The sequence below is a fragment of the Gnatocerus cornutus genome, chromosome 3 (genome assembly GCF_029298725.1).
Source record: "Gnatocerus cornutus isolate USDA-ARS CGAHR chromosome 3, icGnaCorn1.1, whole genome shotgun sequence".
Lineage (NCBI taxonomy): Eukaryota > Metazoa > Arthropoda > Insecta > Coleoptera > Tenebrionidae > Gnatocerus > Gnatocerus cornutus.
In genome coordinates, this window is record NC_142235.1 from 11500032 (window position 1) to 11572120 (window position 72089).

Sequence of the window (72089 nt, forward strand, 5' to 3'; positions counted from 1 at the left end):
CACGGAGCACAAATTTCGCACTGCTACACCAGGTATTGCCAACACTTGCCGGTCGTTCTATATGGATGTGAAACTTGGACACTCAATAAAAGAGATGAAGAAAAGCTTGAAATTTGGGAGAGGAAAATGCTACGGAAGATATTCGGGGGAGTTAAGACACAGGACGAGGAATGGAGGAGAAGAATTAACCGAAACGTCATGGACATATTCAAAAAATCAGTAATCAACCAGAAAATAAGAGCGCAGAGAACAAGCTGGTTAGGACATATCGTACGGATGCCCGACCACAGAGTCACGAAAAAATGTCTGGAAGAAGGAACAGGCGGGAAAAGAAGAAGAGGTCGCCCGAGAAAAAGATGGCTGGACGAGGCAAAGAGAGACTTGGCATGTCGGGAGTCATCATGAGGAATTGGAAAGAAGTAGCGATGGATCGAGAGAAATGGAAATACATCATCAAGAAGATCGAAGCCAAGGGCCTACAAGGCCTGTAGAGCTGTCATATATATGTCTTTACAACTGCTATTACTGTCTGAATGCTCTACGTTATCAATTATTGGCTGATCAGATGACCGATGTTGCTGGACAAGTCTCCTCCAATGTCTTTTTGACATCATTAGTTTAGGCTTAGTTCTGCCCATCGTTTCCTTACACCACCAATCTAAGTAAAACCAACTAAATGTACGAATAGATTACTAAAACACGACAGTTAACACTACAAATGACATTATAAGATTGCGCAGTTTTATTATTGATTATGTACTTACCTTTAGTTCGCATTTGTGGTCACTAAGACGAGTTTCAGCGGTTTTCATGTTTTTAACAATTTGGAAGTGAACCAGGAAAGGAAAAATAAGAGCAAACTGTTTCATCATCAATTATTACAACAACGCACTAGCACCTCATGACACTTGATCAATGCCGTCTTGACAGAGCGAACCGACGCCAACTATGCTATGTAAAATTACGGGTGTCACAATCTACGTTGCATAAACGTTTCAGAAACGTTTTATTTCGACTTTTATTGCAACATTTCTGAAACGTTACATTGAAACGTTTCATTTTGGGTGCAAAGAAACATACCTGAAACGTTTCATAAATGTTTCGTGTGTACTGGAAAGGCTCTACAACTTTTGCCATTGATGTGAAGCTTGTTAACAAAAGTTTTTTGGTTTTATCAACGTTACCATTAAAAGGTTGGCACCAGTAAAAAATATTCAGTAACTTTGAGCCAGTTTACAGAAACTAAATTAAGGGCCCGATTTCAAGTCAGTGGCGCAAAATTGCGTGAACGCAGTTGCTACAGTAGCAGCAGTTTGATTGAGGCTGTTAAGGCGCAACTCTTACTTGCAATGCCGCATGTCTACATGAAATCGGCCCCTAAGGGGTCAATTCTAATTCAGTGCCGCAAATCGGTTACGCAGCGGCAAAGTTGCCGCACTGTCAAATGGAAAATAAAATAATGCAAAAAACGCTAAAGCGTTGTCGAGCGGCGTTATTTTTTTAAACATAGGGTAGACAAGTACTTGACAAAACGACTTGCATAATCTCATTCTTGTAGTGTTAACCACTTTGGCAAGCTTTAACTCCAAAATTTGGGTAAAATGAAGCCGAATGACAGATGCCGCAGTATCCATGGTAACCACGATTTGCGTTAACGCAAAATCGAATTAGAATTGACCCCTAATATGTCTGTTAAAGTGACAGAAATCGTCAAATTAGTTTTAAAATATAATTGAACTTAATTTCAATAAAATTATTGTGTAAACCGGCTTCTAGTTTTTTATCTAATTCCTGCTTCATGAAAAGTCGCCTTAAAATGTCTTTTTTTATTAAACCCCTCAACCCTCTTAATCCTATTTAGATACTTACAACACTACTGTAAGAAGGTTAGCAACAGTAAAGGACTCTGTTTTTACTATTTGCTTTATTTAAAAATTGTGGTGAAGCTGGGATATTTTTTTTTAGTTACTTACACATCTCTGGAAAGCGCTCGTTGACATGGAAACACTTTTGCTGCCTAGGCCGAAAAAGTACTTTTTGTGACGGTTACTAATTCAGACTTACATTTTGTATGACTCTTACCCCATCTGAACTTTGAAACTCTTTGAAACCAATACTTTTCAATGTCATCAAAGACAACTACATGCATAACCATCCATGTTTATAGTTCAATTTACGTTCACTCATTGTCGACCGTGCAACTTATTTTAACATGTAGAGGAAAAATAGTTATTGTTATTTGGCCGAAAAGTGGCTTTGCTGTGTCGCTTCGCCTTGCTACTGCAATTTAATTGCTCGACAAAAAATACCACTTTTTTGCCGTATAACAAAATCTACTACTTTTTGAACAGAAATGGTGGAAGCGTCGGAAAAAGTACTTTAGTTATTTATGTATATTTTTGCAACACCGCTGTAGAAGGTGGGCAACACTAAAACTGCCTTTTATTTACACCCGCACTATAGAAATTTCAAAAACAAAAATCTATTTAGTTACTTGCAACGCTACTGATAAAAGTTTGGCAACAGTGGCTGTTATGCTCAATATTGTGGGCTTCTCAATGTTAAAATACCCATCAACAGACAAAATTGGAAAAATCTTTTCGACATACTCGACCAGTTGCGACAACTCCTCATCTTCATCTTTAGTAACCTTTATGGTACACCTAATCTTGCATATTTCTATTAGAATTCTGCTGCTTTCTTCTGCTATGGCGTCACACTGGGCTAACACCATCACTGTTCCAATCTATAAGGCAAAAATAGAATAAAGAGACATTTTGAAGCTCTTACAATAGTGCCTTGAAAATTAAGAATCGCCAGGATTATATTCTCGAGCTAAGTGTTGTCGCTTTTAAAATCCAAAGCAAAAAAAATGTAGTTAAGCAGCTCAAAGGTGGTAAACAAGACCACGAGAGCCACCGTGGGTCTGAAAAGCTGATTAAGGAGGTCAATCGTTTTGCGGAGAAAAAATAAAGTTTTCACCGTCTTCCTGAGGACGACTAACAAGACGTTTTTGTTTTGTAGCGTCGACGATATTCATTGGTATCTCACCAACACTGTCGATAATATATCATACAGAATAATTTTGTGGTAAGTCTGTAAGAAGAGCTCTAAGAGTCTGATGTTAAATTGTTCGAAGAATTCGGGACCCATCAGCAACACCTAGTTATAATCGTTGTAGATTTCTGAAGCCGCTAATCACAAGTTCATTAGCAAAAAAGAGAAGTAGTACGGGAGCTTCCTCCTCTGTTCTTTGACCACCTTTGTCTTCTTCTTGACTACTCGGAGATGCTTCATCAGGTTATCCCACTGATTAATTTTCCAGAAACTCACAACTATCATTGTGTAAAAACTGGAGATGTAAAGATAGAGAACGCGGTGATGTACGAAGAAATGAATCTCATAAAGGGTTCTTGAAGGAAGAAGTTGCTGTTGATGAGAGTCATGACTTGCCCTCCTGACAACGTGGCGAAGAAAAAGAAGTTGTAGAGTTTTTGGTACTTGGAGGCGGGAGAGAGACTTGAGGCGAAAAAACGGAGGAGCTTAAAACCCATCGGTCGCAACGAAAACCATGACCATGACATCGATTGTGGTGTTATTATGATTTAACGATTTAACGATTTAACTCTTATCGCTACTTTCACACGCGAGATTCTTTATTAAACTTTAATTACCAACGTCGCTGGGGTTCGATGTCTGCATAATTACGATCACAAAATTGGCAACAGTGAATGCCAGTTTCAGGATCGTAGACTTCTCGACTACAAAGAAACCAGCCCCAAGAAACTCCGGAAGATTCGCGTCGACGTATCCAACGAGTTGGACCAGCTCCTTTTCTTCATCTTTGGTCAAATTCATGGTGCATTTCAGTTCGTACATTTCCACGAGGAGTTTGTTGGCCTCTTCGGTGACGGCGCCGCATCGAGCTAAAAGCAGTGGGGTTCCAATCTAAACAAACCAAAATTAAAGTTTCTGAGAATCTCACTTACGAAAGTCGGGTGGAGGCGGAGGAACGCCAACGTGGCCTTCTCAGAGAATGTAGCATTTTCTCGGTAGTTCAATGCGTAGAGAATGTAGTTCAAAATCTCGAAAGTAGTGAAGAGCGCAATCAGAACTATGGTGAGGCCGAAGAGGTCGTTGAAGACGTCGACAGTCTTTCGAAGGAGACATACAGTCTTCACTATCTTCCTGAGCGCAACTAAAGTTATATCTTTTGTTCGCAAGGTCATGGTAACTCTTTGGTACCTCACCAACACCGTAGATAACAAATCGTACAGTACAATCTTGTAGTATGTTTGCACAAAGAGTTCTACAATTCTAATGTTAAATCGTCCAAAGTACGAAGATCCCAGCAGTGAGGCCCATTTGTAGTCGTTGTAGATCTCTGCGGTCACAAACCAGATGATGATCATCAAGAAGAAGAAGTAATAAGGGAACTTCTTGGTCTTCACTTTGACTATATGTGTCTTCTTTTTAACCACTCGTAGGTACTTCATCAAGTTGTAGCACTGGTTCTTTTTCCAGAAGCTTACAACAATCATCGTATAAAAACCGAAGAGGTAAAGACAGAATTCTGTGCAGTACGAACAAAGGATCCTCATGAAGGCTTCTTGAACGAAAAAGTCACTATTGATAAGAGTTATCACTTGGCCCATCGACAATACGGAGAAGAAAATAAGATTGTAGAGTTTTTGGTACAAGCAAAAATGAAAGACTTGGAAGACCTCACTTACGAAAGTCGGGTGGAGACGAAGAAACGCAAACGTCGCGTCTCCTCGGTAATTCAACGCGTAGAGAATGTAGTTTAAAATCTCAAAGGTAGTAAAGAGAGCGATGAGAGCTATGGTAGGTCCAAACAGCTCGTTGAAGACGTCGATGGTTCTTCGAAGGAGACATACAGTCTTCACCGTCTTCCGGAGTGTTGGTAGTGAGATATGTTTGTTCTTCAGCTGGATAGTGAGTCCCTGGTAGCGCACCAGCAGCGTCGACAAGATGTCATACAGAAGCATCTTATGGTAAGCTTGCAAGAAGAGCTCCAGGAGTCTCACCGTGAACTGCTCGAAGACGATAACACCAATCATTAACACCCACTTATAGTCATTGTAGATTTCGGCTACCGCCAACCAAATCACAATTGCGAAAAAGTTGAAATAGTACGGAAGTTTCTTTTTCACTCGCACCACTTTTGTCTTCTTCTTGACCACACGGAGGTGTTGCATAAGATTGTACCACTTTTTCCCCTCCCAGAAAGTCAATCCAATCATAGTGTAGAAACTAAAGTAGAGGAGGTTCAATTCAGTAAGGTATGACGCGAGGATCTTCACAAAGACGTCGCTCAAGAAAAATCCGCTGTTTCTTAGAGTTAAAACTTCTCCGATGCACAATCCAAGGAAAAACAACACGTTGTAGATCTTCTGGTAAAGTGCTTCAGTCTTCGTGGTGGTGGACGATGGACTTGAGGCAAAGACGCGTCTAAAGCACAAAAGAACCTTCAGAAGCTTGAAATCCATTGGAATAACACGCAGTTCTGATTAAATATTTTATTGTAGTGGTATCAAATCAACATGTAGATAAAAATCTGACACGAGTTTATTTACGGTCTCGTGACCTGCATTACCACAATGAGAAAGTTGGCAACAGTGGAGGTAATTCTAAGGATTATAGGCTTCCCAGCGGTGAAGTAGCCGCCCTCGGAGAAAACGAGGAGATTTTCTCTGCCGTACTTAACGAGTTTTAACACTTCTAGGTTATCGGATTGAAGACGTACCATCTTAGCTTTAATTTTGCACACTTCATAAAGGATTCTATTACCTTCTTGGGTGATGGCGTCACATTGAGGCAATAATATTACGTCTTTAGGTCGATAGATAAAGATAAAGATGTAGTCATAAGCATAACATAGATACAGATAACCTTTTAATGCCTTTTAATGAAGAATTCTTCATTAAAATTTGAGTTGATTGTCGTATTGCCCAATGCTTCGTCCCTTTCAGTTTTTGAGTTAAAAGCACTTTTAAATTATCCGTACTCTACCCATAAATCACTAGATAGCATTCTGTCACTTGGCGAAAAAGTTGCCGTGTTGTTTCGGTGCTGCTTGTTATGTAGATAATTATGTGGAAAATTCAGATTTATATAGATAACATCGTTTGTGACGTAAATGTAGATAAAGCAGATAAAAATAATACACTTTCTGACACTTTACTATTCAAGGTCATTATCTATATCTAGTCGGAAACCAGATCAAACTAAGAAATCTATAAAAATATTTGAGGATTTCTTTCAAAATTCAAACCAAAAACCATTTTTATCTAACAATAAGTCTGATTTGATTCACAATCTGATTTTCCATTTGGAAACATTTTTCTAAAATGGTAAAGTTGGTAAAATGTCATTCAAATTGCAATTGTCATCAAATTATGTTTTTTTTCCGAATGAATCCAAGAAAATATACAAGATATACAGTTCTAGTATTCATAGATGAATCTCAGTGTTGACAAGAGTACCATTTTACAAAATAGTGTTTTAAGAAGTTTCTTAAACTATCCCAAACAATATTGAAATGCTACAATTGAGCCCTTATAGTATTATTATACAAGAAAGTTGGCAACAGTGGCTGTCACTTTAAGAATCGTGGACTTCCCAGGGGTAAAAAAGCCGCCACCGGAAAGAACAGGAAGATTTTCTTCAACGTACTCCACCAATTTCAACATTTTGAGTTCTTCTCTTTTGGTGACCACCATCTTGCATCTAATCTCGTACATTTCTAAGAGGATTTTCTTGCCTTTTTCGGTGATAGCGTCACACTGAGACAGTACCATCATTAGACCAATCTGCAAGAAAACACTGAAGACACGTTTGAGAGTTTAAGGACTTACAATGGTAGGATGGAGGTGAATAAACGCAAGAACAACACTTTCGTTTCCTTTGTAGTTCAAGACAAAAAGAATATAGTTGAGTACTTCGAAAATTGTAAATAGGATCATAAGAGCCAGTGTTGGTCCAAACAGGTCGTTGAAGATGTTGATAGTTTTCCGAAGAAGGCACAGTGCCTTCACTGCTTTCCTCAATGCGACTAAAGAAACTGATTTTTTTAGTACCACCGTCAAGCGGCGGTACCTCACCAACAGCGCCGATAAGATATATAAGCAGCATCTTGTGGAACGATAGCAACCACAGTTCAAGAATTCTAACAGCAAATTTTTTAAAGTAGTCAATCCCCAAGACTGAGCACCTCTTGTAGTCCATGTTGGTCTCTCCATTTACCAACCAGACATTGACCACCACGAAGGTAAAATAGTACGGCAACTTCTTTCTCGTTTTAACCATCTGTGTCTTCTTCTTCACGACACGGAGATGTTGCATCAAGTCGTACCATTTTGTTCTCTTCCAAAAGTTGGTAAAAATCATCGTGTAGAAACTGAAGTAGTACAGACTAAACTCTGTGATGTAGGCTGAGACGATTCTAATGAAAACGTCGTTCTGATAGAAGTTGTTGTTAACGATGATTATTGCTTGGCCGAAGGAAAGAGCGATGAAGAAGAGAATATTGTAGATTTTTTGATACAACGTCTCTGTTTTAGTGGTGGTAGACGACGGGCTTGACGCGAAGACGCGACCAAAGAAGCACAGCACACGGAGGAGTTTGAAACCCATTGCGTGGCAATGCAATGAAAGAATTAAATGTAACATTTTATAATTTGTACGTGTTTATATAGTAAATAATTCAATAGCTAAAAGGATTAAAATGAGTTGACATGTTGGTGTTCAAGTAAAAAATTATAGGTGATGTAGATAACAAAATGTCAAAAACCGATTTCTCGCCCAATCAAAATGCAGCTAATATACAATGCAATAGCCTTAAATTTATGTCAATCAATGATAAACCGGTTGATTCAATTGTGTATTTGTTTATAAAATTAAGACAGTTGTGGAGTTGATGCTGACCAATCAGAGGACTGCGTCAAGAACGTGTTCGAACAAATTATTTAACTTTTGGAACTTGGCAAAAAATGATACTTAAGGCATCAGGAATGTAATAATTAAAGTTCCCTCACTTAACGTGGAAGGTTCATCCCTTAAAATTTAGATAATCACCCTTAAAAATTGTTTTCCTCTGGTATTATCTAAACCATTCACACTTCAGCAAATAAAGAAATAACAAAATATTAACAATTAAATTTTCTACAATTTTTTTTATTCTTATTTTCCGTGCAGTGAATGTATCTTGCCCAAAGGCAGCGTGAAGGTAAGAGTGAATAGATGCAAGGTACTGTATGCAGTGTGTGCGTGCACGTTCGCTCAGTAGTCAAAAAATTAAAAAAAAATGTACTTATAACCTCATCTCTGAAGTTAAATAGCTTCAATTCCGACTATATAATCCATTGTGTTCTATCACCCAGGTCAGGACTCAAACATGTAAAAAAAATCGTTATTTGTGTATCATGGCCTAAAAGTGTTTCTTTTTTGGCCGAGCCTTATTTCAATAGCCGAGACAACAACCGGGTTTTTCGAACGGAATTTCAAAATTTTTAAACGGTTGGGAAAAGAACGCCAAAACTGACCAAAACAAAAAAATTGAAAACGAACGACCACAAATCTCAAAAACAAAATTTATATAATTAGACTTTTTGAAATCATATTAGATATAAAACTTTTTCAAAAGATGTCCAAAATGTTAAGAAAGCTAAGTTTATAGATCAAGTTTTATATGAAAAACGTATCCCTGGTTGCAACTTCCGTTCGTCGTAATACGTGAATCAGTTTGTACATATAAGCTATTTCTCATGATATGGACACATTCGATATTCGACATTCGTTCATTGTTTATTGTTAACTGATAAATTAAAAGTTATTAAAGAAGAAAGATGTGTTAATTTTTATAACAACATTACAATAGAATTAAGACGGAAATACGGTAGCCAATCACCATCGCTGAACCGACGATGGCCACAGGTATTGCGATAGGTTTCTTATAATTGCTAGTTGTTTATTTGTCAGGCAAACATTACGATCTTGTTATCTAGAAAATTTAAATGATCTTTTATTTGGCCGGCATTCTACCTATGCAAAAGCTTTTGGAGTTGGCTTTCAGTTTTTCGTCCTGGTTCGAATACTATTAATCTTCGACAATTTTGGTTTTGAATTCGCAATCTGTATTGAAGTCGGCATGAGTTTTATGTCAGCCTGTATAGATAAAAATATACTATTTTTTGGCAGTGTATGCAATTTTTTACAATGATTGCTTGTTATCAAATCTTAGCTTGAAATTAGATCTATTCAGAAATACAAAAAATAATAATGTGTACTAGTTAGTTTCTGCGAGAAATTCATCTGGGAAAAAGTAGTAACAAAATATTTTCACAAGTGATTGTGAGATAACAGATGTTGTTACTTTGGACGACAATATACAGGGTGTTAGGTAACGTTACGGCCATAGAAAAAGGGGTGATGGAGGCAGTCGTGAAAAGTAATGTTTCGAAGTCTTTTTAGGGTTTTCTTGAACCGTTTAAGAGCTGGAAGGCTTTGAATGTGACCAATCAGAAAACAATTTGCATAAGGTTACAAAAATTTCAATCAGAGTTACTGAAGGAAATTTTTTGTTTGATGTCAAATTGACAGTTCTAATTTTTTATCAGTGGCGTACTTGTTCCATTTTTGAGGACATCACAAATCAAGTTCATCAAAACGAAAATGTGTTGAGTACAATAAAGGAAACATTGTTGCGTCGTTTACAATTATGTGTTCAACAAGATGGTGGTCATTTTGAACATCTATTGTAGTATTCTTTATTGTCTGTTTTTTGAATACAATTGCGTTAATGTTTTTCCCTTTTATTAACGCCACTGATTTAAAACTTCAAATGTGACGGGAAAGTGAGTACTTGGATTTCTGTAAAATTGAAAAAATATTTGAAGCCATTCTATTGGTCAACTTTAAAGCCTTGTAGCTTTTTAACTAAAACGAAAAAAATAAAATTAATTGCGGATTACAAGACAGTTTGCCTTCCTTAATTACTCATTAGTCTGTGGCCGTAACGTTACTTAACACCCTGTATTATTCGGAACAAAATTGTTTTTTGTCTTTTATTGCCTTAGTCGCAATTGTCTAAATTCAATAAAAAAAACACCATCATTTCTTCTCCTAATAAGACCATGTGCTATTAAATAATTTATCTGCGACTGTAAGGTAATTGTCACTTATCCCACTCATTTTTAGTGGGATAAGAGCTTTATTACCACACGCAGTGGGATAAGAACGTTTGGACTTTTTAGACAAATTACCATGAAAAGTTTTATTAATGAATAATTATTTAGAACTATTTACATTACTTATTGTACACATTAACAACAACATGTTTGCATTTTGACAAACTTATTCCAGAAGAGGACAATTCGTTCGACGTTTTGTTGATCTCAAAATTGCTAATGTCTTTACTGCTTGAAGCATCCATCTGTATATTCGTTACTCCCAGAAATTTTGTAGCAATTTGTTTCTTATTTTCAAATGACGTTTCAATATATCCTTCAGCCACCGTTTTACTTTTCCAGCCTCCATGTTTCTTGACTGTTAAAATATCCGCTCCTGAATTACTTTTACATTTGGTAGTTTCAAAAAAGATACAACATTTTTGGGCATGGCACCAATTGTGTTGATACTCACTGCCTGTTTTATGCATTTGCCATTCTTATATCTAACAAAGAACCTTTCATGATTGCAGCTTGATGGACGCAGTTCTATGTATTTTCGAACTATTTCTACTAAATTGATTCCTTCAATATCTCCAGAAGTTATAACAAATTCACGCGAAATCTTGGTTTTCGTATTGCGAATTATAATGCAGAAAACATTTCCTTCGTCTTTTACGTTATTAACTTTTATGTAAGTTAGTTCGTCTTTCCTACATGCATCTCCAAGTCTCAAAATTAGCACAACCTTAATAGTTGTTTACAGTCGCGAGTGGTAACTTACATTTTACAGCGCGAAATCAGTTTGAAGCACGACGGCGTAGCCGGAGTGCTTTAATGATTGAGCGCTGTAAAATGGTTAACGCACAAGAGTTGTTTTAAACTTTTTGGCCGAAAAATTTTTATTTAAATAATTGGGTTTTTCAAAATTTATGAGAACTGTCACATCTGACATTTGTAAATTTCATCATCTGTCAATTCTATCAATTTTGTAGTTGGTGCACAAAAAGTACACAAGATGGCGCTGTATAAAAAACGTTTTAATATTACTTTAAAAATAGAAATATTGTCTTAATTGAGATAATAATTTAGGTAGATTCCACTTTGGTGATCACTCTTCATTATGGTAAAGTGATTTTAATTTATAAACGCATCTGAAGAGCAGATGATTTGGGCAATTTTTACCGCACGGCGTGTGTAAACGTCCAGGGCGCTTGTAAATCTAGTGTTTCCGAAGATGTCAACTGAATGTTAATTGTTTTCTTAGATATTTATATATCTATGACCTAAATTATTTACCTTTGTTAATAGCCATGTTTCATCTTTGGCTTCTTGTAAAAATTTTGTTATATCTTGCTTAGTCAAAATATTAGATTTTTTCGGCTTATATCCTTCATAGATATAGTTGCTCGTATCATTGAATAATACGCCCAAAGACTTGAAGGCTTGTAGCGTTTGAACAAATTCGCGAAATAAGCTAGCAGTACTTTCCCATTCGTCTCGTTCTGCATTTTCTTCATAATTAATATAAATAATAAATTCTTAATTTTTCTGGTAGAAGTGATAAAACTACTTTTGTTGCGGCTTCTTCTACGTCTGATGGAAGAGATTCACACTTACTCAATCTGATAAAACAATAAGAATTGCAAAAAACTGCACTTTTGCAAAATTGTTAAATACAAATTTTCTCATTTCCATGACATCGGAAAACATGCTTCTTTGATCTAAACTTGATCGAAATAAAAAGGATCTGTTTTTAATTAAATTTTTTGCTTTAAGCAGTTGAAGTTCAGTCGAAGATAAAAAAAGTATTTAATACGAGGGCTAACGGCTATTAAAATACTCATGCTCTTACGATAACTCGGGCTAACGCCCTCGTATGCGCAATTGTCGCATTTGTATTTTAATAATACCTTTATCCCACTGATTAAATAAATAACTATTAAATTTAACTTCAAACAAATCAAATTAATCAAAATTGTTGATAATTAACAAAGATAATGGAGTAGATTGTATTTCTTCTTTGGTATCCTAATAAATTGTTATGTGCAATAGGTAGCCCACATTTTTGTGTTTCCAAGAATACATTTTTTCAATATTTTTTGAATCAAGTTAATTATTAGGTTTTAATAATAAATTTACAATGTTAATTCTTGCCATCATGACAACGCGTTTTGTCAAAATTTGTAACGACTTCCTGATGTAAAAATGACTTTGTTGAAGGTTGACAATTAGCCCAAGATCAGATCGCTTATAGCGCTTAGCTCATACCAAAGACTATTTTAAATTGCTTTTTGGTTCCAACAAATTACTGATTTGACTTATGTCACGTTGACGTAAACATCAAATTTGATACATTTCTCTTGTCATCAAAAGTCTGTTTTACAACAAAACAAAAATTCAAATTGTCATTTGTTCGGGATTTATGTGAGCTCGGCTGAAGATCTTCATGTATTATCACAAACAATCCCGGAAAGTTACTAACTATTGGATTTTAAGAAGGTAGCACATTGTGAAACCTAAACTACTCTAAGGCACTCTAAAGATGTTTGTTAACACACGTTGTTTTTCACCATCTTGGTGCGTTGCTATTGTTGTTCCACTCTCCAGCCCCTTCCTATGGCAGCAGCGTGGCCAGAAAAGGCGCGCAGTTCCAAATGCTAAGCGATGGTTCCAACACTCCCTCCCTTCGCTAGCATTTCTATATGTTCGATGATTAACAAAAACAATAAAAATAAACCTAAGTAATCTTATGGCCTAAGTATATGGCGTCTTCAACCTTTGTTCAACCTATTCGTTGGTCTTCTCTGAAGCATTTCTTGTTAACAAATAAGTACTCTTAACAAAATGACTCTAAATTTTCTTCTTAAACCAATTCAATATTCTATCTTTAAGATGTCGATGGACTTCTAATGGTAGTGGTTTAGTTTAATTTTATATCGGCTAAATTCTCTTTAGTTTTTATCCACTAAACTCTAATTCATTCTGATTTACACAAGATTTGATAAAATCGCCGTGAGTATCAGCCATATGGTTTCTATTGCCTGTCCTTTCTCTTTTGTCTAAATCACTCTTAATTTTCTCTAAGTTATCATCAAATATTTTCAACTTGTGTCTTCCGTCCTTCTTTGTACAGTCTCTCGCTGATCTATTATCGCACCAAATCGTTGTTGGAAAAAACGTCTTGCCCACAACGAACCTAATACCTTTATCTAGCGAAATTAACTCTTGACAGGCTTCACTCATTGGCAGATATTTGGCTTGGCATGTCGACAAGGAAACATATGATTGTTTATGACTTCTCCAACCAATCACGTCACCATACAACCTTATCACATAACCACTTGTGGAAGTACAATCTTCGCAATCTCTAAAATTTGCATCTGTCATTGCTTCTAAATTATCATCTTCTCCTCTATAGACTATATAGACCAAAATTTGAGGTACCTCTCAGATTTCTAAATTTGTTTTTTACACTTATCCAATCCTCTTCTGTTGGCTCTAATTGTTTTCGAGCGAGGTAGTTTACTGCAAAAGCTATATCAGGCCTTGTTGCATTTGCCAGATACATCAGACAGCCTATAGCTTCTCTATATGGAGCTTTGTTCAATTTTTGTTCATCTAATTTTCTCCTTTTATTTTGATTGGATACCTGCACTGTAGTCATAGGTGTACCTTGATGTTTGCACTCTTTCATGTTGAATTTATTTAGAATGGATTCGGTATAGTGTGTTTGGTGTATTTTCATATGGTTTCCGTCTACAGCTCTTTCTATAGACATTGGTTCTCCAAAAATTTTTCATATCAAACAAGCTTCCCAATTTACTTACAATCTCATCTAATTTTCTTTCGTTATTGCTAGCAACCAGCATATCATCTACAGTCTGTTTCACGAACTTATCCCGATCTCTCATAAAAGCGTTCAGAGCAAGAAATGAAGTACGTTTATGGTTTTATCTCTTTCTATCCGATAACTGAAGCTAAAGCAAACCAAGAACGTATAGCAATAAGATTGTGTTTCTCTCTGTTCTTTTCCAATTTAAGAAGTAAAGAGAGACAGAAGCTCTCAAATATGCCGAGTGTTAGATCAGCTCTCAGGGTGCAACTAGGAATGCGAACACCGACAACAATAGAACACAAAAATCACTAAAGAATTGCACAAAATTTACTCTAAGAAAACATAAAAAAATTTACCTCCATTTAAGTTCACTTGAGTACCTGAGGGATTAGTACCCGTGACTCACTGAACCTGACTTGGAACAAAATAATGAGAATTTAAATTTTTTAAAATAAACTAATATTTGACAGCGTACTCTGTCAAATACAAACAGAGCGAGATGTCGGTACTTGAACCGTACTCTTAAATTTTTATGAGAGATCGGGATAAGTTGGTGAAATAGATTGTACATAGAGAACGGGCACTAGAAATATGCCCTCCTTTCTCAAAGCAAAAAGGCATAGCTCATGAAAATCATTTTGCAGTCCAAATTTTAGTACTTCTTTTGTAAACCTTTTATTCCATTTCTTTGGACTTATTTTGAGACCATAATAGTATATTATGAAACGCGTTTCATAATGAACATTTTGCCGCACGCACGTTTTTAGGACACGACGAGCGCAGCGAGGAGTGTCATAAAGTAGTAAGTGCGGCAAAATGCATTATGAACAAGTATCATACGCTATTTTTTCTATTTCGCCTTATTTTAAACGAAAAAACTTGATTTCGAAATCTAGGGAATTTTAAGGTAGTTGGCAATTGCAAAATATTCAGGGAAAAAAATCGAAGCAGCCAAATCTAATTTCAGTCAGTTTGACAGGTGTGACGTTTTGAGGTTACCGGAGCGCAAGAGAGCCAAGAGAGCGAAGATGTTGATCATAATCATGATGGTTCTCTTGCATCCAAAGAGTTTTTCTCTGATAAATTATTAAGCCAAGTGCAACAAGAAATAATAGTGTATTGATCGATTTATCATGGTTTTTTAAAACCAAAATCTAAATTGTCAACGTTGACGGTAGGATGACGGTTTGTCTACTGCAAACCTAAGAAAAATATAAGTTCCTGGAAATATTGGCACGGGATTGGTCCATTACGATACCGAAATACGCTCAAACGCGTATCGAAATATCTTCAGTATGAACGCGAAATAGAAAAAGAGCTTTTTCTAATTTACAAACTTTTGTTTGTTTTGTTTGATCATCTAAGTCAACTCTATTAGGAATTTCCATGTAAAATTCCTCATCTATTACGCCATTTAAAAAAGCGGTTTTAACGTCTAACTGCCAGGCAAACAAATTGTATTTGTTGATTGTCGCAAGTACTGATGGAACAACAGGTAATCTTGAGACGGGTGCATATGTTTCTTTCAGATCATATGCTCGTCTATCTTTAAAACCTCTAATGACTAGTCTCGCTTTGAATCTCTTAATCTCTTAATTACCCATTTAGAATCGATAATATTTGCTTTGCTTCCATCTAACATTGTCTTTGGTCTGTCAACAAGTTTTCAGACTTTGTTGATGGTTAGGGAATCTAATTTATCTTGTATCGCCTTTTGGCAGTTCGACTTATGTTTACATATTATTGTCTCTAAATACAGTTAATGGATCTTTGTTTATTGATGCAAGAAGACAGTGACTCAACTCATCTTCATCTAAATTTTGATCAGTTGTTAAGTCAATAAAACTTATGTCTTCAATACACTTTGCCTTGTTAGCAATTGTATCTTTTTCTTTTACACTTGCATTTCTTTTATTTTTACTTCTAGTTATTGGTTCATTATGTTTCTGCTCTTTAGGTGTCTCTTGTTTTTGTTTATTTTTACAATCTAAATACTCTTTACGAGGTCTCCCTCTTCTCTCTGGTTTCTCATATGCTGGTTTGCCATCTTGGGACTTTTCTGTGAACTCTAAATCATCTAGTTTATGTTTTCTTTCTTCATCATCGTAACTCTCTAAATGGTCTTTTTTATTAGATTTGAAAACATCTTTGTAGACAAGTTTTTCATTAAATCTAACATGTCTGGATTCTAAGAATATTCGTGTACCTGGATGCCACAAAACATATCCAGTGTTTGTATAGCCAACCAGTATTGCTTTGATTGCTCTTTTATCAAATTTGGTGTTGGTTTTAGGAACTTTTATGTATCCAATACAACCAAATCTCTTAATTTATTCATAATGACAGCTTGTATTTGGAGAAAACTTTTGTAGTGGCAAAGCGGCTTCAACAGCTAATTCCCACATACTCTTAGGTAATCCTGAATCAAACATATAAGCTCTTACTTTTTTTTGAATTGTTTGATTGAATTGCTCAGCGACTCCGTTCTGTTCTGGAGTATATGGTGGAGATGGATCATTCTCTATGTTTTCTCTATCCATAACTTCCATAAATTTACCCTCAATGAACTCTGTACCTTGATCTGATCGAATGTAACATACTTTTGCATCTTTCCCAAGTACGTTTCTGGCTGAAATTAGATAGCGTCTTAATGATTCACCTGATTCATCTCTTGTTTTTGTAGAATATGCTCTAGCTAGTCTAAAATAATCATCAATAAATACAACAATAAATCTCTTTTGTCCTGGATAGGATGTTGGTTTTATTGGACCCATAGTATTGGTGTGGGTTAACTGTATTGGTCTGCCTTCTAAAATCGCTTCATTCTATATGTTTTGTCATAAACTCTAATAAAGATGTTATCTCTTGTGTAGAGCAGGGGTGTGTTCATAAAGTGTCTGTTGCAGCGGGTGACGTCAGAGTGATGTGATTAACACTCTGAGATTCGCCAGAGTGTTGTTGTGTTTATGAACGGTTTCCGTGGTTATTTAAATGTTCGACAAATAGGTACATCAACTACATACAAAACACAATTTTCGCAAAAATTCAAGACAAAAACTATACCAAACGTCTGATATCGACATCTTGCTTATTTTTTCGAGTAAACTTGAGTTATTATACATCAGTGTACACAGAATTTTCCGCAGATTCCAAATCTGGGATTTAAATTCAGATCCGACAACAAATAACTGAGGTATGGCCGATCAAAATTTCGGAAAGTTGATTTTCATTTTTCCTCGTTTTTCGTAATTTTTAAAGTTAAATATCTCGGAAACTATTTGAGATATTGAGATGCAGTTTGCGCCATTCTTTTTCTCGACTCATTTTACGTTAGAAAATGTTATCAAAAGCCCAAAATTTGATAGTCAATTTTTCGCGAAAAAAAATTTTGACTCAATCGATGAAGATTTTTCATTTTTTTAAATTTTTGGCCATAACTCGTAAATTATTTGTTCGATTGATCTCAAATTTAGCCAGTAGATAGATTTCGAACTTCTCTTTCGACTGATGTACAATCAAAGCTATTAAACGTCGTTTTCATTTTGAAAACATTGATTGAAAATCACCCTAACTAAAATGACGTCTTCAAAACCGTTTTTGGCCAATGCCTGGTTTATTTATTAAGCAAACTCAACAAATCTGGGCTCATTTTACACAGAATGTCACACTGCATCCAAAAACATGAAAATTCTTAATTTTCGTTAACAAATAACTGAGTTATGGTCGTTTGAATTTTTGGGTTGTCCCAGAGGGTCAAATTTTTAAAGGTTCGAAACAATCCGTGCTCGATATCTCGGAAACTATTTTAGATATTGAGATGCGGTTTGCGCCGTCGTTTTTTTCACGATTTTTTACATAAGAAATAGTTGCTTGATTATTCTACAGTCGAAATTTGCAAATTTTGGCAAAAATTTATGACTAAAACTATGCCAAATTTCTGATATCGATATCTCGCTAATTTGTTAAAGTAAACTTAAGTTATTATACAGTGTACGCAGAATTGTGGCGCCAACTGAAATTTGTTATACTTATTTAGTTTGTAAATTATTTATTTTTACAATAAAAATGTCCAAATAAAATATATTATAAAAATTTGTATTACATAACCTTTAACAAACAACTGTATTTTGAACCTGATTGATTAAAAACTGCACCAGAAACCTCTGACGTAGTTCAAAATCAATTATTTCGCACAAAATGTAAAAATTTGCTTTTAATTTGTGTATTTTTTGTAATTTAAAAATTCACAAATCCAGCTGTCACTTTGAACACCGGCTTATGCCACCTCTGAACCTCACCTCACACCGTGCTAACTTGTATTTGAACCGCTCAAAAATGTTTGTGCAACGCAAAAATTATTTAAGCCTGGGTCAGGTCAGATTTGAACCGGTTCAAATTTTGAACCGTGTTTCTGCAACCGGCCCCATAATATATTCAAAATTTCAATTTTCTATGTCAAATGGTTTTCGAGTTATGACAGGAAAATTTTACATTGCATTGCCCATAAGGATTTTAGGGAGTGTTCTTGGACACCTGTATATTTTGTCTCTCTTGCTTATTACTTCATTGATAACTGATTGAAATGGAACTGTTTATCTACATATTTGGTAATAAATTGCTTGGCATGCACATTTTTTTATTTATACATAATTTTTTACTGCTCTGATATTGATGTTAATGCAGTAAAGCAAGAAACTAACATTACTTATGATGTTTAGGATTGAAATACCAATTGGGTCTATTTCAAAATAACCGCCATTTAGCTGACGTGGTTGTCGAATATAATTTAATCTTATTTATTCATTGATAAGTGCTGCAGATGTGTCTTCTTACCGTATTATTAAAATGGGTGTATGCAAAAATGCAAACATTTGCATCTAAATCGAAACTGAATTGTTACGAATAAAAGTTGTAAGTATACCTTATTTTTTTCTGCCACTAATAAAAGTACATATTGAATTTGAAATCAGTTACAACCAAGAATAAACAACTTTTCGTTCAATTTTATTTCCAGCAAGCAAAAACAAGTTCTGGCTTCGAAAAACAAAAATCGAATTCATATTTGCAACCTGTAGTCTTCGAATGTAGCCTTGAAATGAATATAAAAGCAGTACAAATTAAAAGAAATTTTTATCTTTTAACATTCTTATTATTATTATTTGAATTGATTTTACCAAATTTTATGGTAAGAAGCAAAGAGGTAATTATGCTGCGGAAAGAACTTGAAATTATTTGCGCGACAAATGATCCAAATTCGGCCATTTTTCTTGACCCACCAACCAAAGACGATCGACAACCCCAGAGCATGATAATGGATAATAATAAAACAAACTGGACATCATATGGGTGGCAATCCAACAATTCGATCCAATATTTATTAAGTGCTGTCACTGACAAAAGGTGGGAAGGTAAGTAAATAACAAAAATATGGTAAATAATATAATAAAAATATTTTTATATTTTTAGATTTCAAGACCAATTTATCTAATTACAACTTGTTCCAACCGTTTCAATCAGTGTCTGTGTCTTTGTATTCAGCAGGGATTGTGAAGTTCTTCCTGGACAACGATGACAGTTTTCACCCCCATGAAAGACACCTCCAAACAAATTCTTGGAATCATTACACTGTTTATTTTAAAAACGAGGATATCTATATTCTTGAAAACAACGAATTGATTCATAAGACTGAAGGATTCATACCGAACAAAGTTGTTATCAAAACTGATAATTATGCTTACTTGAAAGTCCACGACTGTAAGATCCTATTTGGATTTTCGTTTTAATTACACTTTCATTTTCAGATCACATAAAAGTGGCTGAAGAAATATCCACCAAACCCACAAAAATTTCACATTTTAACTCGTGCGTTATGTTGTATGCTAATTTATGTGCACATTGTGCTCTTCAAATCAAAGCCAATGGAACTCCAAATACTACTCTCTATGGTAAACAACTAAATGGTCAACTAAATCTGTGGCAAAACATACGGATTTCTTCCGGTACGGAGTTGGAACTTAACAGAACAACAGTAAATAATTCCACACAAGGTTTCTGGGCTATTGAATTCAGAAATTGTTATGTCTTCAAACAAATAGTAGAATCAGAATCGATTCTTAATGAGAAGAGCTGCCAAGTTTTGACTCTAAATCAATCCACCGATCAGAAAAATGGTCCTGATTCATGTGAAGATGTATTTCATGATCAGAAACAACTCTGCGAAGAGTATCAACTTTGCGAATACAATTTTTCTAACTGCTCTTCGAAAAACAATAATCTAGGTATGTAGTAACATCTTATTCTCTAATGCTTAAAATATATTTTGCAGCAAAAATGGTGGACAAGGTGGATGAAAACAACGGAAAAATGGGCCTAAGTTTAGGGACAACTTTATCATCATTTAATTTTTTTGTTTTTCTGTATTCGCTTTTAATCATTTTAATTATGTCTGGGTAAGTAGCCTAATTTGCTTTTAGAATTTTTAAAATGCGTTAATCGTTACATTGAATACGGGTTACAAGAAATTACTGTAATAAATTAAATTTTCCCTATTTTAACATGGAAAATGCACTTTTTATTATGGTTTGGTAACTAAGAAACTTAAATTTTTCTAATTAGTGATTAGCTTAAGTCGTTGAGTTGCAAGGTTCATTTTGATTTTTTGTGTCAGATGTATAAATCTTATTTTTTCTTCATATTGTCCTCAATGTTAAAATTGGAAAATTTGGGGAATCAAAATAGAATGTTTCTTAATTCTGAAATAACAACAAAAATATCCTATGGTATAATAGTATATTAAAGAACGTGTTTTATAATGGCCAATTTGGTGCACGAGTTCCCGGTGTACAAAACGAGCCGTAGGCGAGTTTTGTATAGAACGAGTGCACCAATGCCATTATAAAACAAGTCCTTTATACTATTTTTTCGAATTTGCACCTTTTTTTTAATAAAAAATTTAAATTTTCCAATTCTAAGACCTTTCGTTTTACACGATTGGTAATGGTTTTGTAACCCCGACTTGCCACTTAATTTTCAAATTCAATTTAAAATTTGACATTTACTGAGTTTCACTATCACTAAATTTTGACTTAACCTAACCAAACCTTACAGCCAGTATTCACATCTATTATATTTAAGTACAATTATTGTTGGTCGCAAAGGACAATTCAATTATATTGATGCATTGTTTGTTCACGCAGCAATTTATTAAACACGTATCGTAAAATCCAAAAAAACAAAATTTCCTACTTTGAGTTCTTTTCTAGATACCTAACTATAAACGACTCCAAATTGAGTACTTTAATGGACCTATATAAGCGGAAAATTCGAAAAAATAATCTAAAACCTCGTTCATAAGGCCATTTAGGCAATCATCCATTATAAAGTTTTATAAACTTGGATTCGTGCATAAAAAATTGCTTTATGAAACTCGGTGTTTTAATATACTACTCCCTCACTAGTGAGTGAAATTAAAGTACAGTAGAACTTCAATTATCCGAATCAATTGGGACCGGACCCCATTCGGATAACCAAAAATTCGGATAATTGGATTTTTTTCTGGGTGCAGTTGAAAGAATAACATTTTATTTTCGATACTCTGTGCGTTTTAATTAATTAAAAGACACTGATACAAATTTACATGTTATGTTATTTACATACATATGTATGTCATTTTTTACTGAACATCTCAGTCATAGTCAGTTGTTTGAATGCTTTAATCCGTTTTCGGGCAGCCAAGTCACGTATACGCTTGAGAGTGAGAAGTTGACTACGAGACGGTGACTCATCATCGTGTCATCGGAACTAATTAAACCAGGCAATAATTTGTGATAGGCTTATTTTTATTTTTGAAAGTGATACGGATAATCAGCGATTCGGATGGTCGGAGTTCGGATAATTGAACTTCTACTGTATCTTAGTAATGACACAATGACAGAAAAACTTCTGACATGTCTACTAAATTCACAATTGAATTTTAATTATAAGTTGTTTTGACTTGGAAAAAATAGTAGGTATAATCCGTTTGGGTTGCTAATATCCACATAAGGTCACAAATTTTAAAATTTTTATCATGTAATTCATTCCTGTTAAAATGTTGCAATGGCAGTGTTATGTGAGTTGGGTTTAGGGGTTCAAAAGACGATCGTGTAAGTTCTGTAATTGTAAATCTGTCTGAATTAAATTTGTTAAACAAACACGGTGTACAAGTGGTACAGCTCTAGAAGGACATTGCAATCTAGGTCAAAAATTTAACTGTTAAACTTTAAAATTATGAACTTACAAAGAGAGAGCTTAGTTAACAATGTAATTTTTTTTGTAGATTGCGGATGCTTTTGAAAATTGTAAACAACTTAATAAACAATTTGCAATTGTACCCATGCATCAATCTTATTTTTTTCTTTTGATTTATTAATGTTATTGTTAAACTTTCAATAATAATTATCAATTTGCTTACACAGCTTAATTTTTGAAAAAAAAATAGTTCAAAGCTTGTACTCTTCACTTTGGCCGCCAATGCAAATAAGCTCGATGAAATTAAACAAAAGGGAAAAAAGAATATAAATTAAACTGAATAATAAAATACAGGGTGATGAATAAAAGGCGCTCATGAGTAGAAGTACTCTGTCTTTTTTGTCAAATTATTTCAGAAAACAATGCTAATTAATTTAAACGCATTCTATTTTACAATACGGAAAAAAAAGGCTACGCTACTCAACACTTTTCAACAGAACTTTACATTTGACAGTCTCCGTAACTAATCAACTAATACGAAGAGCTTTACAATGTTGTAACATTGAAAAAATCTTCTACAATGCCAAAAAACGGTACTTTTAACAGCTTGAGAAACTTGGTTTAGCAATTTTTTTCTTTCTTTGATACAGAATATCATTAACTGTAAAAAATTTAATCTTTGACAATGAAATTGTTATAAAAATTTTAACCAAATAGATTTTGATAGTTTAAAAAAGAAAGCTTCTAAAGTAGTTAAAAAGCACAGGAAAGAATTAGCTGCAACATGATAGGTATTATGAGCGTCTTTACCCTGTATAAATCGTTAACGTTGAAAATAAATTAATTTCGAATATTGATTTATTTCGCGGAAATTATTTTTCTTTTGTTGTCATAGCGTAGATATACTGGTTCATTTCATTTGTATTTATTTTTAATTTAAGACTACTAATATCCGTTCACAAAACATAAAAGTTACTATGGTTGGCGATAAAAAATAACCCTAAACGGAACAGTTGGTGAGATTGGTAACCAAATGGACATTTGACAATTATAATGCCAAAATTTCAAAATGGAATCTTTAATTTCGACTCACTCTGCAAGAAAGCATAAGAAATAGATAATTTCTGCAGGGGGCAGTTTCAACAAGACAGTAAAAAGTTCTCTACCGAAAATTAAAATTAAACAAACTGAACTGACAGTGACAACAAACTTCAAAGTACAGTCCCATGAAATGATGATTGAAAAGTACACTCTGATTTTACAGAAATCAAAGGTAACTTGATTTTTATGTTTTGTGAATGGATATTAGCACATTTACTGCTTTATTAGGTCAGTCAAAGTTTGAACTGTCATTAGTAACTGTGAAGTTATTATTTGTGAATAATTAATCTATTTTTTTAAAGATAGTTATGCCTTACGGATCCACAACAATCATTTTTCTTAGTTTGGTCTTTCAGTTCGTTTCTGTTCTTCAACAGTTTTTGTTCATTAGTTCGTATATCAAACATCTGCATATAGGCAACCAACAAAACCATCTTCATTATTAACTAATTATATACAGGTATCCCAGAACGCTCGCACTTGTTTTTAAAGAGGAATTATTTCTTCATCAAAATCTGAGTTTATTGTTGTATTGCACAATGTTCAGGTCTTTACAGTTTTTCAGTTATAAGCACTTTAAGTTGGCCAATCACAGCCCAAAAATCGTTTTAAAGCATACTGTTGCTACTTTACCTTCGAAATTTTTTTCTTAGATGCGCTATGAATGATCCGCTTTAAATGCTTGTGACTTGAATTATATAAATGCATGAACATTGTGCAATACTACAATCAATTAAGATTTTGATGAAGAATTTCCCATCAAAAGGAAGTGCAAGCGTTCTGTGACAGCCTGTTTAATGAATTCAATAGTTCAAAATTGTTTTGGAAAGACATATTTTGTCGCCTAAGTGGCAACATTTGCTATCTCAGTCGTGAAAATATTTTGTTACTACTTTCTCTTAGATTAGTTTCTAGCGAGAAACTTACTGGTGGAGTTGTATCTTTTGTACTTCTGAATAGATCAAACCTTAATCTAAGATTTTTAACAAGCAGTCGTTGTGAAAAATTAGTTTTGTGCGCTCTGGTGTGACCTTGTAAAAATTAAGATAGCGGTTGTTGCTACACGTAGATGACGTAGATGTTCTGATCGTACAAAAAACGTAATAACTACCACGGGCGGTATTGTTCCCTCAACTTGTAAAACGACCATACCGCTCTGGATGCTTACATACTCCTCATTTATTTTGAATACCGCATTTCAAGGTCATAATATGTAAAATTTGTAGAGCTCTTGGAAAATTTGAGAAGATTTATGCGTTGTATTGAACATAAACGAGTACTTAAACACCCAAAGACCGGTTTGTGATTCAATTCAATACATAAATCCTCTCAAGTTTGACGTGGAGCTCCACAATTTTCATAAATTATGACCTTGAAATGCGGTATTCAAAATAAATGAGGAGTAACTATTTTGTTGTTGTAGTAGTTCCAGTACAAATTTCGCCTAAATATTGTTGACTAGCGTATTAAAATTGTTATTGTTAGGATAGATTTTGTTTAAGTTTTTACACCTATTATACCCCTCATTTATTATTTATATAGTACTCGTTTATGTTCAATTCAATGGATAAATCTTCTCAAATTTGCCGTAGAGCTCCACAATTTTCACAAAGTATGACCTTGAAATGCGGTATTCAAAATAAATGAGGAGTAATAAGTTACTAGGTGGCCCTCGGAGATCAGTGGACCTCGCTTTTTTCGTGAACCTCGCTTTTCCGTGGCGTTGGGTTTTAATTTAAGATTGCTTATTCGTTATACAATTAAACAAAGAAGGCCTCGGAAAAGTTAGGTCCACAGATCTCTGAGGTCTACCCAGTTAATTGTATTTGGTTATTTGGCATTTAGCAAATAAAGTTTTAGAATAACTTGATTTTGAGTGTTCTTCGATTTTTGAAACCCTGATAAAAATAATTACGCTTGGCAAAATAAAAATTTTTCTGAAAATTTCAGAAAAAAAAAAGAATAAAATCTTCAAAATAAAATAAATTAAAAAGCCAACGTGTTTCACCATAAAAATTTTACAGTACGCGGAAAAAATAAACAATCAGGCTAAACAATTAATGGTCTCTGAGTCTATAGCAAGTTTTGTTGTCGATGAAAAAATAAGACACACGGTGTAGTCTTTCATATGAACAATGCATTTCAATATCCTTAATAAATTATAGTTATTATATGAGTCTAAAGCATTTGCAGTTACCATAATGTTAAGTCATTAAAACATTGTAGTAGCTGTTTTCGTTGTTACCATTTTCCTGACCTCTTCTATACATGTTCTTTGATTTTTCCTGTCTATTCGCGAAAGTGTTCAGTTTATAACGGATGTGCAAAAATAATTATATTTGGAGTAGGTCCTGGAATTTTGAATAGACGTTTCTAATAACAGTGTAGTTGTCATCCATGATCCCTGGTGAAAAAAAATCTCTATAAGGTTGTTCATTCGCTTTGATTTTGTGCAATTCGCTCCCAGTTTTTACTAACTCGCTTAATGCGATCGGTTCAATGTGTGAGTAGTCTTTCTTGCTTCGCTTTTTAGAGTTGTCGTTTTTTGTCATAAACTACGCTACCTCTTCCTCTTCTCCTTTTTTGTTGGTCAAATTCGATCTTTCTATCTTCCATTCTCTCCTTGCCTTTAGTTTCATTAAGTGTTCAATGCAGTGCAATGTATTCTAGATTTTTTTTTATTGATTTTTTACTTTTCATTTATTACATACATTGTTGGGCGGTCTTAAGACTTAAGCGGAATTAATTCCGCTCCCTTTATTTGGGCTCTTCATTTTGTTTGCCTGTCTTCCATTCTGTTACTTTGTCACCATACTGATCCATATGTAGGTAAGAGCATGTAGGTACTTGTTGACAGTTCATTTTCCAATAAATACTGGATAAATAAAGGATAAAGCATGTTTAAAAAGGCGGTTCTTCAATGAAACCACGCAGCGCGGTCTATCTAGTAGGTTTTTTGACTTTAGATCGACAGCATTGTTCCTTTTTTTCGAAATTTTTTGGCCACAATTAACGGCCATTATATTGCTGATGTTAGTAAAAAATCTCCTAGCTTCTGTTAGTTCCCAAAATAGATTGAAAGGATAATGTATCTTCCAAAAGAAAATGTGATGAGTAAAAACATGCTTTCCACAAAAATTGAAAAGAATTGGCCAACCTCTAAAAGAAAATGTTTATCAACCTTTGTTTGGTCAGAATCTGCGATGCTTGCACAAATTGTTTTCTTCTTCATTCCATAATATCATCGAAGTTGAACACCAAAAATCGTATTCCAAAAAGTTGTTCAAACTCTCATTATGTTGATGATGTCTAAAGATCTCCATGTTTCTCTGTTATCTTCCATAAGAGATTGTGGCGCACCAAACATCTTCCAAAATGTTGTCCGTCAATTAAACCACACAGTGAGGTGTTCCTGATAAAAAAAGTTTGACTTCAGAATGATAGCATCGATATTGTAAAAGAAAATACCTCAGAGCAGAATATTACAACACAGAAGACACAACTTTACGTCATTGATGATGTTTTCTACAAAAACTGAAGTAAATTGTCCCACTTATGAAACAAATCGTTCACTTGCAATTGCAAGTGTTGTTCCATTGTCTTTTTTAAGGTCCTTTTATAGCCCGCCCAATCATCTTCGTTTGTTCGTCACAATTTGCGAAGCCTCTACCAGTCCCAGAATTGCAATGACCGGAAGAGTTCCATCGTGCTGTTTTTCAAAGTATTGCAACAAAAGCGAGAGCAAAGATCGGTAGAAAGTTTTGTTATTCACAATTAAACCTCTATCGATGCTTTTCACAAAAATTTTTTCTAATCTTGTTCTTGAATAAAAAACCCCATAGGGAAGTGTTGCTGAAGAGAAGAAAATTTGACTTCAGAATGACAGCGTTGATAATGCAAAAGAAAATACTTCAAAAAGGGCACCACAATACAGGAGATTTATGTGCTTCTCTGCAACGTTCCAAAAGGGGTGGTGAAGTTTAAGTCTTATTCCAAAAAGTTGTTCAAACTCCCATTATATTGCTGATAGATCTCCATGTTTCTCTGCTTTCCAAAGAGGATTGTGAATCATAAAGTATAATCCAAAAGTTCTTCAATGAAACCGCACAGCGAGGAGTTTCCGAAAGATTGACTTCAGAATGACAGCCTTGACAATGTAAACGAAAATACCTCAAAACAGATCATTACAACACAAACGATCGCTACGTTTCTCTGCAACTTTCCAAAAGAGGTTGTGATTCCTGAAGTTGTTCAAACTGCCATTATGTTGCGGATGTCTAAAGATCTCCATGTTTTTCTGTTACCTTCCATAAGAGTTTGTGACGCATAAAACATCTTCAAAAATGTTGTTCGTCATTGAAACCACGCAGTGCGGTGTTTCTGATGGGAAAAAGTTTGACTTCAGAATGAAAGCATTAATAATGTGAAAGAAAATACCTCACTCAGAACAGATTGTTACAACGATTGTTCCGTTGTCTTTCAAGGCTCTCTTTCATCAACCACCCGATGATCTTTTTCGTTTGGTCGTCACAATCTGCGGTACCTCCACCAATCCCAGAATTGCAAACAATGGAAGGAAATTTTGATGCGAAAAGATCGTTAAGGATTAGATAATGGCCTAATTAATGGCAAAAAAAAACGCAACCTCATAACCTCACAAAAAATGACATTTCAAGTTCGATTTGCTTAGACACCACGTGAAACACACTCAGTGTTGCCAACCTTAGAGCGTGAGTTGGTCGTTTCATCGGTGCCAACGGAAACATCGGCAATTAAGATAACCTCACATCTTGACTGTCGATGAATAAAAGATTTTAATGGGGGAATCGCATCTGTCTGTTCTGCTGGAAAGGGGGCTCTTAACCTCAAAAACGTGGATTTTCATGTTTGTTGTCCTTCGTTTCATTCGTCCATTTCCATTTGCCCTTCTATTCTCAATACGTGTCTGGTTCACTTCAGTAAAAGCTGTTCAAATTCTCATTTTGTTTTTTTGCTACTTGAAACCACACAGTTATTAGGTGTTTTAACCTCACAAAACGTCGTTTCGAGTTTAAATTGCATAGGCAGCACGTAAAACACAAAATTTGAGCAATGCCAACTGTCACTGGATTGAATTTTTTTTTAATGCGATGGGTTTTCGATCCAGTGAACGTGGCGGAAGCTCATTGGCCGAAGCACGACACCAGCGCCACCAACGACGTGCATCGAAATGTCAATGTCAATCGTCGGACGAAAAAAACGTTTGATTTTTTTTTGCAAATCGTGTCCACTGAAGAGCGAAAATGTGCGCGTGTAAGGTGTCCAGGGGCGCGGCGGATCGTGAAAAGTGTCGAGAATCCCCAAAACCAGTTGCACATGACGTTACAACATCTTCAAGCAGAAAACCTGTGGAAAACGTAAACATATGACAGCAGCGCCACCAACATGAAGTAGAAATGTCAATCGTCGAAAGACAAAAGGTTTTTTAAAAATCGAGAAAACGGCCCCCGAAGCGCCCAAAGACTCGAAACCTCGCGCATTAGTTGGGGGAATGGGTCTTCTATCCGAAAATCGAGCAAAACAACGCCTCGATCTTTCCCGTTCGGAGGAGAAGCGCCCAAAGCGAAAAACTCGGACCTCTCAACTATCGAAGCGAGAGAGCCTGCTCAAGTTTTAGTAAGTGTTAATGAAGACGTTAATTATACTATACACCGTAGGTCTACATAACCTGTTGTGTTGAATAAATAAAAAACAATGAATTTCTTACCTCTCATAACAACACCAATAACTTTCCTTCACAAATTTTATTTTTTTTTTATTACCTGTGAAAGGTTGAAATGATTTTTGCGTTTTGTAGACATTCAAATCTTTCATTTCTTTTTGCACGATCAGTCAGCAGTTTCTTTTTTATACTGCTGACTTATCTTAGTTCAAGTATAGAAATCTATAGACAAAGCATAATAAAATTAATCTTTTAATAAACTTATCTTATCTACGACCATTAAACAATGACTAGATCCTTTGTACAAATTTTAGTAATTAACGAAACGTCTTATTGTTGCATGTGAAGTAATATTCATATATATATGATATACATCGATACCAGTCACTACTGCCTGAAACAAATCTGGATCTGCAGAGAGGACGAAAAACACCTATGCACTTCGGCTATGACTTGCTAACGTGTTTTTAAACTACGTTTTGAGGCTATAGATAAAAATATGGTTCAGTTGTAGATAAAATAGTGTCTTTCACTCGCATGTAACGGGCTATTACTACACTCAGATGAATTACAACACTCGCTTTGCTCGGACTGTAATATTTTCATCCTCGTGTAATAATAGCCTTCATTACAAGCTTGTTAAAGAATATACTATTATTTTTGAGCTTACTTCTTGGTAATCAACATAATCTATTATTATGACAGATATAAACATGCTATACAGTCTTAGCTTAGTTTGAATATTATAATAACAATTTTCAAACTGTTTGCTACTTAATTGTATCGATGAAAATAATGTTAATCCACGAATTAACCTGAATCATAAATATTGAAGATTACAATTTTGTGCAAGGTTGCTATTCAATAATAATAATAATTATAATTATTATCATCTTTGTTTAATTTCTTTTTAAAACTGTTCATAAATAACAAAGATATTGGGGCTCAAAAGTATTAGGTGGGCTAGCCTTATACTTTTATGATATTATACAGGGTCTATCAGAACTAGCGGACCAAAATGAAACGATGTATTCACAATCTTCTGGGAATAATTGGAAAAATGTTTAAAAAAATCCATCTTTAATAGTGATCAGAAAATGAACAATTTAAACTAACCAATCGTGTTGCTGATGTTAAGTTACCTGAAAATTAGCTTTTCCTGCTTTATTTGTAACTATGGATGCATCTTAAATATTTTTGCATTGTTGTTACACTGACGTAATTTTTTAGGTGACGTCTTCTCATAAAAATTGACAAGTTTATTTTAAGACCAACAAAATGAAATAATAAACTCAAACTTTAAAATTAACAGAATCCGAAAAACAGATTAGTAAATGAATACAGAAATAACAAAAATGAATGAATTAGCGGTATAAATTTGAAAAAATAGGTAAATAGTTTTTAAAGTAAATGTTCAAAATTTCTTCCTTCCACTTGAATGCACAGAGCAGCTCTTCTCAGTAGACTTGCCCTAGCATTACTGACCATTTCAGCTGTTATTGAAGCAAATGCTTCTTGAATGCGGTTTCTTAACACGTTAATATTTTCAAGCATATTTCGGTACACCAAATTCTTGACGTGTCCCCAAAAGAAAAAATCTAAGGGCGTAAGGTCTGGCGACCTGGGGGGCCAACGTCTTGGGCCTCCGCGGCCTATCCATGCATTAGGAAATCTAACATCTAAATGGTTCCTAGTTACATTTGCAAAATGTGCTGGGCATCCATCATGTTGGAACCAAATATTGTTAATGTCAACATTTCTTAATCTTTGTAGAGGAATATTGTCTAGCAGCATGTCCAAATCATCAACTAAAAAATTTGTATAAATTTGGCCGTTGAGTCTGGCGGGAAATTCGTACGGGCCAACCTGAAAGAATGTGATGTTTTATAATTGCGTATAACTTGTTCTCAAAACAATTTACTATGGCGTTCCCAAAAATTCCAGCCCAAAGATTGACAGAAAATCTTTGCTGGGGATTACTTTGCCTGAAGACGTGCGGATTATCTCGCCCCCAAACATGAAAATTTCTTTGATTGAAAAATCCATATTTTTGAAAGCAAGATTCGTCTGTAAACAATATGCTTTTGACGAAGTTCTCATTTGCTTCATGTTCCCGCAGAAGCCAAGAACAAAACTCCACTCTTAGAGGATAATCTTCCGGCGTAAGACATTGCACTTTAGTATAATGAAATGGGTGCATTCGTTCGTCTTTAAGAATACGTTGAACAGAAGAGGTGGACATTTCAAGATTTCTGGCCACAATACTAATGCTCGTTTCAGGTTCCTCTTCAAAAATCTCAATAACCGCTTCCTCGTTGTCCACGGTTCTCGCAGTTCTTGGGGCACCCCCAACCTCCCTTCTGCATACTTTTAAATTACCAGATTCTCTTCCTCTCTGTACTAATCTTAAAATAACATTTCGGCTAGGCTGTTCCCTATTTGGAAAACGAAGTGCGTATTGCTGGATAGTAGCTGTTGCACTGCGATTACACTCTCCATACAACAAGACCATATCAAAATATTCTTCCGGGGTAAACATAATTAATTATTAAATACAATGAAACCACAAATCAACGTTTGGAATGACTGTCTAATTGTCAGAAATACTTTGTTATGAAATAACAGTCAATTATTTTTTGCAACAATTAAATAGGTTTCTATGGTAAAAAATATATGTTTTAAGGTAATTTTACATCTACAACACGATTGGTCAATTAAAACCGTTCTTATTTTAAAAGCCAACAAGAATGGATTTTTTTAAACAATTTTCTCTTTATCTGCAGAAGATCATTTATCCATGGGATGATTTTGGTCCGCCAGTTCTGATAGACCCTGTATAGTAGCCCATTTTTTGATATAAGATAATTCCTAATTATATTCAAAGCCCCTTTTTCTGACAGCATAAGAAGAAATGAAATGCCATAACAGACCAAATGTAAAACTGCTAGATCTACTCATTTTTAAAGGAAGAAATACGCAAATTCAGCGAAACTGATCGGCTACAGTGTTTTCGTCTTAACTTGAGTATTTTCGTTCTGAAATTTTGGTTTTGTACGGCGGTCTGCATGTGCCTGCTTTTTATAGGTCTCATGGAGTTTTGGGACACTTGTAGTTTTAATTAAAAAATGTTTTTTTTTTAAATGATTCGAATATCCGTGAGAAAACAACTCTATTCTTCAAATTTAATCCTTTCATACAACCAATCTCAAACACTTCGTTAACACGAACTGACAAAAATCCGGTTTTTTGGAGTTTGTTTTAACGAGAGTTTACTATATGTATAGTGCAATTAAAAAATTGTTAGACAAACATTTTATAAAACTATATCACATACTACTAAGATCTTTGCATTAGACTGATATAACATCAGATTTGAAATTGAAAAATTCGGAATCTTTTTTAAGGATTGAGTAGCATAAATTCTACAACTCTCTTGGGGCCGATTGCAGAAACGCTGATTAAACAACGGACTATAAAATCCTGGGGTGCGATTCTCGAAATCACACTAAAAGTTTAGTGCACTAAATATTTAGTACGAGAAATTAGTGTGGTGTCAAGAATAGTGTATTCTCCATAATGAAACTAAAAAGAGCACTAATATTTTAGTGCGGTTTAAATATTATCTTGGCAACATCGCAAAACCGTTTGTCAGGTTGACTGATCTCAAAAAATTAACCTTTCTAGTCAAATGTTCAACAAAAATAAATGCAGCATTAAAGTCCCCCAAAAGAAATCACAGCAAAATGAACAAATTTTATAGTTTTTGCTACTTTTTGATACAATTTTTGACTCGTGAAACCACAATCTCATGAGAATATCTCATCGTGGATCCAAACTTTTAGCGCAGGCTAAAAAGTATAAGTTGCGTGTTATTGAGAAGCAAAAGAAATCATCTAAACTTTCTGAACAACTTTTAATTCTTGTACAAGACAAGTTTATGTCTATTTTTACATGAAAAAATGCCCAATAACTTTGGAGAAAAGAAAAAACATAAAAATACATCAGGCGTGGCAAAACTTAGCTCAAAATTTAAAATAAGGCATAATTAAACACCAACAGGCAACAGAACGAAATGATCCAGTCAAACAGAATGTGTTAGATTTTAAAGAAATAGGAATTTTCCAATCAGTGGTGTTGCAGAAGAAAAATATCATGATAACACTAAAACCATTGCAATTTTTGGAGTAGGATTTGCATGGTTTTGAAATTAAATGTGTCTTGAGTAAATCGAAAAGTTTTACGGAGTTTTCTATCTTCCACATTTCTAAGGAATTTTCTATATATTTTGGTTTCATGTAAATTTGCTGCTACTACTACATCTAAGTTAAGACCTTCGTCTAGATTCTTCTTCTAATTTCATTGCTTTATCAAAAATTTTGCCAATCTAATTAAATTAACATGCAATTTAGTATACTATCGACCAGACTAATAATTTCATACTGAAAGTTCAGTACACTAAATGTTCACAGAACGTCGAGAATACCCTTTTTCAATTTTCACACTAAATAGTCACTGTGCTAGCTGCAAAATGCAACAAGCTGGGCACTTGGTGGGTCAAACACAGCCGCATACGCTGAATCCAATAATATGAATTTTATTTAAAAGTTAGCTCGCATTTGCGAATAATTTAAGTTTGACAATTTTTAACAATAGACCCAAACAAAACGCAATTTTTAAAATTTATTGACTATTTATTGAACTTAAATAATAGAAAATCAATGCCACGCACACATAAACTAACAAAATTGTTAGCACACAACTAGATTCAAGGAGGTAAATCGACTTTACTAAAAGTTTTTGCAGAAAACAGATTTCTCTTAGTTTTTTTTTTTTATCATTTGCAATTCATTAAATGCATTTCCTTCTGGGTTTAATGCTTTTTAAGCATTTTTAATATTTTTTTTTACAATTCCTAGTTTGATGTAAAGCTGTGGTAATCAAATTTTTTCGATAAGCACTTTTATTATATTGTTTTGACGCAATCTAAATTCCTTCCTTAAAGACCAGCACATATAGCACATATTTTTGGTATAACCCGTTTGTATACCTTTTAAAAACGCCACTACTTTTAAGTCGACACACATTTTCCACTTATGGTCATTAATTCTATAATTTTGACCACCTGACCTGACCACGGAGTAGGAGGTTGACTGAAAACTTCTAGAACGTTCACGCATCGTCTATGCAAGGTTCTCGAAGGTTTAGGAAAGCTCTAAAAGATTCCAAAAAGTCAAAATTAAATTTTAAAACGGAAAATTTTAAAATTGCAAAATTTCGAAAACGCGAGCTAACATTCAAACACGGTAAGCACTGTTGTATTTAACATACTTAATTAAGATTTACCCCAGGAATGCCCAACCTGTTGAGGAAAAAAAGATTGCAATTGCAATTCGAGCACAGTGATATGGATGTTTAGAGGACTAAATCAAATCAGCACATTTCGAGAATCGCACCCCTGGATTAAATTTAATCCTGAACTATATGTTGATCCTATTGCAGAAAAGTGGTGTATAGATGGGATTACGTAATCCAAGATCAAACGTTTTTGATTGTGAACGAACCACATTTTGACATGTAACTTCACGGATTAATCCAAATAATGGGTACTGCAGGTTACAAAACAAAAAAATTACCTACATTTAAAATTATTTCTCATGTAAATATTGTAATACAGGTTATAAATGTCGTTTTAACTGGATATGTACCAACTGTGACACTACTGTAAGTAGAAGATTTATATTGCTTGGAGATCTCCGCATGACTAAGGGGTTTGGGGGTTACTAAGAACTACCGAATTTTTGGAAAAATAGCGATATTCCTAACATTTCTCCTAACAAGACTTTCAAATCATAGAAATGAATTTTTATTTGTAAAATTATTCATAATTTACTATCTCAACCTGTACGTTATTTTAGAATAAGGTTATTCTCGAGTTTGTTATTTTAAAAGGCTCTGAATTGAGATGTTTCAAATACTAAATTGCACTCTCTTACTTCTATTATGGAAACCACCATTTTAGAGAGTTTTTCTCTATATCAAACGCTCTAAAAACTGATTAAAACGGTGAGGAAAAAGTTATTATAAAGGAAAAAAGTTAGAAACATATTTCTTCGAAACGTCCTCTTATTGCAATTAGGATGAATTGTACATTTTGTATTAAAATTGTATCCAGACTATTACAGAGAATTTATGCCTAGAATGTGATGTAATTAGTTAGTTTTTCGATTTTTTACTTTGTATAGGTTTTTCAGTTAGGGTCTTGTATAATACGTTTATCAAAACTTTGATCAAAAAGTGGTCTAGAGATTTTTTTCTTTCAAAAGCTATTAAAACGAACGAAATCGGTTAAAAAATAACGAAGTTACTGAATTAAGTTAATGAAACGTATAAATTTTTGGTTTTTAAACAAAATGCTTAAATTGATTTGTAATCGAAAAAACATTCTTTTCGTTAGTGGTTTTCACCGTACATTTTTGCTTAGATCTTAGATTCAAAAAATTATAAAATATGAGCTCACATCTATTTGATTTAACTCATAAGCTGTTGTGGTCCACCTATTATGTCTGATTCTTGAAAACGCCTAATACGCGCACATCCAAAAATCATGTTTAGTTGAACATCCAAAGCTATAATAAGAAAGTGCCTGTCACCTTTTCCATTAATTAAGATTATTTTGCCATTACTTCAATATCCACAAGTCGTAAAACCTAAAAGATTTTACTTAGACGTGTCAATTTAGTTCGTCCTATAATCCATCAAACTTGTGGGATTATGTTTAGTCCCAGACTATATCGTTTAATCCAGGATTAAGTCGTTTGTGCAATCCAAATTTCGTTTAGTCCTTCCTATAGTTCAGAACTAAATTTTAGTCACGGACTACATTTAACCCCAAACAACAAATATTATTCTGCAATCGGATTTGACGTATAATCGTAGATTAAAGCTTTAGTCTTGAACTAAAAATATAATCCGCGTTTCTGCAATCGTGCCTTAATCTTGTAAACAATTTTTTTTTTCATTGATTGTCGTAAATTTCAGACTACTAGATGTTTATCGCGTGCGTAACAACTGAATTATGAATGAGCGACGAATCGTTTTTTGACACTTTATTATCATCTATATCAAGAATACTTGAATACCGACATGTCAACTCATTTTAATCCGTTTAACTGTTGAATTATTTACTAAACACGTACAAATTATAAAATGTCATATTTAATTCTTTCTCTGCAATGACACGCAATGGGTTTCAAACTCTTCCGCGTCTTCACCTCAACCCCTTCGTCTAGCATTCACAAAACTGAGGCGTTGCTCCAAAAATCTACAATATTCTCTTTGTTATTCTTTCCTTTGGCTAAGCGATAACCATTATCAACAGTAACTTCTACTAGAACAACGTCTTTGTCAGAATCATCTTAGCGTACATCACAGTTTTACGGAACCCTTGAAAAGCGAAATCGAAAACCCAAAACCGTTTTTATTTATTATAATTATACTTGTTATCTATACGAATATAAATTTTTTACGTAATTATTATCTTCATAACAATCTACAACAACACGACAACTTTGTCTTCTGTAGATAGGATCAATAATTATCTATCTATACATAACATACTCCATGATTTTATTACTTATTAAACACTAAAATAATTATCATGAATCGTCATTTGACCACTCACATTTTACTTTCTTTGTCGACACTAATGCTGTCTATTTAATGGGCTTCAAACGTCTCCACTTATTCTGCGTCTTCGGCCGCGCCTTTGCCTCAACCCCCTCGTCTACCACTACCAAAACCGAAACGTCGTACCAAAAAATCTACAATATTGTCTTCTTTGTCGCTCTTTCTTTCGGCCAAGCGATGACCATCATCAATAACAACTTCTATCAGAACGACGTCTTTGTCAGAATTATCTCAGCGTACATCACAGATTTCAGTTTGTACTCGTTCAGCTTCTACACGATGATCAGTACCAACTTCTGGAAGAGGAAAAAATGGTACGACTTGATGCAACACTTGCGAGTCGTGAAGAAGAAGACACAGATGGTGAAATCGAGAAAGAAGTTGCCGTACTATTTTACCTTCATAATTGTCAGTATTTGGTGGATAACTGGAGAGATTTACATAGACTACAAGAGGTACTCGGCTTTGGGCATTGGCTACTTCAAAAGATTTGCTGTTAGAATTCCAGAGCTGTGGTTGCAATCGTTCCACAAGATGCTGCTTTATGATATCTTATCGACGCTGTTGGTGAGGTACCGCCGTTTGACCGTGGTGCTAAAAAAGACACTTTCTTTGGTTGCTTTGAGAAAAACAGTGAAAGCGCTGTGCCTTCTCCGGAAAACTATCAACATCTTCAACGAGCTCTTTGGACCAACACTGGCTCTCATGCTCTTATTTACAATTTTCGAAATACTCAACTATATCCTTTTTGCATTGAGCAACAAAGGGAACAATACAGTTCTTGAAAGCGTTGTTCTTGCGTTTCTGCGCCTTCATCCTAGCATTGTAAGTCCTCAAACTCTTACCCGTGTCTTCAGTAATTTTTTGCAGATTGGAGCAATGATGGTATTATCTCAGTGCGACGCCATCACCGAAGAAGGCAAGAAAATTCTGTTGGAAATGTACGAGATTAGATATAAGATAGTGGTTACTAATAGAGAAGAACTTGAAATATTGAAATTGCTGGAGTACGTTGAAGAAAATCTTCCTGTTTTTTCCGGGGGAGGTTTTTTTACACCTGGAAAGCCAACGATTCTTAATTTGGCAGCCACTGTTGCCAACTTTCTTGTGGTTGTCATGCAGATCACTTAAACGAAAGGATAAATATATTTTTCTGATTTGGTGCTTTAAGCGTTACATTATAGCACTTTTCAATAGTTTGCGATGCTTTAAGAAAGTTTAAAGCACTGTTTTGCAAGTAGGTACTCACGTGAGTTCATGTCATCTCTACGAGGTTTGTTCAATATTATTTTGGGTGGGTATAAAATTTATCATTATAAAGTTTTCTGCAAGCCATCTGTATATGTATTTATCGAAAATTTCGTTCGTTTTGCAGCAAAGACAAATAAATAAATAAGACGCTATAAAGCAAGCGGGATAAGCGATGGTGCTGCGGCGTAAGCAGCTGCCTGAACTAACTAATATTTATAAGCCAAAATAAAATTGTTACAAATAAATTTGTCAAAAAGATTGTTGAATTTGTTTAAAGTTGATCTTTCGGTTAATGGAACAATCAACGAACTTTTGGTCAACATTCAATAAATAATTGATAACTTTTGTTGCCCAAAAATGCTCAATGCAAGTAAATGACTAATGGAATTATTGAATTTGCGTTATCTAAATTCAATTTATAAATGAAGCAATAATTTAAGTAGCTGTGAGATCATTAAAAGGGGACATACGGGTTATAGGACCGATGGAGTACACTCTGTTGAGTAGAAGAAGGATTAAGATAGCGATAGCGGCAAGAAAAAGCGTCCGATCGTAGCGGTGGGTTTAGGTGTAAAGTTAGAAAACGTACAGGATAAAGACATTAGTGTGTTGATCGACCATGAACGAACTTGACGTTGCTTTACTGGTGTATTTAGAAAAAAGTTATCTTCAGAAGAAGAACCCGAAAGGTCAAATGAGGCCGTCCTATTCAAAATGCGCTCAACAGAAGGTGCTTATTAAATTTTAATTCGTCGTCACCTGCCGTGCAACGAAATTAAATTTAGAGAATATTTTTGGGTCACCTTAGTGTTGTTTAGTTACATTTTAATATATAAAAGAAGACATTGTGGCAAAACTCTAATTTCATAGCACCCTTATTTGACACTCGAATATACTTGTTGCAATAAAGTAGTAAAAGTGAAAGTGCTTGTTATTATAATTTCAACTTATTTCTTTAATAGTAATAAAATTATTTCGTTATTTAAATAAATATTTTTTTCTCTAAAAGAATCTTTATGGAAACAAATATAATTTATAATTGGGTAGTTTTGCACTTATTTAATTATTCAAGCTTCATTTCCAAGGTACTACAGTTTATACATTAAGTTGATATTTTAATTTTTAAGAATTACTTAATTGTTAAATGAATTTAATTAATTACTAAAGACGTCAAACTGATGAGAAAACACGCATTGCATCCTAATTGCGGCAGAGATTCCACCACCGTAACGTCAAAAAACGTTGCAAGAACAGTTGCCACCGTAGAGGCCACCGCTACAAATATTGTACGGCCGCTATTTTACGTGACGGTGGTTGCTACCGTCCTCGAGGAAACCACGCCAATGCGTTTATACAGAATGAATTTTTGGCCGTCATATTACGGCCGCTACATTACGGCACCGTTCTCTTAGGAAACCGTAGCTTTAGAATAATGACCGAGATTGACAATGAAGTTAGGACAACTAAGGTAAACCCTAAAAGATCTGAAAAGATTAAGATAAAAAGAAAAGAAATCTGCTCGGAAGCATCTGGAAAGATTTGTAGAGAATGCAAAAAAGTTCTGCAAGAGGTGAACAACGATCGACCGAAATGGAGGAGCAAAATCTTTCAAACCAGGCAGATATTGCGCTCCAAGCCCTTTTATATAAATTAATTTTATCTACAACTATCGCATAATCTATGAATTACTAAACCGATTTTGGCACATAATGACAGTTATTACTATTGTCAATTGAATAATATTGACAATTTGGTGGAGTAATATTACTCAATTCTTACGTCAAAATTTAATCATATGATTGTCTTGGCATGATGTTGTTATAACGATGACATTAGTTCTTACAAACATTACTAATTTGGTGAATTTTGTGAAGTCTACTCTTATTTCCGTTTGTTTCGCGTACAAGATGAGTGATACGAATACTTCTGATGAAGACGAAATGCGTAGCTGTACGCCTACCGAAATATTACAATTAGCCGCAAGCACAACAGAGAATCTGATGCCTACAAAATCAAAAAAGAAGTATGATGCCGCATATAAGAATTTTATGGATTGGCAGTCAAGACAAAAAACGACTTCTTTCTCGGAAAATGTCTTGTGTATTTTGCTGAATTAGCTAAGAAGTACAAGTCTTCGTCACTATGGTCTTTCTACTCAATGCTTAAAAGTACCCTGAATATTCATCATAACATCCACCTCGAACATTACATGAAGTTGCAGACGTTTCTAAAACCCCAGTCCGAAGGCCATCGACCAAAAAAAGCCAAGACTTTTACACCGGAGGAACTGAATACATTTCTTAAAGAGGCACCAGATCATCCACTTCTTCTGACCAAAGTAAGTGATCGAAATTGAAATTGTAAAATTTCTCAAGCCGTAATGTTTTTTACAGGTAGCATTAATCATGGGTTTAATGGGAGCCTGCCGCACTAATGAATTGCATTCTATGAAAATTAAAGATATAAAAGATTACAATGGAGCTCTTATCGTCACTATACCTATCACTAAAACAAAGACGTCTAGATCGTTTACAGTTTCGGGTGAATTTTACGAAATTTGTAGAAAATATCTTGCACTACGACCACCACATGCCACATCAGGCTGTTTATTTTTAAATTAAATTAAATTAAATTTTAAATTAGCTGCTATGGGCAATCAAATAGCTATGTATTTGAAACTTGAAAATCCTGAACTTTATACGGGTCATTCATTTCGTCGATCTTCGGCAACAATTTGTGTGAGCGGAGGTGGTGACATCACACCCGTGAAAAAACTAGGGGGATGGAAATCAACCGCATTTGCCGAAGGTTACATTGACGACAACATAAATAACAAGTTAGAACGAGGAAGAAAAATTGTGGAAGTAATTAACAAGAATAATTGCACCATACAAAATGTTAATAACATTACTACTACAACTGCCACAGAAAGTACTATCTATAATTTGACGGATAAACAAAATCCGCCTATTACTTTTAATAACTGCACTATTATGACTATTAATTATAATTACGATGGTCATAACAATTAATAAAACAGTAATAAATTCATATTTGTATTTTCCTAAAAGTTGTAGATAAAGTATAGTATTCGACTCGCGTGTAATGGCTATTACCCATGAAGATGAAACTTGCACCACGAGCGCTAGCGCTCGTGGTGCAAGTTTCATCTTCATGGGTAATAGCCATCATTACACGCTCATTGAATAATATACTATTATTTTATCCTCAATTGTAATAGTAACAATAACACGATAGCAACGGATTGCGTTAAGGCTCATTTAACAACACCAGTAACGTAAAAAAATCTTTACAACACTGCTTTTTTATTTGTCACAATTCTGAGTCAACAACGTTACTAACACTAACGTTGTAAAGCTCCTATTGCCTTCAACGTCCAAAAATTCAAAAAATTACAGTTTTTTTTACAGCTAAATAGTCTTCAGAGGCATCTTTTAAAAATGTATTGATCTCTTCTCGTGTGAATATACGGGATAGTGGTGAGTATCCTGAACGATTTCACTTCAAAGGAAGAAATGTTCACATTTTCATGGGAGAGCAACATATTTGTCAACATGGAGATTTTTGTTCACACAGAAGACGGTTTGAACTTCCCTGACTAAAAAAAGCCTTCAATTAAGCATCTTCTGAATAATTAGCACAGAAAAACTTACCAGTTCCGAAACATAGGCCAACATTACATGTTACTGACACTCATTTTGGAAATTTTTGTTTCGAATAAACAAACAATGGGTGTCATGGATACTAGTTTAGACAAGGCCGACTGAAGTATTTACAAACAGTTTTTATATAATTTTTTGCCTTTTATGGAGTTTTGAGGATAAAATAAAATGTGTTACGAGACACGTAACGTTATGAGGTTTTACATTACTCGTAAATTTAAAAAAACTCGTGCTATCGCACTCGTTTTTCAAACATATTTCCTCGTAATGTAAAAATCCTAATAACGTTACTTGTTTCGTAAATATCTATTAAAACTCAAAACTGGAAACCGTGGGAAAATTGTCTTGAAGAGCAAAAAATGTGTTCGCAACCTGTTGTTAATGGTGCTCATCTAAATTTATCTTTTTTCTTTAATTGTGGGTGAAATCTTTAAAAGCTGTGTTTTTCTATACCATGTATAATGTTTGGTTTAACTTGTTTAATATGCGTGCTTTACACCAAGAGTTGATTTCTTTAAATTTCTTTAGAAATTTCAAAATTAATTGCATAAAATACTTTATCGAGAATGTCATGAATTTAGTTTGAGCAGCTGCTCGAGCAGCGGTGAATGTTGTTCCAAAACTATCGCTTGTTATTGCAGTTACAAATAATGTGAACCTTGTAATAGGAACTTTATTGGTAATTCTCAATCGCCTGAGCCTACAGAAACATTTTGTGTTGCAAAAATACCAAATACTGAAAATAGAGAAAAAATGTCTTGATTGAAATTTTAATTGGTTTTTATAAGTTAGAAGTACACAAATATCTAGGTACTATATTTTTACCTTGTTATTTCATAATTTTTAATCTTCTTATCAAACATTCAACAAACCAAGTATTGACTATTGATAAAGTGTCTGTAACGTTATCTTGAGATTTTAAACAGCACACGTTTATAAGAAGCAGATGTGGTCACCCCCAGAATCGTCTTTAATGTTAAAGAAAAAAAATTGAAAATTGTCACATGCTTACCTAATTCCTCGTTCATCCTCATACATCCCTCTAATGCATTCAAAATCTTTTTAGACCAGAGTAGGCCATGTTTTTTCTTTTTGTTGGCTACCATGACTGACAGACGTAGTTTTTTTTACTGTCACATTTGACATGCGTCTTTCATGTATGCTAGTTTGCCACTTTTCTGATACTGGAAAAATCATGTGTTTCCTTTTTAATCATGGAAGTAACAGCTTAAAGGCATTATCGTCAAACTATTGCAAAAAATGCCTAAAGTGATTTAGTTTTCGAACAAAACTTGCCTTTAAGAAGTGCTACTTGCAGTTTCGAAAAGATCGGCCTGATTTAAGACTGGAACAATAGAGTTGAAGTGTTACAAATATCTCTGTAATGTACAAAGTTCCGTAGATGTTTGTTTTTAAAATATTTTTTAGGTGCAGCGTGCAACCGTTTCTAAAGATCTGGTCAATAAAGATGAAAACTTTTGGCTAATACTTAGGCGGTAACAATTAGAATTTCATGCCAGGAGAACAACACTTATCAAAATTATTAAGTCGATGGGTTACAAATAAAACACTGAGAAGTGAACGATCACATGACTTTATGTAAACAAAAAAAAGTCAAATTCTAAATTCCTGCAATTTATAGTTAACGAAATTCGTCAAATTTTACTTTTAATCCGAGATCTCATAACATAAAACCCTGGGTCAAATGCTAATTCGATCAAACTTTTTTGAGGTTTTACGACTAGATTCAAGACCTGTTGGTGTCCCTAATTGCGACTTGGCATAAATACTTCTTGAGAATGGTAAACTTTTTGCCAATGGAAAGAGTTTTGATACAAACAGTCAAATATTGATAACTTTTAATCAAAATAATAACCGTTATCCAACGATAAAATTTACTTGCGAAATAGAGAAAGACGGAAAACTTCCATTTTTAGACACAATTGTAATTAAAAATAAGAACAGATTAGAGTTTGATGTTTATAGGAAGGAAACCAGTACTCTTCGCTTCCTAACCTTCCAAATTTGAGATGAGCTTGATGCTCTTTGAATCTTGTTAAAATTGACCTTCTTGTTTGCCCAATATACAGGTGTCCGAAAAGTGGCGCACCGCCTTGAAAGGGGGTAATTGGGTGATGCCCCAGAGTACCAAAAAAATGTTAAAAAAAATTTCAGACTCTCTGTTTTCGCAGGAGGAGCAAAAGAAAATTTGCAAAATAGCAACATTGCAGAACTGTACCTCCCATAATTTAAATTTTCAGTATTCAAAGCCATAGTAACGTTGCTGTTGTATTGTTGGCGTTAGTCAGGTCGGTTCATAAACGAGTAATGTAACTATGGTTTCAAGTGAACGATGCCACATTGATCGACATTGTTGATTCAAAAATTTTGTGAACAGTTTTCAGGCATTTCTCAGAAGATTTTTCCAATTTTTTTTGCACCATGCCTTTGCGCAAAATGTCCTTTAGGTAACAAATTCATTTAAACCTTAATAATTGCATAGAAATCGTCAACTTTGGTTTTTCCTCTTCAGTCCACCATATCTCGAAAAATTGAAGACATGATTTTTTAACATTTTTCCGGTGATCTATGGCATTGTCCGATGATACAGTATCACGGTGGTGCGCGACTTTCTGGACACTCTGTATTTCTCATCACAATTTTTACATTTAATTTCATAAATCCCCGACTTTTCTGTTGTTCCCATTCGCTCCTTAGGATTACCTAGAAGACTTTAAAGGCATGGACCCGAAGTAAAAACTACTTTAAGATCTAAACCTTGGAAAATTCTTTCCAGTCTCTTTGTCACTGAAGGTGACAATTTGTTAGTTTTTGTTTAATCATCGCTCTGATGATGTAGCATTGCTATCGAAACGCGCGTCAGCGTTTTTTGACGGAATTTGGTGTTTGGAAATAAATTTTTGATAATTATACTTAAAAAATTGTATTCTTGTAAAGTCAAAATGTGGGTTACCATATTGCACATAACAATTTCTTAAGATGCTAAAGAAAATACTATCTAGTCCATTATCTTTGATAATTATGAACAATTTTGATTAATTAAATTATTTAATAGTACATTATCTTATTAAGAGAAATTAAGGTTTTTTTATTGAATCCAAACAATTGCGGCCAAGGCAATTAAAGAAAAGAAGCGATTCTGCTTCAAATAATATATTGTCGTCAAAGTGACATCATCCGCTATTGTAGAAATATTTTGTTACTACTTTTTCCCAGATGAATTTCTCGCGGGAAACTTACTGGTGGACATTATTATATTTTGTGTTTCTGAATAGATCTAATTTTAAGCTAAGATTTAATAACAGAAAATCATTGTTAAAAATTACTTACACTGTAAAAAATAGTATATTATTATCTATGCAGGCTCACCCAGAATTCATGCGAATTCAAAACCAAAATTGTCTAAAATTAATAGTATTTGAACAAGGACAAAGAATACCTATCCATTTGAATTGCATTGCCTTTTCTGGTGGTTGCTGTCTGTTTGCAATCACAGTCTGCGTTTACTGACACCCTTTCATCTTTTGATCAAAATTATAACTTCAAAGCAGAACGAGGAATGCTCAGGAAGAAGAAGAAAATATGCTGTTATTGTCCAAATTTATAGTAAATTATAAATAAATAAAGGCAGATATTAAACAAATTTTCATTGTCACTGTCACTGTTGCATTTAGCTGTCAAGTTTTGACAAACCAATGCATGCGACTCATAAATTGAAAAATATTCACAAGTGGTACATTCTAACTCATGAGTTTTGTCAAAATTTGTGTAGAGTCTTAAAATTAGGTCAGTTTGTGACCTTGGGAGCACAGATAAAAAATAAATACAGATTAGCTCAGACAAACTAGGTTGAAGTATAACATTACGACCCTGACGGACGGAAGTTGCAACCTGTATACGTTTTTCATATGTCACTTGATTTATAAACTTATGTTTTTAATATCTTGGACATCTCTTGAAAAAGTCAGATAATATTGATTTAGCCACACTAGCCACACTAGAAGATTTCCATTTTACCTGACATTTCAACTCATCGATGCTCATACCACTGTTTGCCATAATCGTATGAAGTTTGTCGGAAAGCATGACCAGAATATATCTCAGCGTCAGGTAGATTCAGAATTAATCGCAGTTCTGCATGTTCTGTTAGCCTTTTAATATCTTCACTCATTTTCTGAACGGATTTTTACAAACGTGAAAAAATGTGCTTAACAACGTGAACAAACAATTGCTAACCGTCTCTACGAAAACGATTCACAAACAACCTTTGATAATTTTATTGTGTAAATTCACATTTTTTTAGTGCTCTTAAAGGATGTAAATGAATAGGTATAATAAAAAATAGCGTATAACACTCGTTTATAAGCGCCTTTAAAACACTTACGACGTTAAAAGCACTCCGCGGACGTGTCGTGCTCTTAAACTTGTCGTGCGTGTTTTAAAGGTTTGCTTATAAACTTGTAATTATAATATACTATTTCCTACTTTTCGTTAGCAATACTCTCAGACAATTGTTTTTATTATAGTACGCAAAACTTTTTTTGGTTATGTTGGCTATGTTATTATGCCGGTCCTTGAACGTTGAATCAAAATCTCAATGATGATTATCATCATGATTACGAAAATGTGGATTTAATAATAATGTACCAGAACAAAGGCAAACGTTTTAATACTTAATTTTGCAAAAGTTAAGCAGAAAAAGTCCGTAATTATTTGAATTGGAATTTTGCTAGACAAATGTCATTACATCTTTTGTCACCAACCGAACTTGTCAAAAATCCCTAATCGAAAATAATTTCTTTCAAATGCATTTTTTAAATTTATTTACAATGCAAAGTAGAAAAAATAGTATATTACACTCATTTCATAAGACGACTTGTAGCACTCGCTGCGCTCGTCGTAGTCAAAATTCATTCGTACTACTCTCCTTATGAAATACGTGTAATTAACATAAACGCGCTGGGTGAGCCTCTCTCTAAAGTTGAGATGTTCGAGTTCGACGAGATACGAATTCAAGGAAGTTTTCACGACCGAACCGTACCATTCTCGCTCCTTTTGCCGCGCTTCGACGAGTTTCCAAACTAACAAAGTGGCGGGTTTTCGTCCTCTTCGGCCGTTTGGTTTACGCGAAATAAATTTTTAAAACCTGCAGTTCGTCGTGGAGACAAAACCATAACCATTAAACCGATAGACAGCCATATTAATGTACTATTTTGTGATTTGTGGTCGTCCGTTTTCTATTGTTTTTGTGTTTTGGTCAGTTTTGGCGAAGTTTCTCCTACAACCGTTTAAAAATTTCGAAATTTCGTTGGAAAGAACTCGGTTGTCGTCTCGGCTATTAAAATAAGACTCGGCCAAAAAAGAAATTCTTTTTGGCCATGATACACAAATAACAATTTTTTACATGTTTGGTCCTGATCTGACCTGATAGAACACAATGAATTATAGAGTTGCAATTGAGACTATTCAATTTCAGAGATGAGGTTTTTAATCTTCAAGAATATTTTTTTTTGATTACTGAAATGCATACATTCAGTGAGAATGGTTTAAATGATGCCTGAGGAAAACTATTTTTAGGGGTGGTTATCCAAATTTTAAGAGATAAAGCAAACACGTTAAGGGGATATCTAACAAACTGTAACGGTAAATTCTGCTTCAAAATTCTGCGTAAAGGAAAAATTATATGAAACATTTTAAACATCTAAACGTCAAATGTAGCATCTCCCTTCAACCCTCATTATTTGTAGACGGCACTCTTTTAGTGAGTTACCCATGGTCAGTCTTCTTACTACGGTAATAAAACCATAAATAAAAACTACTTCTTAAAACCCCTGCCCGAGTAGTTTAGATTATTATTACCATCATCTTGTGGTCAGGACAATAGCTAATAGTTTTGACTGCACTGATGGCCAAATTATTATTGCCCATGGCCAGTAAATCATAAATACTTTGATAGTAGAGTCCGATACTTTACAAATTACACCCATGAAACTTAATAATTACAATATCTCATTATTATTATTTAATGTTTATCTTCATAAATAAATTAAATTTTTCCCGAAAAGGTGGGATTTGTGTAATTGCAAAAATTGAAGAATTAATAGATGAACTGAGATCTTCGAATTTTGTCCAAGATTTTGGTAAATATAACAAAAAATAGTGAACATAATTAGAAACAATTAAATTATAAATAATATAATTATATTCTGTTGTTTTAGTGATTGATCTATCCTTTAAAACCTTTAAATTACCAGAAATTTTTCAGTCTTTTCACCACCACCAAAGTCATAATTTTGACAACAAGACGTTATACTACTGTCTGGTTGTTCTCAAAATACGTATGTGTGAATTTTGAAAAGTCTACGCATGTGAAATGCTAAAAATTATTTCGCTTTCAGCCAAGTTTTCGTATTTAATTAATCAAAAAGTCATTAAATATTCACTTTACAAAAATTGTATATAGCATTCAACATAGTGCACGTTGAACAGATTCATATGCAAAAAACAGAAACCAATTTACTCAAGTAGTTTTCGAGTAATCGTGTTTGGAAAAATACATTGAATTCGTCTTATATTGAAATTTGTTCGAGATCTTAAAAAATAAAGATAAAGGCAAATATTTATCACCTAAACTATTCTAAAACAATTTAAAATCCTAATACATCAGATATAAAGTTCAAAATTTTGAAATGATTGTCCTCAAAGCTACGTTCAGTTTGAATATAAGAGAAAAATCTTGTTTCAGGCAAATTTAAGATTTTGTGTGTTTATGGAAAAGCTTCAGTTGTAAACTATCCCTTCGGCTACAAAATTGATTTATGGTACGCTTACCCACACTTCTACCTACCAGACAGACCTCTCTGGTACAGAGAAAAGAGATGTTAACTGCTAGACAAGGATAACATGCTTCGAATATGAAATTTTCCAAACACGATTTCTCAAAAACTATTAACTTTAAAAAAAATCGGTTTGGTCGACATTATGTAAAATTAGTCTACGCATGTGGAATGCTAAAAATTATTTCGCTTTTAGGCAAGTTTTCATATTTAATTAATAAAAAAGTCATTAAAGAATCATTTTACAAAAATTATATATAGCATTCAACATAGTGCACGTTGAACAGATTCATACGCAAAAAACAGAAAGCAATTTACTCAATAGTTTTCGAGTAATCGTGTTTGGAAAAATACATTGAATTTGCCCTATACTGAAATTTGTTCGATATCCCCTTAAGTGAGAGAACTTTTATTATTACATTTCTGATGCCTTAAGTATTATTTCCTGCCAAGTTCCAAAAGTTAAATAATTTGTTCGAGCACGTTCTTGACGCAGTTGTCTGATTGGTCAGCATAAATTCCACAACTGTCTTGATTTTGTAAAGAAATACACAATTGAGTCAACCGGTTTTTCATTGATTGGCGTAAATTTAAGGCTATTGGATTGCATATTAACTGCATTATGATTGGGCGAGAAATCGATTTTTGACATTTTGTTATCTACATCACCCATAATTTTTTACTTGAACACCAACATGTCAACTCATTTTAATCCTTTTAGCTATTGAATTATTTACTATATAAACACGTACAAATTATAAACTGTCACATTTAATTCTTTCATTGCAATGCCACGCAATGGGTTTCAAACTCCTCCGCGTGCTGTGCTTTTTTGGCCGCGTCTTCGCGTCAACTCCGTCGTCTACCACCACTAAAACAGAGACGTTGTACCAAAAAATCTACAATATTCTCTTCTTTGTCTGTCTTTCCTTCGGCCAAGCAGTAACCATCATTAACAACAACTTTTATCTGAACAACGTTTTCATTAGAATCGTCTCAGCGTACATCACAGACTTTAGTCTGTACTACTTCAGTTTCTACACGATGATTAGTACTAACTTTTGGAATAGAAGGAAATGGTACGACTTAATGCAACATCTCCGAGTCGTGAAGAAGAAGACACAGATGGTCAAACCGAGAAAGAAGTTGCCGTACTATTTTACCTTCGTGGTGGTCAATGTCTGGTTGGTAAGTGGAGAGACCTACATGGATTACAAGAGGTACTCAGTCTTGGGGATTGGCTACTTTAAAAAATTTGCTGTTAGAATTTTTGAACTGTGGTTGCTATCGTTCCACAAGATGCTGCTTTATGATATCTTATCGACGCTGTTGGTGAGGTACCGCCGCTTGACGGTGGTACTAAAAAAATCAGTTTCTTTAGTCGCATTGAGGAAAACAGTGAAGGCACTTTGTCTTCTTCAAAAAACTATCAACATATTCAACGACCTGTTTGGACCAACATTGGTTCTCATGATCTTATTTACAATTTTCGAAGTACTCAACTATATTCTTTTCGTTTTGAACAACAAAGAAAACAAAAGCGTTATTCTTGCGTTTATTCGCCTCCATCCTACAATTGTAAGTTCTCAAACTCTCAGACGTGTTTTGAGTGTTTTCTTGCAGATTGGTATAATGATGGTACTGTCTCAGTGTGACGCTATCACCGAAGAAGGCAAGAAAATCCTCTTAGAAATGTACGAGATTAGATGCAAGATGGTGGTCACCAAAAGAGAAGAACTCGAAGTGTTGAAATTAGTGGAGTACGTTGAAGAAAATTTTCCTGTTCTTTCCGGCAGCGGCTTTTTTACCCTTGGGAAGTCCACGATTCTTAAAGTGACAGCCACTGTTGCCAACTTTCTTGTGGTTGTCATGCAGGTCACCTAAACGAAAGCAGTTTTTTTATTCAATACTTTAAGGGCTCAATTGTAGCATTTTAATATTGTTTGGGATAGTTTAAGAAACTTCTTAAAGCACTATTTTGTAAAATGGTACTCTTGTCAACACTGAGATTCATCTATGAATACTAGAATTGTATATCTTGTATATCTTCTTGGATTCATTCGGAAAAAAAACATAATTTGATGACAGTTGAGATTTGAATAACCAACTTTACCATTTTAAAAAAATGTTCCCAAATGGAAAATCAGATTGTGAATCAAATCAGACTTATTGTTAGATAAAAATGGTTTTTGGTTTCAATTTTGAAAGAAATCCTCAAATATTTTTTTAGATTTCTTAGTTTGATCTGGTTTCCGACTAGATGTAGATAATGACCTTGAATAGTAAAGTGTCAGAAAATTTATCATTTTTATCTGCTTTATCTACATTTACGTCACAAACGATGTTATCTACATAAATCTGAATATTCCACATAATTATCTACATAACAAGCAGCACCGAAACAACACGGCAACTTTTTCGTCAAGCGATAACATCGATTACATCGTTCGTGATTTTTATTTATTCAATATTAAACATAATGAACTTCATTATTATACCAACACACATTTAATATTTCCTTTTTATCCCGGCTGGTAATGGGTTTAAAGCTCCTCCAGTTATTCTGCTTCTTTGGCCGCATCTTCGCGTCAACTCCATCGTCTACAACCGCGAAAACCGAGCCTCTGTCACAACAAATTTACAATATTCTTTTTTTCATCGCTCTTTCTTTCGGTCAAGCGATGACCATTGTCAACAACGACTTTTACCTAAACGATGTCTTTGTCAAAATCATCGCTGCGTACGTCACTGAGTTTAGTCTGTACTACTTCAGTTTTTACACTATGATCAGTACCACCTTCTGGAAAAGGAGGAAATGGTACGACTTGATGAAGCTCCTACAAGTCGTGAAGAAGAAGACACAAGTGGTCAAAGTAAGGAAAAAGTTGTCGTACTATTTTATCTTCATGGTGGTCAATATCTGGTTGATAAGTGGAGAGATCTACAATGACTACAAGTGGTACAAGATTGTGGGTATTGGATACTTTGCAAAGTTCAATGTTAGACTTCTTGAGCTTTTGCTGCAACCTTATTACAAGTTTCTTCTCTATGAGATATTGTCGACGCTGTTGGTAAGGTACCAAAGAGTGACGGTGGTACTAAATAAAACAAAATCTATACATACGTTACGAAAAACAGTGAAGACTCTTTGTTTACTACGGAAGACCGTGGACGTTTTCAACGAGGTCTTCGGACCACCACTGGCTCTCATGATATTGTTTACGACTTTCGAAGTACTTAATTATATTCTTTTTGCGATGGGCTATGAAGGCAACACTACAGTTCTTGAGAACGTTGTTCTTGCGTTTCTTCGCCTCCATCCGACCATTGTAAGTACCAAACTTATACTCTCGCCTTCAGTTGGTTATTGCAGATTGGAACATTAATGGTACTCTCTCAATGCGACGCCATCACCCAAGAAAGCAACCGGATCCTCCAAGAAGTGTACGAAGTCAAAACCAAGATGTTATTTCCAGGATCGGAAGACCTAGAAATGTTGAAACTTGTTGAATACGTCGAAGAAAACCTTCCTCTGTTCTCCGGAAGTGGCTACTTTACAGCTGGGAAGCCAACAATCCTCAGCATTACGGCCACTGTTGCCAACTTTCTCATTGTAATAATGCAGGTCATCAAGACTTGAATAAATCCATATTAGATTTTTATTTTTATCGTGATGTGTTGCCACTACAATAAAACATGCAACCAAAACTGCGTTTAATTCCAATGTGGTTTGAACGCGTCTTTGCCTCAAGTTCATCATCCACCACCACGAAGACTGAATCATTCTACCAGAAGCTCTACAACTTGGTGTTCTTTCTCAGCTTGTGAGTCGGGGTCTTACTTTGAGGAGCAGTGGGTTTATATTAAGAAGACGAAGACAATAAAGATGAAGAAAAAGCTTTTTTGTCAATTACGAAATCAAGTTAGCTTTAATTTTCAAGGCCATCTGAAACCGACTTTGATTTAATGTGACTGAATTGGTTCAAGTACGTTCTTGACACAACTCTCTGATTAGTCAAAGTAAATCTCACAACTGTCTTAAATTTGTCAACAAGGTTTAACAGTGGTTTTCATTGGTTAGAATAAATTTCAGACCACTAGATGTGTACCGTTTGCGTAAAATCACATTAAAGCAGACAATGGATAATCAAACGAATTTATATTCTTAAATATATTTGCTGATGGCAAAGAAACATAATACCCACACATTTGTGTCTTTTTATTAACACAAACGACAAGTGTCTGAAGTTTGACAGATATATTATATACTTTTAAAAACGACCTACATGAGAAAATCCAGTGATAACTAGACGTGTTTTTTAAATTATCCCCCTGTATAATAAAAACAACTGTAAAAGCATAGCGTGAATTCGTGTTTTTGACATTTTGTAATCTACATCACTCAGAATTTTCAATTTTTGTCATTATTGTGACAATATTAGCTAACTAACTCAATTATTTATTGCACACGACACGAAATAAAATTATACATTTAAACTCCTCCGTGTGCTTTGCTTTGGCCGCATTTTTGCGTCAACATTCTCGTCCATCACCACCAGTAATCAGGGTGCAATTGCATCTTAATGTTTTATTATGATCCAACCGCACTCAAATCTTGGTTTTCTAAAGCAAGCAAGTGGAATCGCAGCTTAATGGTATTACCTCAATGTAACGCCATCACCCAAGAACGTAATAGAATTCCTCATGAAGTACTTCTTAAAACTCGTTAAGTACGGCAGAGAAAATCTTCTCGTTTTCTCCGAGGGCGGCTACTTCACCGCTGGGAAGCCTATAATCCTGAAAATTACCTCCACTGTTGCCAACTTTCTCATTGTGGTAACGCAAGTCACGAGACCGTAAATAAAGTCGTGTCAGATTTTATCTACATCTTGATTTGTTACCACTACAATAAAATATTTAATCAGAACTGCGTGTTATTCCAATGGGTTTCAAGCTTCTGAAGGTTCTTTTGTGCTTTGGACGCGTCTTCGCCTCAAGTCCATCGTCCACCACCATGAAGACTGAACCTTTTTACCAGAAGATCTACAATGTGCTGTTTTTTCTTGGATTGTCTATTGGAGAAGTTCTAACTCTAAGGAACAGCGGATTTTTCTTGAACGACGTCTTTGTGAAGATCCTCGCGTCATACCTTACCGAATTGAACCTTCTTTACTTCAGTTTCTATACTATGATCGGGTTAACTTTCTGGGAGAGGAAAAAGTGGTACAATCTTATGCAACACCTCCGTGTGGTCAAGAAGAAGACCAAAATGGTGCGAGTGAAGAAGAAGCTTCCGTACTATTTTAACTTTTGCGCAATAGTGATTTGGTTAGCGGTGGCTGAAATCTACAATGATTATAAGTGGGTGTTGATGATCGGTGTTCTCGTCTTTGAGCAGTTCACGGTAAGACTCCTAGAGCTCTTCTTGCAAGCTTACCATAAGATGCTTCTGTATGATATCTTGTCGACGCTGCTGGTGCGCTACCAGAGACTCACCACCGAGCTGAAGAACAAACATATCTCACTACCAACACTCCGGAAGACGGTGAAGACTGTATGTGTTCTTCGAAGGACCATCGACGTCTTCAACGAGCTGTTTGGACCTACCATAGCTCTCATCGCTCTCTTTACTACCTTTGAGATCTTAAACTACATTCTCTACGCGTTGAACTACCGAGGAGATGCCACATTTCTCGAGAACGCCACGTTAGCGTTTCTTCGCCTCCACCCGACTTTCGTAAGTGAGGTCTTCTAGGTCTTTCATTTTTGCTTGTTTAGATAGGGACTCCATTGCTTCTAGCCCGATGTGACGCCGTCACCGAGGAAGCTAACAAACTCCTTACGGAAATGTACGAATTGAAATGCACCATGGAGGTTACCAAAGTTGAAGAAGAGGAGGTGGTGCAACTAATTGGCTACGTCGAAGCGAATCTTCCGAAGTTCTGCGGTGCTGGGTTTCTTACACCCGGGAAGCCCACGATTTTACAAATAACTGCCACTGTTGCCAACTTTCTAATAGTTGTCATGCAGATAACGAGAGTATAATAGCGTTTCCATCATTTGTGTAAATAAGAATATCGCATGTTGATGGTAGCGATATGAAGTTAATCCATACCAATGAATAAGTGATGTCATGGTCGTGGTAGTCTTTACTTGGATGACTTCCTGTACTTAACTACTCCTGATGGGTTTTAAGCTTCTCAGCGTTCTTTGCACCTTTGGCGACTTTTTTGCCTCCAGTCCTTTTCCAGCCTCTAAGTACCAAAAACTCTGCAAACTTTTTTTTTTCTCTGTATTGCCGATGGGCCAAGTGGTAACTCTTATCAATAGTGACTTTTTCGTTCAAGAAGCCTTCATGAGGATCCTCTGTTCGTACTGCACAGAATTCTGTCTTTACCTCTTCAGTTTTTATACGATGATTGTTGTAAGCTTCTGGAAAATGGACCAGTGCTACAACTTGATGAAGTACCTACGAATGGTTAAAAAGAAAACACATATAGTTAAAGTGAAGACAAAGAAGTTCCCTTATTACTTCTTTTTCTTGATGATCATTCTCTGGTTTGTGGCCGCCGAGATCTATAACGACTACAAATGGGCGTCAGGGCTGGGATCTTCGTACTTTAGACGATTTAACATTAGAATTGTAGAGCTCTTTGTGCAAACATACTACAAGATTCTACTGTAGGATTTGTTATGTACAATGTTGGTAAGGTACCAAAGAGTTACCATGACCTTGCGAACAAAAGATATAACTTTAGTTGCGCTCAGGAAGATAGTGAAGACTGTATGTCTCCTTCGAAAGACTGTCGACGTCTTCAGCGACCTCTTCGGCCTCACCATAGTTCTGATTGCGCTCTTCACTACTTTCGAGATTTTGAATTACCTTCTTTACGCATTGAACTACCGAGGAATATCCACATTCTCTGAGAAGGCCACGTTGGCGTTCCTCCGCCTCCACCCGACTTTCGTAAGTGAGATTCTTAGAAACTATAATTTTTGTTTGTTTAGATTGGAACCCCACTGTTTTTAGCCCGATGCGGTGTCGTCGCCAAGGAGGCCAACAAACTCCTCGTGGAAATGTAAGAACTGAAATGCACCATGAATATGACCAAAGATGAAGAAAAGGAGCTGGTGCAACTCGTTGGATACGTCGACGCGAATTTTCCGGAGTTCCTCGGGTCTGGTTTCTTGCTGAAAATGGCATTCACTGTTGGCAATTTCCTGATCGTAATCATGCAGACAACAAGCCTCGGCGACGTTGGTAATTAAAGTTTAATGAAGAATCTCGCGTGTGAAAGTAGCGATAAGAACTAAATCGATACCATAATAACACCATAATCGACGTCGTGGTCATGGTTGTCGTTGCGCCTGATGGGTTTTAAGCTCCTCCGTGTCGTCTGCACTTTCGGGCGCTTTTTCGCCTCGAGTCCTTCTGCCGCCTCCAAGTACCAAAAATTCTACAACCTTCTCTTTTTCGCCGCGTTGTCGGGTGGACAAGTCATGACCCTCATCAACAGCGACTTCTTCTTTCAAGAAACTTTCATGAGATTCATCTCTTCGTACATCACCGAGTTCTCTCTTTACATCTTCAGTTTTTACACGATGATAGTTGTGAGCTTCTGGAGAAAGAAACAGTGGGATAACCTGATGAAGCACCTCCGAGTGGTCAAGAAGAAGACAAAAGTGGTCAAAGAAAAGAGGAGGAAGCTCCCGTACTACTTCTCTTTCTTGGTCATCAACCTGTGGTTGGCGGCTTCAGAAATCTACAACGACTATAAATGGACGTTGCTGATGGGTCCCGAGTACATTAAACAATTTAACATCAGACTCTTAGAGCTCTTTTTACAGACTTACCACAAAATTATTCTGTATGATATATTATCGACAGTGTTGGTGAGGTACCAAAGAATCTCTGCGACGCTACAAAACAAAAACGTTTCGTTAGTCGTCCTCAGGAAAACAGTGAAGACTTTGTTTTTTCTCCGCAAAACGATTGACCTCTTCAATCAGCTTTTTGGACCCACGGTGGCTCTCATGGTCTTGTTTACCACCTTTGAGCTGCTTAACTACATTCTCTTTGCTTTGGATTATGAGAGCGACAACACTTGGTTCGAGAATATAGTCCTGGCGATCCTTAATTTTCAAGGGACCATTGTAAGGGCATCTGAATGTCTCTTTGTTCTAGTTTTTTCTTGTAGATTGGAACAGTAATGGTGTTAGCCCAGTGTGACGCTATAACAGAAGAAAGCAGCAGAATTCTGACAGAAATGTGCGAGATTAGGTGTACCATAAAGGTTACTAAAGATGAAGATGAGGAGTTGTCGCAACTGGTCGAATATGTCGAAAAAAATCTTCCGGTTTTGTCCGGTGATGGGTATTTTACTATTAGGAAGCCCACGGTGTTGAGGGTAACAGCCACTGTTGCCAACCTTTTATCAGTTGCGTTGCAAGTAACTAAATAGATTTTTGTTTTTAAAAATTTCATAGTATGGGGGTAAATAAAAAACAGTCTTAGTGTTGTCAACTTCCTGCAGTGGTGTTGCAAGTGTGTATATGAGTAACTAAAGTACTTTTCCCGGCGCCCCCACCATTTTTGTTAAAATAAAAAAAAACATTTTGAGATGACTAAATAAGAGCCCCCTACAATTTATTGCAATTTTTAAATAAAGCAAATAGTAAAAAAGTGTCCATTACTGATGCTAGCCTTCTTAGAGTAGTGTTGTAAGTAACTGAATAGGATTCATCCGCTGCCTTTACGGTCTTTGTTATTTTGCAAGTTTTTATAATACAGTAGTTAAATAAAAAATTTTTAGACTGTTTTTGCAGGATTTTTTACTGATACTAACTTTCTAGGACTAATGTTGTAAGCAACTTAATGTTCCTAACCCCGCGTTTCTACCATTTTTGATTTTTTTAATTAGTAAAAAAGACATTTAAAGGCGACTTTTCATGGTGCAGGGATAGACAAAAAACTAGAAGCCGGTTTACACAATAGTTTAATTAAAATTATTATTTTTACCAAATTTAGAGCCAGCTAAATATCACGAAGAGTCGTATTTAAAAGAAAATTGAATCGAATATAATAAACAAACATATACAGGGTGTTTGGTAAGTAAAGCACCGAGCTGTAACAGCAATGTTATGAAAGTGTCCCTCAAGTTCGAGATATTTACCTTTGATGGAGGGCGGCTTCAAAGAGGGTGAGACGTGGTGCTCCCAAAAATCACGAAACCAAAAATTGGGCCGCAGAAATTACAACCGGCTTGCGCCGCAAGTGAGCCTCCGTCCAAAAATCTTCAAAAACCACAAGGATGGCTCACATAAGCAATGATTTCTGCGCCCACAATCACCACCGTCTCACTTGTTAAAAAACAGATCGTGAAATCTAAATATCACCAATCAAAGATGTGCGCATTAGTAGTTTTTCTCAATACGCAGACGTGCAACTACATACACTGACTTTATTTATTAAAGTGCTTTATACAAAATTAAAAACAATGAATTTTTTGCTTAAACTGAAGACTTTTGTTATATCCGAAACAACTGCCAATTGTACATTTTCTCAAAGACTTGAAGCGTTGGGGGTTTTAATAAAAAAATCTTTTGGCCTAACGAAAAAACTATTCGAAGAAATTTACCAATTTAGTTGCGACTTTTATTCTATAGAGTAGTCTACAGTATGTCCCCGGATTGAATTTGCAAAAGGAAAAAAAACTTTATTTTTAATTTTAGCCATAAATTACGGAATAATAGTTTTTGCTTAAATTAAAACTTATCAGAATTTGTTTCTAAAATCGTAAAAAACAAAAACTAACAAAGAACTTTTTATTTTTAATTTTGCAACAAATGACAAAAGAATAAAATTAATCCTAAATTTAAACCAATTTTAAATATTTGATTAACCCACACCTCTTTCAGCACATAGTTCAATAATTCTAACTCGTAATTCGACTGTTTCGAATTTTATCGGATGCGACTGCATTTATTATCCTAGTTTTTAATACTTACCCATTATTGAGTAAATTTTGCTTTAATCTTTAATGCACTATTTGATTTTGAATTCACAGCGTACTATTATGTACTTACGATTAGAAAATTCAATAAATAAAAATATAAAAAAATTGATTTTAAGAGTGTACAAACTAATAATTTTGAAATTTTAATTGCAGATTTATCTGTTTTGAATTAGGCAAAAATGTTATTCCGTTGTCATTTTTTTGTAAAATGTAAAATAACTTTTTTTTTTCTCTCTTGTGAACTCAATCCGGGGACATACTGTATAGTGGATTGTATATAAATTAAAAATTAAAAAAACAACAAAAGCTTTGGATCAGTTATTGTTATTAATTAGGTCTGATTATAAAAAATCCAATACAGTAAACCATCTATTTAATTTCTACCAAATTATTGAATTATAAATTTTCTTGCGAATACAGAGAGCGTATTCTTCATACGAATCATTTTCGAATATAGAAAAAAATAGATGGTTATTATATACATAAATAAAATTCAATCAAATCAGAATAGATCAAAATGTAAAAACCATATTTTTTCTACAAAGGTGTCATGAGAGAGAAAGAAATAATAAATCTGACTGTGTATTCGTAGAAATTATCGTTAAATGCGGTAAATGCAAAGCAAAAATGTGATAAACGTGTGAAAGTATACCGGTTGAATAAGAAACATCAACATAATAATTATAATTGTATTTCTCTTGGATAATAAAAATCCAACCATTCATTGTAAACTGACATATCAAGTTAAAGAAAGATGTAGTTACCGCGACACTTTCACCGCAAAGTTAGGATTTCTTGATAAAAAATCCCATATCATTCGCACATCTACGTGTCTCAAATTTTATGTGTCGGGTTTTTGAAATCCCGTTTCCATTGTGTATAAATTATTTTTCAAAAACAACCATAAATTGCAACGGTGGTGTTAAACAAATGTTCTGCAAACGGAATTCTATCAGTGGGCGGAGCGTGCAGCTGAGATGTGACGTCAAACCAATGAAACAGTGTTTTAGCTCCCGCCTGAATATTTAAATTTCTTTAGCCAATTTTGGCAAAACCGTCATGTATTTTTCAAAAAAAAATACACTACTGCGTTAATTGAACAATATTCTACAAAATTTGGTACAAAAACATATAGGTTACATTTTTTGCATTCTCCCTATTATTCACATAATACGTGGATAAAGTAAACAAACACTTTTCGGTCATCAACAAAATGTGACCATAACCAACAAAACAAAAAGTCGTCATTGACAGTATCGACAGATTCCCTGGTGGGCTTTTGACCGCGAGTGTTTTTATTGGCTCGCAGTTTTAAAAGCTGCGCAGTAGCTACGCGACGCTTTTTGACACCAATCACGTGACCTAAATTACTCTCCTGTTTCCAGGCTTCAAACTGTTGAACCAGTAAGTTGAGTTTACTGGTTACCAAGATAAACGAAACGGTAACTACAAAATTTACTTACCGTTCTATACTTCATACCAATTGATAGTGAGGTCCAAATGTCAAACTTGGCCCGAAATTTGGGACTATCCCAAAAATTTGGTGGAGGAATGTACTTCATAGGGACATTTTTATTCACCAAAAGTTGACGACCTTGTCTGACAGCACTTTGACAGAAACGTCATCATTTGTAAACATTGACAATTGGCTCCCGTATTTACGGAAATTTGAAGTTATTTCAAAATTGGAATGGCTTTTGAATGGTTTTCAAAGAAGTGGATTCTTTTTCTAGTTGTTGACAACGAAATTATCAAGTTTTCGTGGCCCGCAGTCGTATGACTGAAATATTTAAGTTTTTAACTTATTAGAAGAACTGGTTAGAAGTGAAACACTAGGAGAATTTAGCAAATCTTTCAATGTTTACATAGTCAACTATAAAGTGTTCAATTCGTATTTAGGTTTGTAAATTCTATCTACCTTAACCATCGAGGATTTTGAAATGCTGAATTTAAATACGTCTATACCTCACATATCAAAGATTTCAAGTTGTTTTAGTCTAAGAAATAAAATGTCGTCTTTTTTCAAATTATGACCAATTGTCATGGGATTCACTCTGAGGTGCGGTTGTCAGCACAAAACTTCCCATTGCAAAGAAGTTTAACAAAGTTGTGTCCCTTTAATGGTGCATTTTTAAGATATGTAGCAATTAGACGGTTCCAAAAGTATTTTCCTTTACAAAAGTGATCACTTTTTTTAACGATATCGCAAATGTACACCAAACAGACTTTGCAATAACCAAACTATCAAATAGAAAGAAATTGAATGTGGCCTGAAATACACCAAACATTAGGTCTACCTTTCTTGATTGGTGAAACTTACAGAACAGTGAAGTTCATGGTGGCCAGACAATATTCCTTTGTAACCATTGAACTCTCGTCAATAGTTTATGCTCTAAAATTTTAAACAAAATAATGACCCTCATGTGAAACCTTAAATGTCAACTTACACATTGGTACAGAGCAAGTGAAGACCGAAATGGCTTTTTTTAACGTTGGCGCAAGCATTTTCATCCGCTTACAATCCACTTTTTGAAAACCAGAAAATGTCATCAATTAAAACTTTGACTGCGTCATCCCCCTCTACTTCATTACTTTGCAAGTAATAGCAACTTTTCCAAAATTTCCTAGCATAGTACAATACACTGCTCAATGTGTATATACTCTTTAACACTAAAATGGGGGCCACACTATCAATTGGTATGAAATATAGAACAATAAGTAAAAATTTAAAATTAGTCATTTAAAAAAAAGGATTTATATACATCGTGGTCCACGAGTGATAACAATCTACTCACGCTATTATGGTTTTAATTTATGAAGTCTGCTAAGTTTTAGCATTGCTTTTTCCTGCTTAACGTTTCGTTGGAGGAGATGCCATTCCACATGCGATTAGAAACTGTCTTGAGTGAAAGGATTTGTCGAAACTCTGACAGTTGTCTTGTTGTAAATATAAATGTGGCAACGAATGCTATGAAATATGTAGTTATTTACAGTCGCGTGTGGTAACTTACATTTTACAGCGCGAAATCAGTTTAAAGCACGACGGCGTAGCCGGAGTGCTTTAATGATTGAGCGCTGTAAAATGGTTAACGCACAAGAGTTGTATTAAACTTTTTGGCCGAAAAATTTTAATTTAAATAATTGAGTTTTTCAAAATTCATGAGAACTGTCACATCTGACATTTGTAAATTTCATGATCTGTCAATTCTGTCAATTTTGTAGTTGGTGCACAAAAAGTACACAAGATGGCGCTGTATAGAAAACGTTTTAATATTACTTTAAAAATAGAAATATTGTCTTAATTGAGATATTAATTTAGGTAGATTCCACTTTGGTGATCAATCTTCATTATGGTAAAGTGATTTTAATTTATAAACGCATCTGAAGAGCAGACGATTTGGGCAATTTTTACCGCACGGCGTGTGTAAACGTCCAGGGCGCGTGTAAATCTAGTGTTTCCGAAGATGTCAATTGAATGTTAATTTGACGTTTACAATTCATGAGGCCAAAAATGTATTTTGGGTTGCGGTTTGAATTCGGTCAGGCTCATTATCACTCGTGGTCCACGGTGTATTAGCGATTCATTTTCGGTAGAAGTAACTAATAGATACTTTTGTGTCGCTACGTTGAATTTCTAAAATAACTAGGAATTAAACGTTGGTATCATTGTCTATCAAATAAATTTGTCATTCAAATTTGACAATACAACGAGATGGAATCAACTATTACAAGACAAGCAATTTCAAAAGGATTAAAACTGGATCGGAAGGAACAAAGTCAAAGAAATTTATGGTTAAAATCAATTTCGCAAAGCGCACCAAACAACTAAAAAAACTTTGTTTCACACTGCGAAAAATTATATGATTAGGCAAGACTGGATAGCACTCATAGGAGACGCAACTGCAGACAATATTCCACCAGTAACACTAACAAAGTCAGATTCAGAAGATGAAATCAATGAACTAGTTTTGAATCTGATTCAGAGCTCTGGTGATTTTCTTCTTTTTCGTTTGGAAAATAAATATTTACCTTTAATGACAAACCAAAAACTGTCGTTTGGATGACATCTACTTTACAAGACATTACACTAGAAAAATTATAACCTTAGTTACACAGCTCAAAAATAAAAGTTACTAAATTTAGTTACTTCTACCGAACGTGAATCTTTAATACTTTCCACAGCCAAATAGTGATTTTATGACTTAATTGGGGTACTCACTACACAAAGGGACTAAACCACCGCATTAGCTGATTCTAATATCTTGTTATTTATGACCGTCCGTTTTACTTTTCAGTAAGCCAACTCTTTTAATAATACTCCTAAGCCGTCTCAAAGTTTCAGGGTACGTTCAAAGGACAATATCCTCGTCTTATCCTAGTGAGTATTTCGTATCTTTTTACTTTATGCCACGCGATCCTGTCAGGACAATTGCTCGAAGACGTGGTAACCTATCATTTATTTCAGTGACCTTTCTATGGATTTTTTTTAGTCGGACGAAGATTTAGAAACTTTGAAACGAACAAATTGGTACGACTGGGATCAAAAGAACAAAAAATCGTACCTAATTTTTTTGACCAATCAAAGAACTTTCAGAATAAATTTCTCCGAATTTATGGCAGTGAATTATGAAATGGGTCTCGGGGTGAGTCGAAATAACTTCTGGACGATAATAATAATACTTTTTAGATAATAAAGTCGATTTACTCGGTGGTTTCCGTAATGAGTCGGCTCAAAAAGTTCAATTATTCACAGTAAATTCTTCACGGTTAAAAAACAAAATTTTTGACTCTAGTTATGTTAATATGCACTACAGTTTGAATAAAAGTCACAAATTAAAGTTTCTGAGTTTTAATCAAAGACAGCCACGTTTCCCAAGTTTAAGGCCTTAAGACCAGTTTTATAATCATTTTTATTCAATTTTGACATTTAAACAGTCGTTTATTTTGCTGTTAGTAGGCCACTAAAGTTTTGGTTTATTCGCTAGCGGTATAAAAAAATTTTTCTACTCCTGTTATAGTAATCTATGAATTACAAACGATTGTCCTCCTAAGTAAATCCATGGTTACACACAGTGTGAATTGCAAGCTACGCCCCTACGAAATTGCAGCACAAGCAGTTAGTGCAACTGATGATCTGATTCCGAAAAAGTCAAAAGAGCGGTACGAGTCGGTGTACAGCAAATTCATCGCCTGGCGTGCGGACAACGGAGTGGCATCTTTCTCTGAGAATATTTTACTCGCGTATTTTGGCAAGTTGAAACAAGATTTCAAACCTTCGTCCCTGTGGGCTTTTTACTCAATGTTAAGAACCATGTTAAGCATCAAACACGACGTAAATATTGCAAACTACCAGAAATTACGGGCTTTCTTAAAGAGACAATCAGATGGATTCAAGAGTAAAAAAAAAAATTCTAACGGCTCAAGAAATTAATACTTTTCTGAAGGATGCTCCTGATTTAGAACACCTGTTTACAAAAACAGTCCTGATTATTGGAATTACTGGGGCTTGCAGGACACAAGAACTGAAAAAAATGAGACTCGCAGATATAGAAGATTCAGAATCAAACCTTAGTAAAAATACCTGATAGCAAAACTAAAATATCTCGATCGTTTGTGATTTCCGGACAATTCTGTCACATTTGCAAGAAGTATATAAATCTTCGAAAACAAATACAGGATCATAATATTTCTCAATTCTTCTTAAATTATCAAAAAGGAAAAATGACTAGGCAAGTGGTAGGAATAAATAAATTGGCTGATGTCCCGAAGAAAATAGCCCAATACTTAGGTTTGCTAACACCTGAACTCTATACTGGCCACTGCCTTAGAAGAACTTCTGCTACAATTTTGGTTGACGCTGGAGGTGACTTGTTTGCATTGAAAAGACACGGAGGATGGAAATCCTCTGCGGTTGCAGAAGGACACGTCGATGATTCAATGGCAAATAAGACAGCAACTTCCAAAAAAATACTGGAATCCGTAGGACTGGCGCAAGTTCAAGACGGGTTACCTTCTACATCCATGGCTACTTGCACTACATCTGTGAATTTCAGCGAAATAGAAACTGCCACGGATGAAGCAGAAACTTCCACAAATTGTTTCGCGTTGAATACTCAGCTAACCAAATCTTTTGCACCATTTATAATCAAAAATTGTTCTAACTTTACTATTAATTTTAACAAATAAAAATTTCCAAGGTTGTTCATAATTTATGAAAATTGTTCTTTGTTTTTTTTTTTAGTTGATACATATTATAAATATTTCAATTGTCAATATTTAATAAAAATCATGTAAAATTCGACTTTAGTTGTAATTTATCAAAACAAAAATTAGAAGGTTGCGGGAAAGGGAGTCGTAGAAAAAGTATAGTACGCGACTCGGGGTAAAGCCAATTACCCTCTCGTGGAATTATTGTGCTCGGCTTCGCCTCGCGCACAATTTTTCCCCTCGTGGGTAATTGGCTTCTTACCCCACACGTTGCGTATTATACTATAATCCACAAGCAAAATAAAAATTTTATTTTGCTGTTTTAAAACCATGGTTATGATAACGCCTTGCTACTCTTTCCATCCAAGAAACTTTTGATACGCTTTTTTATAAGCATCTCGACTCTTTATTGAAAGCAAGTTTTTCATTATTTCTTCGGAATCTTGCATGATTTTTGAACTTTTGGATAAATTTTTGACAATTTTTAGCTTCTTTGAAACAAACAAACACAGTCGCCAGAGTCACTGCACATGCACACCTGATATTGTAATAGTAGATTTCATACCGAGGTGGGAAGTTCATGATTCCTCTCGAGAGAAAAAGTTTGTCACCGAGGCGTTAGCCGAGGTGAACAATTTCTCGAGAGATAGGAATCGAACTTCTACCGAGGTTTGTATACTATTTTATTCACAATCATATTAAAAAAAAATAATAAAGAAAGTTAAAAGTCCAATATTGTTAAATGTTTATTTGCTTCCAAAAACTGTTACCAAATTACTTCCGCCCATGCTCTACATTGGAAATGACTCATCTGGAGTGGATATATCTAGACAACCACTTTTTCACACGCGCACGCATCAAGAGAATAAGTAGTTCAATTTGGTTCAACCTCCTACCAAAGTCGCTACTGTCAATTCATGAAGTTTTAGGTTAGGAATTTTTTATTGCAATATAATTTCATTATTATAAATATCTTGAATAGTAAGATGAATAATATATTTAACCAACGAAACTTAAAACTAACAGTTAAATTATATTAGAGGAAACACCGTTAATGTTGAATGTGAACGAAGAGTGATCATAACCTGCAACATACAGTGTCAGACCTTGTTTCAGTTGTTCACTTGAAAAGGTAAACTCCTGTAGTCAAACGAGACGCGGTTGTTTCTCCAAGTAAAATGTTGACATTCTTCTCATTTTTTGTAAAATTCTCCGGAAAATGTACTAGTTTTAAACGGTATAGAAGCTTCAGCATCCATTTCACACCCTTTTTGAAATCAACTTCGACGCCAAATGACAAGATAGAAATGTCAAAATCAGTAACGCGCGTTCATTTATCAAAATCTAGTTATCTGGCATTTGGAGGTCGGGAAATAGTCACTTCCCAGCGAGTAGGGAAGTGAATTACCATAGTAACAGCTCACTTTCCACCTTACGAAAAGTTAGAAAATGAACAATTGTTGACTGATTGTGAATAAACGAATTTTTACGCTCATAAAATTTTTATTTGGTAGCTGTCAATTCTGACGTTTCTCAAATGTGAACTTTTTCAATCACTATTTTTGGGGGTTAGGGTGGTCAAAATTGAATAAAAGTTTGTATTACACGCGCGCCAAAATAAATGTTTAACTCGCATAATTTATTTATTGTTTAGACGCTTGCATAATAAATAACTATACAGTTTCTTTAAAATTTAAAGTGGGTTTTTGCTATAGAAACAAATTGTTGCAACAATACTTTAAAAAACCTTTAGTTAAAGCTGCTTTTAAGCGATGATTATGAAACTGGCTCTTAATAATTCTAATTCGATTTTAGAAACCAGCTGGTTTTGAAAGGGGTAAATTAGATACCTGCAAAGAATACATGTCAATTTTAGTTAATACAGATGTTTTTGAAATACATGTATAAATAGAGTGAGTAAAATACACATTGTTCACCCATGCCACACGTATTAAATGATTTTTTTTACAAAATTTTTCGACGTTGTTATGGTAACGAAGCTATTAACAAATCCGATGTAGAAATGTCGCTTTTCTTATTTGTTGTAGCAACAGAGCAATTTCAAAATTCGTTTTAAGTGCGTTAAGAAATGGTTTTTGCATTGAATGTGTTAATAGCCTCGTAACTACGTTAGCATTACGATTATTAATCTCTTTCATTACGCAACTTGTTCGTTAAATAATTAATAATTATAATTATAAACACAGTCTTCCAATTGTTGCATTTCACAATTATCGAAATAAATATTAAGAATGTGCTGCTTTCGATTAACCACATTGTATTTTAAAACAGAGCGAACCCTCTACAGATGTGCTTTTCTATGGAGAAGTTTCTATAGCAGACTGTTACTTTAATAACATTCCCAGTACAATGATTTGAACACGCGGTAGCTCAAGTACTTGTTATGTAATATTAATATAGCACGATATGTTGTGTATATATTTAACTTGAAATTTACAAGGTGACTCTGGAGGACCTTTGGTTTGTTCAGACCAATTAGTTGGAGTGGTTTCCGGTGGTTTCAATTGTTTTGCTAAAGAAATGCCTAATTATTTTACAGAGGTTGCCCAATATATAGATTGGATTAACTTCCATGTTAACGGCACCCCCTATCCGACCACAACTCCACCACCATCTCCACAACCATCTTCAGCAGAGAGAAAAATTTTGTCACTGTTCTTTTTAATAATGACAATCGTGCCATGGCTCAGAATATTTGAAGACACGTTTATGTAAAACTTTTGTAAAGTCGTCCAAATTTATGATCGATATTCTAAACTTCTCTTGATTTATTTATTTTATTCTCTAGAATTTTATAGCAGTTTATTTAATTTTTGAGCATTATTAGGAATTTTTGTAGAATGATTCAGAAACTTTAACAAAGACTAAGAAATTAATCGGCAAATTAAAAAAAAAAATGTTGCATGTTATTACTGCTTGGGCTGCAACAAAATTGAACAGAATTTGTCGATGCAATATTTTTATGCATCCGGTCCTGTAAAACCTTTCCGGACGGTCGAAACCGCGAAATTTGCGAATTAATTACGAATGTGTAATTCAAGATATTTTTTGCAAAATTTTATATTCAAACTTTTTAGAAATATCTACACGTTGAAGCACTCCAACTTGTTAACCAAAACAAAATTTGATTTTTTAGGCAATTTGAATCGTTAATATTGCAGGTTTGTGTTGTAGGTGCGGCACACGTTCCATAAATTAAACAAAAACTGCAAAACAATTTCAAAATGCTAAAAATTTACGCAAATATAAAAAAATCTAGGAAAGTTCTAAGAAACAAAAATAATACAATTAACCTTTAAAACAATTTATTGATTTGAATTATAAACAATTTTTTGTAGTGCATACAACTGGGTACTTGGTCATATTATAGCAGTACCACTAAAAGCAGAGCTTGCAATTTTACATTCATCTTTAATTTCCAGAGTTATCGACATGTGAAATCTGACTTAGCACGGAAACCATAGAATAAACTGTCTTAGTGATCTAAAAATCGCTCTATAACCTCCACTTTCTAATTTTCAACACTTACTGCAACTCCTAGCTCGTAATTCAGGCAAGTTGTCTCTGAAAACTTCAGCTGCAAAGTTTGCTGGACATTCACCAGAAAAATAAGATACATTTTTGTGTTTAATTGGTCCCATTGGTACCATTTCACACTCAGCAAAATTTCTTCCACTTCGCTCGACTACAAGAGACGTTAAAAAAGGTAGTATTTACCTTGAATCGTACCGTATCCTCCGCAGTCTGTCCTACCAAAATGATATGGAGAAAAGTGAGTCCTGCTGATAGTGCAAGAGTGCCAATTCGCGGGTACCGCCCTTCCAACGAACCTTGGAACTTTTAAGCAATAAAAGAAAAAATCTTGAAGTTACGTAAGTAAATAAATACCGAAAAGCAAAAAAATAAAATGCTGATTCCAAGAATGGTTCCAGCAATACTGAAGATCGCAATAAGAAGTCCAAACTGGTCCTGGAGGTGCTTAATCTGGCTGAAAAAAGAAATAGAGTCGGCTTCGGAGGACACGGCAACATACCAGCAGAGAGTAGAGTGGAATTCAATGCAAATATTCAGTTTTTGGCGTACCTCCTTTTGGTACTTCTTATCAAAAGGGTGTTGTTGGTCATCTATACTCTTCAAGAAGTCAAACAGAAGGTCACATTGTGACCTTCCGCGCATAATAATGTAAATTGTCATGTAGAAGATCGCTGGCGTCATGAAACTAATCGGGATGAAAAACTCCCGAAAACACCACTCCAAGAGTTTGTTGTGTTCTGGAAAGAACTCCTTAAAGAGAGCTAATGGGAAAAAAATCTCTTCGTCGCCCTCGACTGGTACCACAAACAAAATGCCACTAACAAGAGCTAGAACAGTGTTCACTACGGTGTAGGTTTGAAAGTAGAAGGCTCGTTTTTGGATTCTCTTAATTGTCGAAGCACTGGCTACGTTTGAGTGCCAGAATCTCATGGAGTTGAGGGCCTTATGGTAAACAGAGAAAACTTTCGGAATGGCGAAGATTGAAGCTAAAATCTACGAAACCTTTGATAACGAAACTCTTCCTCAGCGACTTACAAAAGCAAACGATCCGTATACTGGTAAGTACGTGATGAAGTAGACAGTGTTGAACCTTTGCAAGAAGAGAACGCTTTGGAACAGCATCAGAAGCGCTAAAACAATGCAGACTAGTCGTGAGAGCATCTTGACGAAAATGTTTTGAAAAAGATCTATGTAGAGAAGACGAAGAATCCAAAGATTGTCCTCTAGAAATGAAAATAGAAAATGTCGTACATATTTATGTTTTTAATACCTGTTTCTGAGTATTTAAGGACTGTTGGAAGCTTCATTTTTATTGATCAGAATGAAAATGTTGACAAATGTTGATCGTTACAGGATCGACGTGGTCTATCAACTTTCCTCGTCAATACAAATTATCACAATAAACTATAAAAAAGTTTTCTCGTTTCGTGTGTGTGCTTTGATGTATTAATGGTACAAAAACTGATAAAGTGTCGTTTCAAAGAAACCGAAGATAAACACTAACACTGAATATGCCGCCCTTCATGGATTAAACAAGGAATTTTGGAAATTCGTGTAAACCAAGAAACCCGAAAAATGTCACAGCAAGCGTTTAAGATTTTGCACAACTTGCTGAACCAGCAGGAGTGACACAACTGGGTCACTTGGTCAACGGCAACCAACAGTAATGTTAATAGTCATAATTACTTTAGTAGGGAAATCAATATTGCGAATAACCAATGTTTTAGATTCACTGTTAAAAAATCAATAAATCAATTTGTATTATATTGCAAATAGTTTTTTGTAATAAACCAGTATTAAACTTAACCTCGGGTTTTTTACTAATTTCCGCTGGATCATGCAGTATTGTCTTTGAGGCGTGAGACTGTGTTTTTTTTTGTGTGTTTAGTTAAGACAATTGTCAAAAAGTTTAAGTTTTTGTATTCTAGAAGAGGCAGCATGTCTAAAGTTCTAAGACTGCAAATTTAGTGCAAAAATTATGTTTTTATTATACCTGCATCATAATCCTAAATTAAAACACGCTAAAGCGTGCAAAAAGGGGTCTTTAAAACACTAAAGCTTTAAAGTTGTCTAGGTAACAAGAAATAGTGAAATGTCAGGACCAATTTTTATTTATAATATAAATAAACATGAAAATTACAATTACTATTTGAAATTTCAAAGCCCGTCGCTTTAAGCTGGTTACTGTTGTTTGTTGCTTCTAATTCATAACTAGCAGAAGCTTTTTCATTTTCTGTCTTCTGTTGGACGTCCATAGCTCTTGATGAAGTTGATTTAGCAACCGATGTGTTCAAAACACCAGCAATGCGTGTGGAAACAACTATTTTGTTTGAAGTGGATTCTTCAATATAGCCACTAGCTACACTCAAAGATTTCCATCCCACCTGACGTTTCAACTTATCGATGTATGTTTGCCACTGTTTGCCATTAACTCTATACTAAAACGCGCTGGGTGAGCCTCTCTCTGAAGTTGAGATGTTCGATTTCGACAAGATGCCAATTTAAGGAAATTCTCACGTCCGAACCGTACCTTCTTCGCTCCTTTTGCCGCGCTCCAAAAATCGACAAGTTTCCAAACTAATAAACTGGCCAGTTTACGTCCTCTTCGGCCGTTTGGTTTTCGGAAAATAAATTTTTAAAACTCTGGGTACGAGTCCTGTGTTTTCTGGAACCTCGCTGTACGTCGGTTTCGTGGAGACAAAACCATAACCATTAAGTCGAGAGACACAGTCATAAACATCTTAAAAGGGGCTGATTTTTTTGTACACACAACATGTACGGTAGCGGCTTTTTTTCTCGGCACTTATTTAAATCGGTTTGAGCAACGAAGGAAACATTAACGGAGATTGATTTATTAATCGAATTCGACTTATTTTTAATACAGGATCTCTTTGACCATCAATGTGTATGTATGCGTAACTTAAACTTGAACATCTGAAAGCATGTTTCGAAACTCCTCTTTACAAGCGCGAATTCATTGTTTAATCACAGATTATCATTTGATGGACAAACATTTCTTGATACTCTGTATAAAAAATTTGCATAAATACCAAGTATCTAACAGGCTATTTTTTAGGATACTTATGCAAAAGTACAACAGATAAATGAAATGAACGCGACGAGTATCGAATTTTATTACAACTCGGTCGATTTTGAATCAATCGTTCGACGGCAGTAGATATTAGAGAGACTAAAAATGCAAGTGTGTCGGGCTTAATTGCGGAAACTCAATACAAAAAAAGAGTAAAAAATAAGAAAATTTAAGAATCTGCTAATTTACCGGTTTAATGCTTTTGTATAGTGAGTACTCCAATTAAGCCATAAAATCACTATTTGGTACAATTGCGTCCAAAAATAATGCACCATCACATTGCTTATTTTCAAACAGCATCGGAAAACATTTTGAGGGCCTCGCCGGGGCAGGTATAAGTCCCAGCTCATCTGGGTAGTCATAAAATGGTAATTCTTCAATGTTTGCAAAAACCCTGTTCTAAAATTATTTAGATCTTATTTTGCTGTGCTGTGATGGTAAAAGAAACGTATAAATACTGTAACTTTTTAAACAGTTTCCACCAAACTGACCGCAAGACCCTATAAACATAATCACCCTCAAGTTGGTAGGTCTTGTCTGATGACCAGAATTGATCTCCAATAAATTACAGCATTTTACTAGAATTAGGGAAAAAATATTTGGAAATAAAATTTTAAGACATACAGACAAATATAGTAGATTACTCAACGTATGAAGTTGAGTTTTGTTTTAATCTAATGTGGACTT

The 72089-nt window shown here is 34.7% G+C and overlaps 2 protein-coding genes across 2 annotated transcripts; both read left to right on the forward strand.

Annotated features, from left to right (window-relative positions):
- The first annotated feature begins 18846 nt into the window (after nucleotides 1-18846).
- LOC148176899 (uncharacterized) lies at nucleotides 18847-25225 on the forward strand. The gene is made up of 5 exons (XM_088032876.1): nucleotides 18847-18936; nucleotides 19040-19433; nucleotides 19492-19779; nucleotides 19827-20303; nucleotides 20351-25225. The coding sequence occupies exons 2-5, from the start codon at nucleotides 19121-19123 to the stop codon at nucleotides 20476-20478; spliced, it is 1206 nt and encodes a 401-aa protein (XP_087889002.1). The 5' UTR covers nucleotides 18847-18936; nucleotides 19040-19120; the 3' UTR covers nucleotides 20479-25225.
- A 28250-nt stretch (nucleotides 25226-53475) lies between these two features.
- Nucleotides 53476-54654, forward strand: LOC148176900 (uncharacterized). Its single transcript, XM_088033224.1, has 3 exons — nucleotides 53476-54270; nucleotides 54312-54572; nucleotides 54628-54654. Exons 1-3 carry the CDS (start codon nucleotides 53476-53478, stop codon nucleotides 54652-54654), a joined length of 1083 nt encoding a protein of 360 aa, XP_087889350.1.
- The last annotated feature ends 17435 nt before the right edge of the window (nucleotides 54655-72089 follow it).

What these genes read in the sequence shown, in the direction of transcription:
- LOC148176899 (XM_088032876.1), top strand. Translation starts at nt 19,121, where the DNA reads ATGAATATAAAAGCAGTACAAATTAAAAGAAATTTTTATCTTTTAACA. An exon ending in TTACTTGAAAGTCCACGACT is followed by an intron (nt 19,780 to 19,826) that starts GTAAGATCCTAT and finishes TTTCATTTTCAG; the next exon opens with ATCACATAAAAGTGGCTGAA. An exon ending in TTCGAAAAACAATAATCTAG is followed by an intron (nt 20,304 to 20,350) that starts GTATGTAGTAAC and finishes TATATTTTGCAG; the next exon opens with CAAAAATGGTGGACAAGGTG.
- LOC148176900 (XM_088033224.1), top strand. Translation starts at nt 53,476, where the DNA reads ATGGGTTTCAAGCTTCTGAAGGTTCTTTTGTGCTTTGGACGCGTCTTC. An exon ending in TTCGCCTCCACCCGACTTTC is followed by an intron (nt 54,271 to 54,311) that starts GTAAGTGAGGTC and finishes TTGCTTGTTTAG; the next exon opens with ATAGGGACTCCATTGCTTCT. An exon ending in TTGTCATGCAGATAACGAGA is followed by an intron (nt 54,573 to 54,627) that starts GTATAATAGCGT and finishes TGTTGATGGTAG; the next exon opens with CGATATGAAGTTAATCCATA.